Genomic DNA, 68,303 nt, shown 5'->3' with positions numbered 1-68,303 from the left:
GCACACTAGGATAAGTGAAGTGCATGCTTCTTTTGTGACATAGCTTTTTATACTAATGTGTGTTCTAAACCGCGCAATTTAGAATTCACACACTTATTTGTCACTATTGTCACACTAATTCACTCACTCAATTCCAGTGATTTACCTCATTCCAACAATGTATATTTCCGTGCTTTTGTCTTCTCATCTTATGGTGTTATTTTCTATTTTTCATGATGGATGCACCACAAGCAATACGAAAGCGAGACTAAGAACACGCAGCACCGGTTGACCTACCAGCTGAAGGTAGCAATCCGGAGAGTCGCCGTACCCCCTTGCTCATCTTTAAGTGCACCGAGGACAGTGCAAACTTTTAAGTGTAGGGAGGTCGTCTGACCGGTCGGCGATTTTGGGTGACAAATTTCTAATCCCAACACTTTTGCATTTCATTCTAGGATTTTATGGATTTTACTTGCATTTTCTTAATTTTGCATATATATACAAAATAAGTACAAAATAAGCTTAGTCAAAATAATGAAATTTTTCAAGGATTTCTATCTATAGGACATTTCAATTGATTTAAGTGAAAACTTTTCATAGAACTTGCTTGAATTATATATATTGTGGAACATGAATTTTTGAGCTAAGAACACAAGCAAGTGAGTTTTGAGCCTAATAGTGTGGTTACATCTTATAACCACTTATTTTCCATTCTTATGTGCATTATTCTCTTTCTATGATTGTAATCTTTGATTTGTTTGATTCTTTATGTCCATTATTTTGTGTATTCATGCATTTATATGATTGAGGCCATCACTTCATTTAGCTCACTTACCCAAATAGCCTTACCTTTTATCTTCCATTGTTAGCCAAATTTGAGCCTACGATTAACCCACTTGTTCTTAATTTTAGCACATTACAAGCCTAAAGCGGAAAATAATAAATGTCCTTAATTTGGATCTTTGATTAGCTTAGGCTAGTGTGTGTATATCATTCAAGTGTGGGAACCTTGGGACATTGGGTGAATAAAAGGGTAGTTTTGTATTTTTATTGAAATTATTGGGAATTGGGTAAATACTCATATATTGATCAAATGTAAAACCTTATGCATTGATGTTCTTGTATATAGAAAAAAGAAAAAGAAAAATGAGAAAAATAAAAGAAAAAAATAAGAGAAAAATAATAAAGAAAGAAAAAAAAAGAAAAAGAAAGTAATAAAAAGGGGACAAAATGCCCCAAAGCAAGGTCCAATAAAACTCAATGCATATGTGTTGCGAAATAAAAAGAAAATGCATGAGTATGTGAAAAGGGTGAAAAATGGGTAGTTAGGTTAGAACTTAATTGTATAGGATGTCATAGGTTAGGTGGGAAGTTTAAGCTTATCAAAGATTCAAAATTCAAGCTCACTTAACCATATATGCATCCTACCTTGACCCTAGCCCCATTACAACCAAAGAAAATACCTCATGATACTTGTATGCATGCATGAAATATTTGTTGATTGTTAGAAGAAAAACAAATCTTAGAAAGCATGATTAGAAGAGAATTGAGTGAATCAACACTAAACACTTGAGCGAATAGAGTGCAAACACATCCGGTGAGGGTTTGATGCTCAATTACATGTTTCCACCTATGATCATCTTTTCTCATGCAAGTTTGTAAAAATATTTAATAACTCAATTCAATTGTGGATTAGACTTGCTAGTCCTTTAGCCCTTGTGCATATATGCTTCTTGGGAATTGATTTATTTTGACCAAGCAATTGCATTCATTTAGATAGTTGCATATAGGTAGATTGCATTTAGTTAGCTCTATTGAATAAATGCCATACCCTTTACTTCATTCTTGGTTTAAGCATGAGGACATGCTTGGTTTAAGTGTGGGGAGGTTGATAAACCTCGTTTTGATGGTTTATCTTGTATTGATTTTAAGAGGTTTTATCACCTTTTACCCACATTTATCCATTGAATTAGCATAGTTTTGTGATTGTCTCCTTATTTGTGCTTAGATGTGAAAACATGCTTTTTAGGACGTAAAATAGCTAAATCTAATTCTCCTTGATTTCATTAGATGCCTTGATATGTTTGTTAGTGATTTCAGATTGAAAAGGCTAGGAATGGATCAAAGGAGTGAAGAGGGAAAGCATGCAAGGTGGAGAAATCATAAAAAGTCAAAGAAGTTGAACTCGCCCATGGACGCGCGCGCGCACTTGGCGCTTGCGCGCACCTTGCGAATCACCCCATGGACGTGTACGCGTGCTGTGCGCGTACGCGTCGGTGCTGGTTTATGATTTTTTAATGAAAACGTGACCAACGAATTCTCAAGGGTTGTGGGGCCCAATTCCAACCAACTTTGGCGCCTAAACTGCTATTTAAAGCCAAGGATTGAAGAGCAAAGGGAGAGGAGTTCATATTCACTCATTAGGATTAGTTTAGAAGTAGTTTCTAGAGAGAGAAGCTCTCTCTTCTCTCTAGAATTAGGATTAGGATTAGGCTTGGTTCTTAGATCTAGGTTTTCATTCATGCATTCTTCTACTTCTACTTCTCAATTCCTTGTTGTTAGATTCATTCTTCTTCTATTCTTTTGTTGTAATCTCTTTTATATTGTTCTTATACTTTGTTGTAGATCTACTATTGTTCCTTCCATTTTCTTTCAATTCAATAAGAGGTAATTCATAATAATTGTTCTTCTTTGCTTTTCTATTGTTGATCTCTTGCCTTTGTAGTTAGATCTTTCTTTAATTCTTGCAATTTATGTTGTTTACTTTTATTGCCTTTTATGTGTTTGTTGAAATGCCTCTTCTAGATATAGTATAGATTTTGTTCCTCTTGGCATAGGTAGAGTAATTAGTGACACTTGAGTTATCTAATTCCTTTGTTGATTGGTAATTGGAGAGATTGCTAATTGGTTTGGAGTGCACTAAAGCTAGTCTTTCCTTGGGAGTTGGCTAGGACTTGTGGCTCAAGTCAATTCATCCACTTGACTTTCCTTTATTTAGTAAGGGTTAACTAAGTGGTAGCAATGAACAATTCTCATCACAATTGAGAAGGATAACTAGGATAGGGCTTCTAGTTCTCATATCTTGCCAAGAGCCTTTTATAATTGTTAGTCTATTTTCATTGCCATTTACTTTTCATGCTTCTTATCCAAAACCCCAAAACACATTTCTAACCAATAACAAGACACTTTATTGTAATTCCTAGGGAGAACGACCCGAGGTTTGAATACTTCGGTTTATAAAATTAGGGGTTTGTTACTTGTGACAAACAATCTTTTGTACGAAAGGATTTTTGCTTGGTTTAGAAACTATACTTTACAATGAGATTTCATTAGTGAATTTCTAAGCCGTCAAAAATTCAATCATCAACTATCCACTAGACTGAATGAAAATAAGAGCAAATTTGATTTAAAACTCTAGTTATACTGTAAAAATGTAATCAGAATAAACCCTAAACCCTGAACACACTAAATATCAAGTGAATGAGAATCACCAAGTCTACCGAATCAAACACGATCCATGTGATGAATAAATCATTATAAACTTTTAGTTATTATGAATAGTATTTTTTCATGCAATAGAAGTTAACTAAATAGAGTAACAATCAATTTCAAAGACCTAGTTATGCTATCCACTGAACTGAATGAACATAAGAACAAATTTGATTCAAAGCCCTAGTTATACTGTAAAAATAAAATCAGAATAAATCCTAAACCCTGAACACACTAAATATAAAGTTCACTAAACCCACCGAACCGAACACAATCCATGTGGTGAATAAATCGTTATAAGCTTTCAATTATTATTAATAGTATTTCTCCATGTAATAGAAGTCAACTGAATAGAATAACAATCAAGTTCAAAACCCTAGTTACACTATCCACTGGATTGAATGATAAGAAGAATAAATTTGATTCAAAAGTCTAGTTATACTGTAAAAATGTAATTAGAATAAACCTTAAACTCTGAACACACTAAATATCAAGTAAATGAAAACCAACAAAGCCACCGAACCGAACAGAATTTACGTGGTGAATAAATCGTTATAAGCTTTCTATCATGAAGAATAATATTTCATAAACTTTCAATCATCAATAATAGTATTTGTCTAAACAATAGAAGTCAACTGAATAGAGTAACAACCGAGTTCAATATCCTAGTTATACTATCCACTGAATTGAATGATAGAAAGAACAAATTTCATTCAAAGTCATAGTTATACTGTAAAAGTGCAATCAGAATAAACCCTAAGCCCTGAACACACTAAATATCAAGTGAATGAGGATCACCAAGCCCACCGAACCGAATACAATCCATGTGGTGAATAAATCGTTATAAACCTTCAATTATCAAGAATAGTGTTTCATAAATTTTCAATTATCAAGAATAGTATTTCTCCATGCAAAAGAAGAACTGAACAGAGTAACAATCAAGTTCCTAGTTACACTATCCACTGAACTGAATGAAAATAAGAAAAAATTTTAGTCAAAACCCTAGTTATACTGTAAAAATGCAATTAGAATACGTCGATCTACTGAACGAAGGAAATCAATCCATTAAAGCTAAAATTCAACTAAGAGAAATGCTACATTACAAGATTTCAAATGATCAGTAGTTTTTCTCATATCTTTATTAGTCTCTGTTGTTATTTTCGTTTGTTTTTGCTTGTTTGTGGCGAAATCTTGTTACGATTCTTCTCCAGTAATAATTTTCGTAGAGAATGTGACTGAAGTTTGAGTGATTTTGAGAGAGATTCGAAGAGAAAGAGCGGTTTTGTGTAGTGGTTTCGTGTTGAGAAGAAGTAACGTATTTTTATAATGAGCGTGAAGTAATGAAAAGTTTTCCTAGTACGTATTTTCATTCGTCATTAATGTACGTGACTCTCTTTATATTTGGGCCAACTTAGATACATAAATATATGGATGTGTAGCATGATTATATATAATCTCTCATATACAGGTACATTGTGTATGATTTACGATTTCTATTTATTTGTTTAGCTTTCAATACGTTAAAATAGTTATAATATCAGTTGTAATATTTTTATTTATTTTGTTTCAGGTGAACTAAATTATGAACTAGAATATAACAAATTTAATAAAATAATTTATGTAAAAGAGAACTAACATATTTATATATTAATGTTTTAATACGAAATTTTAAAGTGAGCTTTTAGTTTATACTAATATTTTTATTTATAATAATATTATAAGAATATAAATCTTTTAAAATATATTAATTTTGTCTTGACATTATAGATTATAACACAAAATATTTATAAAATCAAACTATTTTTACAAGAAAGTAATCGAAGACAAAACTCTCCATCGGTTAAGAAAACCAAGCTAAGGTTTTTGTATATAAAAAAATCAAATAATATATTTTTTAGTTTTTTTTTCCAAAGATAGTAGATTATATTTCATTAATTATTGAAAAATGAAATACAAAGATGTCCAAAAGCAGGACAGCATAATGAAAGGTGGGGATTTCCCAAAAACACTACACTGAAGGTATTCATCCAACGGTGCAAGGTCGAAAAATGAAAAAAATCTTAAAGAAGAAAGAATGATAAATCAAATTGAATGCAGCTAAGAGCTTGCCTCATGGAGATGACGACCTAAACTGGGAGTTCTTTGGATTTCACGGAGCAACTTGACAGAGCTTGCTAGAATGGCAGACGGCATTGAAGTAGAACCTTCAAAAATCAACTAGTTGCGAGCTTTCCAGCAGTTCCAGCAAATGATGGCAAGCAATTGAGGATTACGGTCATCATTCTTCAACAGGTTAAGCATCTCTGTTGATGCAATCCACCATGTCCAAAAGTCGTTAGGACTCTGAGGGGGAAGACAGTCACGAAGATAACTCTGAGACCATACATCTTTAATTCTAGAGCAATCGATCAAACAATGAGTGACTGTTTCGGTGGCTTCATGACAGCAGGGGCATATTGGTGATATAGATGGGATGCGGTGATGAATCTGAGCAAGCACCGGGAGTCGGCCATGGAGAGCTTTCCAGATAAATAGCTTAATTTTGTGAGGCAAGTTCAACTTCTATAGATCAATCCACGGCTTTTTCTGTTGCATATAATTAGGGCAAAGCTCCAGAGGCGGATGGTAAAAATAAATAGCCAATTCTGTAACCTGAAGCTGTATCATATTGTTTGGATTTGTTCAAATCCCATTGCAATTTGTCCCTACTCTGCTGAATTTTAACTGACAAAATCCTGTTTGCAACGTCTTGGAAAAATAATTCTTGAATAAGATTCTGTTTCCAATTCCTATCTTCAGTAATTAGATCTTTAACTCTTAGAACCAACTCAGCAATAGCTTGTCTATTTGGCATGTCAGAAATCATTAAAGGATACGGAGGAGGCAGTCAAGGATCCTTAAAGGTTCGGATATTCTCTCCAGTACCCACAGCCCAATTAAGACCTTTTTCAACAATCTTTTGGCCTTCCAGTATACTCCTCCATCCCCAAGAAGGTAAGACTCCAATTTCTGCCGTTATAGCATTACCATTGCTAAAGTATTTACCTCTTAGGATTTTGGATAATAAGGAAGTAGGCTGTGTTACAAGTTGCCAAAACTGTTTGCCTAAAAGCGCCAGATTTTGGATTCTGAGATCTTTAAATCCAAGGCCTCCTTCTTTTCGTGGGCGAGTCATAGTGTCCCAGCTAATCCAAGCCATCCGCCTTTCAGAACCTTTTTGTCCCCACCAGAACTGAAAAAGTAGAGAGTGAATTTCTGAGATTAAACCATCAGGCAACTTGAAGCAAGACAATGTATAAATAGGAATAGCTTCTCCCACTACCTTAAGCAATACGTGTCTACCACCTGATGATAGAAGATTGCGCTTCCACCCTTGGATTCTTTTCCGAACCTTTTCTTTGATCATACTAAAAGAAGCCTTTTTCGATTTAGAGACTGTAGAAGGCAAACCAAGGTATTTATCCTGAGCCCCAATATGATTAATATTCATAGAGTTAGCCAGTAGTGTACGAGTAGTGGATGGAGTGTTGTGGCTAAAGAATACAGCAGATTTATTAAAATTTACCCTCTGGCCACTGATGCTTTCATAAGAATTCAATAAATGCAGGATATTTGAACATGCTTCAGGATTAGCCTTACAGAATAAGATGGAATCATCAGCAAAGAGGAGGTGGTTGACCTTGGGACATCGTCTATGTATCTGAAGACCCTGAATTAGTCTGTTTTGTTCTGCCTTGTGTAGCAAGAAGGAGAGACCTTCTGCACAGAAAAGAAAAAGATAGGGAGATAGAGGATCTACTTGTCGAATACCTCTATTTGGTTTGAAGAAACCATAAGGTTGTCCTTCCACAATAACAGAATAAAAAACAGTTGTCACTAATTCTCGAATCCACATGATCCACTGGGAGTCAAAACCAAACTTCTCCAATATAAACCAAAGAAAGTGCCATTCCACCTTATCATATGCCTTACTCATATCTAATTTTAGCGCCATTTCATTTTCGAGTCCCCTTTTTTTGTTCTTCAAGTAATGCATACACTCGTGAGCAATTAGGATATTATCAGAGATTAATCTGCCTTTAATAAAAGCACTCTGCATAGTGCTAATTAGTCTATTCATCGTACCCTGAAGTCTATGTACAAATACTTTGGAGATAATCTAGTTATTGTTTTTGTACGAAAGATTTTAATTTTTTATGAATAATTAATTTTAATATTTATTATCTAAAATTTTTAAAAAAATTAATGTGTATACTTTTATATTTGATAAATGTTAAGTCGGTTTCACAAATAAAAATAATTAATTTTTATATTTGTTATTTAAAAATAATATTTTTTTCTCTATATATAAAAATATAATTAGATATTAGTATAAAAAAATTTATATTGATAATTATAAAATTAACTCAAAATTATTTTTTTAAAACAATTGAATCTTTATTCTAATTATCAATCATAATATTACTATTCTCTCTAAATTAGATGTAATAAATATTTGAAAGAAATACAAATATAGAATAGAAAGATAAACGGTGAAAATTTGAAACTAAATTTTAAAAAATAAAAAAATATGCATATAATGATAACATATTTTTTATGTGAATAATATTATAGGATTATATTTAAATTATATTTAATTATAAATTTAATTTATTTTTTATAATTTTATAAATTCATTTAAATTATATTATTTATTAATTTTGTTTTTTGTAGAGTAAAAAAGTAGAGAGAGATAGAGAATGAGAAAGAAAAGAGAACGAAAGATAAAGAAGAAGAAGAATGAGAGAGGGAGTTTGTTAATTTTGAGGGAAAGATTTTATTTTAATTGTAACGAAAGAATAGCTCGTGACACATTTTGATTTGACAAATTAATGTGATAAAATATAAAATATAAATTATAAGTTATATATAGAGTGAGAATGGTAGAGAGAAATAGAGAAGGGAGGAAAGGAGTTTATTAATTTTGAAAAAAAATATTTCATCTCAATTTTAACGAAGAAGTGTCATGTGACATATTTTAGTTGTTAAATTAGTAATGTAATATAGCTATATTTCAATTTCAATATCAATATTTTAATTTTAATTGCAATTAAAGAATGTCATGTTACACATTTTGATTATCAAATTTATAATTAGTTATTGATAATAATATATAAAAGAGATAGAGTAGAGGTGAAAGAATGAGAGAGATAGAGAAAGAGAGAGAGAGGAGAATAAAACTATTTAATTTTGAAAAAAAAGATTTAATTTTAATTACAATAAAAAAGTAATATTTGATATATTTTAATTATAAAATTAGTAATATATAATAGGATAATAGATATGATTTTGAAAGAGAATATAAAACATAATTGATACATAAACAATATATAGTTTATAGTTTTATTTTATATAAATTAAAATTCATTTATATAAAATTATAGATTATATTCATTTATTTGAATCAACTCATGTACTCAGACAATTATCTCATGAGTTTTTAATGGACCAAACTTAAGCTTGGTAAATAAATTCAATTATTAATGAGTTAATTTAAATTTGATTTGATTCAACTCACTTTTACTTGTATCTATGACAGAAAGGATGAGTTAAATATCAAATTCGTCCCTGAAAGATATTTCGATCTCCATATTAGTCCCCAAAAGATAAAGTTAATCAAAAGAATCCCCGAAAGTTACCCGAGTTAATCACGTTTGTCCTTCCGTCAACTCTGTCGGTGACCTGGCTAACATCTGCTGAGGTGTGTTGTTAGCTTCCAACGTAGAAGAGGCCAACGTGTCATAACGTATTGCTGACAAGGTAAGTTTGGAAAAACAATTCAAATCAGTCCCTAATTGTTTGAAACCTAATCCTATTTTCGACGATAAATACGTCGCCTTCAGCAATAAGAGGGCCATATGCCTGGGTTAGTGTTGAAATTGCTGGTTTGGGGCGAAGATGGAGGCAGAAAATGGAGGCCGTGGAAGTGGTGTGTCGTTCTTCTCGAACGGCAGTAACGGTTCCAGCGCTTCAATGCGAACCAGGAGGAAAACCCATGAGGAATCATGTTTCTGTGGGTTGAAGGCTGCGTTGAGAAAATCTGGGACAGCAGAGAACCCAAATAGACTATTTCGTGCATGTCCAAGGTATCGGGTGAGTGTTGTGTAAGAAGTTAAAGGTTTTCCATGTTGTTTTGTGCTTTGGAGTTTTATTCAGATTTTTCTTTTCTGATTCTTGAATTTGCAGAAGGGCAGTCACTGCAATTACTTTAAGTGGGTTGACGATGATGAGTATGAAGTGGTGGGCGAAGGTGGAACAAAGAAAGATTACGGGACTGGGCGAAGGTGGAACAAAGAAAGATTACGGGACTGGGCGAAGGTGGAACAAAGAAAGATTACGGGGCTGAGCTGCAGGTTGAAAGTGACTATGATGAATGGAGGTTAAAGGTGGCATGGAGACTGGGCAGTTTGGAAGCTGAAGTAAAATCATTGAAAATGTTAATAGTTTTCGTGTTTGTGGTAGTAGTTCTTAATGTAATGGTTTGTTGTTTGTTATCTAGTTCCAAGTAAAACAAAATGTGTTGATATGTCATGCTATAATGAGAGTAATTTGTTGAATGAGAATAGATGTTGCATTTGGTTATTTAAGATTAAGACTACACAATCCAATTCAAAGGTTCCAAATTCGAATCACTATTACAGGAAGATGTACTAAGGAATGAACAAAATCAGTAGTCAAAGTACTCTTAAACATTGAGTTGCCATAGAAGGCTAGTTGTCACATTGTCTTAAGGAGCAAAATAAAAAGGTTTTACATGAGGATACAAACCACAGCAAAGTATGCTAGACAAAATAAAAGGACATAGTACAACTTTCAATTACATAGATAACCAAAATGTTGATAATGGAAGTTCAATTGCCCTATGCAAAAAAATATAAAGTATTCTCACACAAAAACAAATTCAACCAGAATACATTTCAACACCAATCAAAATCATTTATCAGTCTTTAATCAATTCTTCGCGGGAGGAGCTCATGAAGTTCTCAAACTTGCGTTCCAAGTATGTCTTGGCGGCTTCTGAGCGAGAACCAATTGCAAAAGCCTGATATTCAAAATAGTTTCCACTTGGACAGTTATAATAGAGGTGAGCTCCTGATTCATCCAGTCCACCGACCAAGAGGCCAACCCCATAAGGACGTTTCCATGACCGCTGGGTGCAAACCTGCCATTAAAATTGCATCACAAGAGAAAGAGCTCTTATAATAAATTCAGCAAATACTTCTTTCTTTCATACATCAAAGTAAAGCCAGCTAAACATAGAGTTGCATGACATAGATATTATGCCTTGATATGCATAACACCAAAGAAGATTGTTAGTTTTTGCATGCAGTTAACTAGTCATTTCACATTTAAGAGCTCAGCTCAATAGCCTTCAAACAGAATAAGAAAAGATTGACAACATTTCAAAATGCACATCCCATAACTAACTTTGAGGTCCATCACAAATACATTCAAAAACAGAAGACAAAAATCGCAAATTAAAACAGATTTGTAATCATTTCTAGCCACTTAGTTCGAATGTACAAACTATAAGCAGCATAACAACAACATCTCATATTTAACACTATAGCAATCAGTACCAGTTTAAAGAAACTTTTTGTTTTTAACACTCAATACCACTGCAAAAGGTAATAAATACTTAAAAGAACAGAATTTGAACATATATGATAATAGCTGATGCCATATACAATCATCCTTTCATCATAGCCAATTTTAGCACCATAACCGAGATGACTAAACCATACTACAAAACCCTCAATTCATCATAAAACAGAACTTCCACACTTCATCACTACTCACAGTTACAAATAACACCACAAACCTAAAAACCAATCAATTCCACCGCAATTAACATAATCAACAATTATATGACTCTCAAATTTGACAATTCAAATTAATAAAAAAAACACCAAAACTGCATATGCAGATCCAAACATTTCAAAACATAAAATAAATCCTAGCACAACAATTGCACGATCCAAGAACCAAAACAGTAACAAAAAACCGAAAACCCTAAACCTTGATACCTGAGCCTTGTCAGCGAGCTGAACGACCAGTCGTCCAACGGGAAGAGGAGACTCGTAGGTATAAGAATTGTTGATGCATTCGTTGCGCATGTAGCGCGAGAGAACGCGGCCGTCGGCGATGAGTTCGGCGATGGCAATGCCGATGTGGTCATGAACTTTGAAGATCTTCTTCTGGTGAGAAGAGTTGGCCTTGTTTTGAATCCACTCTGCGTGCAAAACGACGCCGAATCATGACTATCAGGACACCCACTCAAAACGGCGTCGTTTTCCTTCTCTGCCAGCGTGGCAGTTAACGTCACACATCAGCAGACGTTAGCCAAGTCATCAAGCGAATTGACGGAAGGACGAACCTGATTCAGTCGTGTATCTTTCAAGGACTCTTTTGATTAACTTTATCTTTCGGGGACTAATATGGAGATCGAGGTATCTTTCAGGGACGAACTTGAGTATTAACTCCAGAAAGGATAAATTAAAGAGTATTATAGCCTGTAAAGTATAATAGAAAATTGTTATAACTGAACGTGTTAGTTAAGGCAGTTATGATTTAGGTAGTTAAAGTAGTTAAGTTTCCTTCTTTGTATAAGCAATATATATTTGTGTTCAATAGTATGTATTAGAGTAGAAAGATTTCATAACTCAAATACAGCTTTACATAGTTTTTCTATTCCTTTTCTTTTTCTTTTTTACATAATTTTCATTCTCTGCATAAATCTGTTTCTTCAGCCATTTTTTTATAGAATCAAGAACTAAGGTTTAATCCATGACTTTAGCAACTCTCACTTCCAACAGTAATAAATTTATTTTCATTTGTATTTTAGATAAGTTAAATGATACCATCTTTGGTATTTATTATCAAAGGACATTCAGATAATATCACCAAAGAAAAATTCCACAACTCACAATCCTCGTCAAAGTATTTATTTAGAATGGTTGTAACAAGATTATAACTTAAGTTCTTGAATTTTCATTTCAATTGATGCTTCTTTTAAGAATCGTACGGTCCATTATTCTTTTGTTTTTCAAATTTGGCAAAATCTTTATCAACTCTCTGTTGAATCTACAAAATCTAAAATTAAACACAACTTTCAATTATTCACTACTTAGTAATAATCAAAAGATTGATTGATTTCCAAATAGCTCTTGGTTATGATATGAGTATTGAGACTTACATTGAAGCCATTTGTGATGGACTTTCGCTGTATCAAACATGTGACGCCAAGCATGAACTTTTCAGCATTGGAGAAGTTGAAACCTTTCTTGTTTCTCATGTAAACTATAGAGAAATTTAAGCAACTCTCTATTGGTTTTTGTTTAGGATCAATTAGCTCAATCCAATACATATAACCAAAGATTTGTTTTGGAAGAATCAATGATGGACAAAATACTTGGCAGTCAAGCAAATCATCTGATTCAAGAGTAAGCCACCGCATCTCACTCATGATCCTGCAAATCTAATTTCTGCTACAATCTATACGAATCCTAACTAGCTCTTCATAAAAAATGGTTCAAATATCCCCATTACTCAATATGGTCACACTATAACTAATTCTAATTCAAATCAAACTTTTTTTCTCAAAAACATTTTACATATACTTGAAATTGCAAAGAATCTTATCAGTGTTTTCAGATTCTACTTAGATAGATAATAATATATATTTTTTTAATTTCACCCTTTCATTGCCTTGTCGAATCTCATGTCAACAGAAAAATTCTTCTTCAGGGCATACTTAGGCATGATTTATATACAGTATGTGTGTTCCTAGTTCTTTACCAAACAAATCTTTTTTAGCATCTTGTAAATTGAATCTTGCTTTATGGCACAAAAGACTTGGACATCCTTTCTATATTGTAGTTTAAGCAGTTGTAAAATAGTGTAATATTCCAATTGATGATAATACCATTTCTAATTCTTTTGTTTGCGAACAATGTTGTATGGCTAAAATGCGATCCTTCTCCTTTTCTTTCCCCCTTCCCAGACTCATTATTATGATCCTTTACAACTTGTGTTCATTGACATTTTAGGTCCTATTCATGCTACTTCAAGATTAGGTTTTAAATATTATATTAGTTTTGTTTGTGCATTAATAAGATGCACATCTTTGTTTGTTGCAACCAAAATCTGAAGTATTTACCATTTTTCGAAAATTTGAAGTCTTGATGAAAAAGCAAACTTGTCTCCCTCTCAAAGTTGTACAAACTGATAATGGCAGAGAGTTTCTTTCCTCTAATTCTAAAATCTTTTTGCAAAAACATGGTATTGCAGATAGTCTTTCTTGTCCTTATACTCACCAGCAATAAGGACTCTGCATATGAGATGCTTCACCATATAAACCTGACTATACCATGCTTAAAGTGTTTGGTTCCGACTCTCACATTCGCCCTTTAAATGTCTCACTATGCTGAAGACAAGGTTATTATACCTAAAAATGTTCTTTTTAATAGTATATTGATTTGTTTCCTTCCTCACAATTTCAATCTTACAATTCTTCAACTTCTGCTTCCTCTTTACCTCATATTTCTCAATCTTCTAGTGTTGCTCACACTATATTGCACAAGAATTCTACTCTAACATCTTATCCTTTAGATTCTGCTATCCTAGCTAATTAACCTTATTATACTTTTTCTTCCATTGACACAAACACTAACTCAGATACATCATTATTCATTAGAGTAAAAAATAATTCTATTATCTATCTTCTTACTTATGCAGATGACATTGTCATTACTAGTAACAACATAAATGAGATTGACAATCTCATCTCTCAATTAATGCATTATTTTCTGTTAAAGACTTGGGCAGTCTACATTATTCCTTGGCCTCGATTTCAAAACTTTCTCAAATGGTGATTTACACGTTATCACAGTCAAAATATATCTTAGACCACCTGAAACTTGTAGGGATGGCTATTGCTAAGTTAGTACCAACACCTATGTTATCCCAATGAAACTTGTTTTCCAAGGATCTAAACCTTTTAAAAATCCAAATTTAACTGGGGGTTTAGACATAGTCAATTCATGAAGAATCCACAACAACATCACTGGAAGTCTGTAAAACGCATTCTTAGATACTTATAAGGTACATTCAATCTTGGTTTGTCGTTTACAAAGTGTCCTAATTTGTGTGTCTTATTTTCATAGATGAAGACTGGGCAAGTGATATTGAAGACAGATGATCTACCCGTGATTGTTGTGTATATGTTGGAAACAATCCAATTTTATAGAGTAGTGGAAAACAAACTATAGTCAATCGCTTATCAATTAAGGTAGAGTTTCGTTCTTTAGCAGATGTTGTGACACAAGTTCTTTGAAGGTGAGTCACGGGTACGGATAATCCAATTTACCAATCAAAATCAACTCAATCCGATTTTATTAGTTATGTACCCATCAGGTATTGAGTAAGATCGATTAAATCTGACCTTCATTGTTTAGGTATTGGTTTTATGGTTGTGGAACCCAAATCAATTCAATTAGCTGATTAGTTTTATATTACATTGAAAAAAATAAAATATATACACTGACTTTATTATCCTAATTCTAATTTCTTCAGCAATCAGCCGCCACCTCCTGTCCATCATCCTTGCTAGTTTATTATGTTATGTGGTTTATTTTGTGATATTCTTTTTTTTTTTTTGGTGAAACTTTAATCGAAGTTTGTCAAACTACGAATATTTGATTATGTTTATTTAAGTATGAATTTGATGATGTTGTAGTTCGTAATTAACCTATTCTCTCTTTTTTATTTTTTTCATACTATTACATATTTACATAATTTTTCCCTTTTCAATTTTTTTTAAATTCAATTTTCAATTAGGTATCCAATCGGATTTAATCGGTTTGAATTGATTTTGGCCCACTTACAAAAAACTTCTTATCTAATCTAACTCGAACTCATTAATTAAATTTTTATTGGTTCGATTCTTATTCTCTCCTAAACTCGAACCAATCTAATCAGGGAACACTCCTAACTCTTTGGGTGTTTAAATTTCTTAGTGAGCTTTCCATTTCTTCACCTATTCCTCCAATCATATTTTGTGACAATCTAAGTGCTATCATATTAGGTGCTAATCCAGTATTTCATAATAGAAATAAGCATTTTGAAATAGAACTCCATTTTGTCCAAGATCATGTATCCAAGAGACAACTCTTTGTAATTCATATACCATTGGATTCTCAATTTGCAAATGTCTTAACAAAAGCCTTGTCTGTAACGCCTTTCAAAAAGTTTTAAGGTCAAACTTAGAGTGGTTGTTTGTGATGCTATGTTTGAGAGGGATGTAGAGAGTAATAGAGAAATTGTTATAACAAAAGTATAACTGAGTTTTAGTTAAGGAAGTTATGGTTTAGGTAGTAAAAGTAGTTAAGTTTCTTGTGTTCATTAGTGCAGGAGTAGAGAAAGATTTCATAACTCAAAACACAGCTTTACATTGTTTCCTAAATTCTTTATATATTTTTGGTAATTAGCCGGGGCCTAAGCCCAAAGAAAAGGAAATCACACTCAACAGCTGATTTAGCATCATATCTCCTCAGATGTTCTATATGAAGGGCATACATGTAAAAAGATGAACCCTTTTTTATTTCTAATTCCATCCTTAGCTAATTTATCCGCACATTGATTAGCTTCCCTATATGTATGGTGGAATCTGAGCTCCCACGGTCTATCATTGTACTCTGCAATTTGCTCCAATAATGCGTTTATGGACTGAGCTCCTGTGAATCTGTTAATGGCATTCTGGGAGTCTGCTTCAACAATCAATCTTCTTATGCCCTTCTCAATTCTGCTTCTTTGACCATTTCTTCATACCCCTAAGCCCAGTCCAATATAGTCAAATCCAACCTCTGTTTTGAACTATATGTCCTGGGACTTTGACGGTATCTCTGAGTAAGGCCTGATCAAAATGGGAAGAACGGCCGAAGACAAGAAAAACTCTAAGGGGCATCTAAATATTGAGAACTTTTAAATTACAAAAACAGTATAAATTCAAGACTTTGGTTGAATCAGTAGAGTCATGCAAAATATACTGCCATAGAGAGAAAACCAACTTCTGAATGGTATAGCTATTTAGGTAGTGTTCATACCCTGGGTCGAGCTGTCCGATCCGGGATGTTCTACTGATAAATCGACCGACCTCTTCAGGTCAGGACAATCCGACCTCTTCTCAGAGAGTTTGGCCCAATCACCAGGAAGAGCCCAAAAAGGGCCCAACAGAGAGACACAACCCAAATCCTAAGGCAGTCCAAGCCTATAGAGACAAGGGCGATTCCCTTGAAGATAAGATAACCTCACTTGAAGATATTATCTACAGAAAAGTCACTCCACACCATTATAAATACACTGGAGCACCCAGGTATAACTCATACTCTGATTTTACAAAAAACCTGTTTAATACCCTTGCTAACTTAAGCATCGAAGTCCCTTGCAGGTACCACCACCCTCCGATAACCAAGGATCAGCAGCATTGGCAGTCCAACAAGTCGGACGCGGCAGCTCCGACCATCTCCTACACGCCAGATGCGTCATCTCCGACCGGCACAGAAGATCTCGACCGAGATCGACCTACAGTTTCAGGTAACCCTCGAAACATGTAGCGTTTCCACAAAATCTTATATAAAAAAAACAACTGCTATAAAAGGTATAGATTCAATCATATAAGGAAAAGAACTCTTAAGATAACCAATCTTCGGTACCAAACAGAAAAAGGTTAACCAATCTTTCACCAGCTCATTCTTGTATGTAGCTGTTATCACTTATCAGCAATGAGCTACTTGAAGATATGCATATAGCCATATAGGTTTGTTAACGCCAAATTACCATTCATGACCATTACTTCACCTAACAGAAATTTACCTAAAGAAATTACTCATATAGACAATTCGAGTTTAGCTGTGTCTATAGACATAGCTTCTGATAAATCATACACCACAAAAACGAGTTTATAATTATTAAATAACTATTGGATTCTTCCTGAAGTTGCTATGCCTTCTAGAAAACATGCTACAAAATTAATCATACATGTCACTAATAATCAACATACATGATTTAAAGTAACAAATCGTAACTATGTTGATCTAGGATAGCCAATGACATCAAATGTAGTGATTTACTTCCCTTGTAAGAGTGACTTAACAATAGTGTCGCTCATACCGTCAGCATGAGGGAACAAGTGACCGGCACCTTGAAGCTCATGATAGTGAATCCATGGAAGGTTTTGTGCTATGTAACGTTGCACTTGAACAGGCACTATCAAATCGTCATCTCCTTGCCAAATATGGACTGAACCTTCATTAGTTGGAAATGGATTTTGCAAATCCAAAGGACTGAATTCCCACTTCCCAAATGCAACATTTAAGTCACGGTGGACGCTTTCATGTTCTCCTAGCTGTCTTACCTGTGCCTGTTTAAGACCCAAAATAAAAACAGTTAATATGGCAGGAGCTGGGAAACTAATTATTTCTTTAGAGGCTGGAAGGCATAAAGTATCACGTCAAATGATCGAACAGAAAAAGAATATCAAGTTAAAAACAATACGTCAAATGATCGAACAGAAAAAGAATATCAAGTTAAAAACAACTACAAGGCAAGCTCAATTAAAATGAGATTAACCAGAAAGTAGATGGTACTCAAATCCACTACATCTCAAACAAAAACGTGTCTGACTATAAGTATATACTAGTTTACTAGTAGACGAGACATACAAGAATGCTTAATTAGCTTCTTATATGTGATAAGTTGCTTTTGCATTTGTCAAATAAATGTAAAACCAACTACAAAATGACAAACTAGCCAAGCATGATACAGTTCAACAATGTGTAAAATATAATTCTCTGTGATTCAACAAGAATATAACATCTAAATTTGCAGTCATCACACACGTATAATTTCAATAGAACCTTTAAAATTTCAAATTTCAATATTACCAACAGAACCATACGAAGTAGAAAAACAAAGGATAAAAATATCAGGAGACATCAGGTAGTTTACTTATTTATTCATTTTGGTGCAACTGAATTTATTAAAGAGGCAAAATTGAAAAAATAAGAAAACAATTAGCTCCTACAATATCCATCTCCCAATGTGATTTTCTAGGAAACATCTGGCAGCTTGCCCTATGACAGGAAAGAGAATCCATAATATACAAGTGAGCAACAGTGATAAAAGATTGCCTTTTAATCCGAATAACAATTTTCTAATACTATTTAAATAAGTTGCTTAAGTAATTTGAAAGAAGATAAGAAGAGTCTTGCCCCACTAGGTGAGGTCAGCTATATGGATCTAACAACGCATTTGTGCCTGTCATGAATGATGTTTGAACCCAATCCATTTAAAAGTAAATAACCAAATAAAAAAGAAAAACAAGAGAATTAAGATCTGTCATGAGCAGTGCACCAACGCCCAAGAGCAGAAATAAAACATGTTCTCCCGACAAAATATAAAATATTTATAACATTAAGTGCTTCTCTTGAAATCTATTCATTCTGCTAACAAAGTGACACTCCATGCTCCTCGTGAATGCAGGCTATCTGTTGCTTGCATATACCACATTGATTACAAAAGTGCACTAAAATCTTGGTCTGGATGCTCACTATGGTTTAACTGAGAAATAAATAAATAAACAAAATAGCTCCTGATAGAGCCTAATGACATTGATTTTTCCACATTGCACTGATATAGTAAGATAAGACTTAGTTGTAATGGTTGTTGAATTTTGTGCATGAGATATCTTTGAAAGGCCATTGGTAAACTACATACACATTGTTGTTTTTGTCAGCTTCTAAAGTTATGACTGGAGTTGTTTCTACCAGTCTTACAAAAGAAGGGGGAAAACCGGTAAAGAGATTAACAGTAATCAGAAACTTAAGCACGTTTATTAATAATTTCCTAAGTCTATACTATTATTGTTACTTCTGATCCTATGCACCACAATCACCAAGAAACATTTAGTTCAATCTGAATTAGTTTAACAGAAAATATGAATTGTCAGTTATTCGACTTTCACTCAATCGCATGCAGGGGAAGAAAAATAATGATTCTTTCAATCACCTATAGACCAGATACATACCACATGGTTGTTTCTATCAGCCCTCTTAGGCATCAGTTCTTTGTCTTGAACGGAGAGAAGATCTGTACTTTGAAGAATTAAACTTGATGCTGGAAACCATCTTTGACTGTTCCACCAGTAAGTTAGCCATGGTATGTAGTGAGCAACACGAGTTGTCCATTGGTCTTGTAGCTTTTGTTGGTAAAAGACTTCACTACTTAAGTTTGCAGGAAGACCCGACCACCAGTAGTTAACAGCTGGGGCTATGAGCACTGCACCAGCCAGTCTGCCAATTAAAAAATTTTATTACCGTAAGGATAATCCAGTATAGAACAAGTATACTCCGTCTCCACTGAAGCAAATATTTTGCCAGGATTACTTGGGAAATAAAAAAGAAAGAGGGTAAGTACAAAGTCAAATGCCAATATCATTAACAGGATGGTATTCTTGAGCTCACCTAAACTGAAGTATTCACCAGATTATAATAATTTTCTCATCCAGTCCCTTAATTTTGCATTGCTTTAGTTTATCAGTTTATGCTAGTAGGTGGTTAATTTTTGGATCAGTGACTGGCTAGTATAAACTTGGGCAACAAAGTATTGATTAGTCCTATATACATGATATTATCCTCCTCTGCAATAGAATAATAATGTGTGCATCTATAAGAAACAATGTCCATCAAGATATGAATGCAAGCTTGCCAAAAACGGGGAAGTTTTCTTTTCTTTAACAGAAATTACATGTAACCTGAAAAAATCACAAGTCCTACCTGTCAGGGATATACTTAAGGCAATTCCAAACAATCTGCCCACCCAAGGAGTAACCAATTATGTAGAATTTAGGCCCTAATCCCAATTTAGCAGCAAATTCTTCAATATCTAGGGCCAGGCTCCTTCCTGTTTGATTTGGATCAGGATCACTTTCCCCATAACCAGGTCTATCAAAAGACACAATGTAGATCCCCAAGTCCTCAACAACATCCTGCAGAAATGCCAATTCAAATAGTACAAAGTGTGAAGATATCAGATAATACCATGATATATTGAAAGAAATTAGATAAAAAAATGTAGCTTAGTAAATAGTTACTGGTGATAAGGTTTTGGCAATATAGGCATCATGCCTGCAAGAATCAAAACCATGGACAAAGATGATTTTATTCTTTGCAGCATCTTTTGGAACACCGTGTTCTTTGTATGCTAAATTCCTTCCATCCCTTAGTTTGATTCTTGGCGCTGTTATAGGCGGTGCACCAGGAGTGCCACATATCTTGGGAGGAGGAGGTTGAATAGCCTGATAGGCCCCAAAAAGAAACCCAATGAACAACACTATAATCGCTGTTCCAAGAAGTCCTGAGAGAATGCAAAGCTAAATTAAAACAGTAAATACAGAAAGTAACATTTCAAAGAGAGATAACAAGTATATCAATATTCAATACTCTTCATTGTTATTATCCTATTCCACAATATATGCAAGCTATGATGTACAAATACTTTCTATTCAAATATCTGTACCATAGGCGTATCTGCATCATATACTATTAAATTAAACTTCCTAATTGTGACTATAGTTTTGATAAAATGGCCGTATTTACATATTCCTATTTGTGCAAAAGGGAAGGCAAAACTAGCTAGCTTTAATTCTCTTACAAGAAACTGGTATAACTTGGAAAACAACAATGATAAAGCCATGAAGAGATTCTATTAGTTCCTACTAAACAAAACAATTAGATCAAAACTAAGGGTGAATTTTCAGTATTATGAAATCAATATGTGTCTCTTGAATCTCAAATTCAATTATGCCAGTAATCCAAAGAGTTGACTTACTATACAATGAAAGAGTGCAGAAATAGAAGGAAAGAGGCAGAGGTACCAGAGGGGAGGTTGGAGGAGTTAGTTTTCTTGTTCCTGCGAGTGTGAGCACGCGCTGACGCTGCGGAAATCCTTTTGCTGGTTCCGATTGCCATTTTCCTTCTCAGTTCTGATAAAGAACATTGACAATTGAGAAAGATGATCAACACAACGCAAGTGAAGAGTGAAAATGTAACAGAATTGTGATGGTTTCTGGTTTCAAGTTCAAAATTTCAGAAAGCATATAGAGAGAGAGAGAGATCCAACGACGCCTTACATGCCCTTTTCGCTCGGACCAGATCCACAGTGTGTCTGTCACCCCGATGAGGCGATGACCCTCTCTCGACAAAATAACACTATTACATTAAAAAAAAAGGGTTAAATTATATGTATATTTTTCAAAAAAAAAAAAAAACTAGAACCTAAAAACAGGAAAATTATTATTTTTGATCATGAATCCTAAATTTTGTTTTTATTTTTTATTATATGTTGCTGTATCTAAAGATTTTTTTTAATCAAAAAATGTCGCAAGTTTTTAAATTATTTACTCGAGTTTTATTATTTTGTCAAGGTGACATTGTTCGAAAAAATTTAAGATTATTTCATGAAATATAAATTTGTAAGATTGGAGTATAAGGATTTGATAGATCTTATTCCGAGTTGTTATCTTCATAGGCGTAAGTAGGCGTGAGAACCAGTATTTGAAACAGCAAGTAGTTTTTTTATTTATATTGTTTGTTTATAAAAGAGATGATGAATTTAAATATTTAATTAATCTTTCTCATATTTTTAAGAAGGTTTAGATAAGATAATATATCTATTTGAATATGAAGATATGATTCAAATATAAAGATATAATTTCATATGATTCAAATTATAAAACTCCATTATTAACTTATTAGAAGAATTTTAAGGGTACCAAAATATCAGTGTTTTAATTGTTTTAATTGTTAGTCTGAATTATAAAAAAATTATATAAAATATATTAATTCAGATCAACGGTTAAAATAATTGGAACACCAGTATTTTTTGATACACTTAAATTTTTTCCTAACTTATTATTCAAGGTTTCCAAAATCATATTTGGTTTGCATTGGAAGTCAATGATTTTTATACCATTATAGGGTTTAACAGAAAATATTTAAAACAGACATATTGTATTTTTCTTTTTGCGTTAATCAGAATTGCTTATGCATAAGGCTTTCTTTTATATTAGTGTACATACTCTTGTCATGAAATTATAGAGTTTAACAGAAAATATTCAAAACAGACATTTTGTATTTTTCTTTTTGCGTTAGTTAAAATTGCTTATACAGAAGGCTTTCTTTTATTTATACTAATGTACATACTCTTGTCATGAAAATTTTTTTTTTTTAATATATTTAATTTTAAATTAAATTTAATTTATTTTTTTATTCATGCAAATAATAAATAATAAAAAAACACAAAATAATTAAATTAAATAAAAAAATATGTTAATTTTTGTAAAAAATATGCGTACACATTTTTTTTGTTTCTAACATTAATCAATGTATATTTATAGATTGTATCTATGTTTTTGTATCAAATAAAATTTAAATATTATTTTTATAAAAATTTTTATCCAACTAAAAAAAATATAAAAAACATAAATAATAATAAAGAGATATCAATTAATTAAACAGTTCCTAATTATATTTATCAAAAACTTTTCTATAGGTGAGAACTGATACTAAACGTAACCCAAGATAAGATAAAAAATAAAAAAAGGAATTCTTCTACCTCAATTTGATTTCCTGATGCAACAGCTAAGGAAATCACTCTACCTCATCTGTTCACACTCAAGTTTTTCAAAGAAACTCAAAGAAGTTTTCATTCATAAAAAATTAAAGAAAAAGTGGCTACCAGGTTTTAGAGGATTTTTATACATTTTAAGTTTAAAACCCTAACCCATAAGTTCACTAGAATAAAAAAATGAGTCAAATCATAATTGGGCCTAAAACAAACAAAACAACAAAAATAAAATAAACATAAATTAAATTCTAAGAAAGCGATATCTTTTTAATTCATCTTGACTAATGAGAGTCTTCAATGCATCTTGTAAATAGTAAGATGTTTGACTTTTGATAATTGTTAATTATTGTCTTGCCTAATTCTTGATACATCTCCTGAACATATGATTTAGCCATGTTTGCAAAACATTCTTTTATTCTCTTAGTTGTTGCTCTTGTAATTGGACCAATTGGCATATGATAGTTCTCAGATTGTCCCATAGGATTCGTATCATTCCCTCCCTCATGAAAAAAGATTTGTCCTCGAATCTGCATCCAAATCAAATGGAGATAGGTCAGAGACATTAAAAGTAGATGATACATTATACTCACCTGCAAGGTCAATGTTGTAAGCATTATTATTGATCCTTTCGAGCACATGGAATGGACCATCACCCCTAGGGTCTAACTTAGATTTTCTTTGAGTAGAAAACCTCTCCTTTCTCAAATAAACCCATACCCAATCACCAGGTTCAAAGACAAGTTGTCTTCGACCTTTATTCACTCGTTGAGCTGTCAACTTATTTTTCTTTTCAAACAACTCACTTGCTTTCAAGTGCATTACTTTAACTTTTAAAGTTTTACCTTCTACATCCAAGCTAACAACATCACTCAAAGACAAAGGTAATAAGTCCAAACTAGTTAAAAGATTAAAGCCATACACAAGTTCAAAAGGAGAAAAACCAGTAGAAAAATGAATGGTTCTATATAAGCAAACTCAATAAAAGGTAAGCAATCTTCCCAAATTTTCAAATTCTTACCAACAACAGCACGTAATAAGGTCTCTAGTGTTCTATTTACTACTTTAGTTTGACCATCAGTTTGAGGATGACAAGTAGTAGAGTATAATAATTTTGTGCCTAATTTATCCCATAAAACTTTTCAAAAATGACTCAAAAATTTTACGTTACGATAAGAAACAATGTTTTGGGGAATACCATGCAAACGCACAACCTCTCTAAAGAACATATCACCAATATTTGTTGCATATCAATTTTATGGCATGCAATAAAATGAGCCATTTTACTAAATCTGTCTACCACAACAAAAATGCTATCTCTACCTTTTTTAGTTCGAGGCAAACCAAGAACAAAATCCATAGAAATATCAACCCACGGATGCATAGGAACTGATAAAGGGGGCATACAAACCATATGGTAAAGACTTAGATTTAGCCTGTTCACATGCAATACACTTAGCACAAAATTTTTTAACATCTCTACGCATGCGTGGCCAGTAAAAATGTTCAGATAACACATCCAATGTCTTATGCACACCAAAATGACCCATCAAACCCCATTGTGATCCAAGAACAAGTAAGTCTCTTATAGAACAAGCAGGCACACAAATTCTATTACCACGAAACAGAAAATCTTCATGTCTATAAAATTTGTCAAATGCACTATGTTCACAAGAGGCAATAGCAGAAAAGTTAGAATCAGTTGCATACAACTCCTTTAAAAACTCAAATCTTAACAACTTAGAAGTAAGTGTAGTAATCAAAGCATACCTCCGAGATAAAGTATCAGCAACGACATTCTCTTTACCTTGTTTAGAGGCAATCACATATGGAAATATTTCAATAAATTCCACCCATTTAGCATGTCTCTTATCAAGCGTACCTTGTCCTTTTAAGTGCTTCAGAGATTCATGATCCGTGTGAATCACAAACTCCTTAGGTAAGAGGTTGTGTTGCTGATAAACCTCATTTTTAGGTTTATCTTGTGCTCAATTTAGAGGATTTTATCACCTTTCACCTGCATTTATTCAATGAAATAGCATGATTTCATGATTGTCTCCTAATTTGTGCTTAAGTGTGAAAACATGCTATTTAGACCTTTAATGTGTCAATATTAATTCACCTTTGATTCCACTAGATGCCTTGATATGTTTGTTAGTGAATTCAGGATGGAAAGGCTAGGAATGGATCAAAGGGATGGAGAGGAAAAGCATGCAAGTGGAGAACTCATGAAGAAACAAGGATTTGGGATGCGCCCATGGACGCGCACGCGCACTAAACGCATATGCATGGATCGCGAAACTCCAGGGATGTGTACACGTACATACCGCATACACGTCGATGCTCGCACGTGACCCAATTAAAGTGAATCCACTGGGGGCGATTTATGGGCTTCCCAGGCCCAAATCCAACTCACTTTCTGAGCCTATTTACATGCAGAAGTCAAAGGGGGTCACGCATTAGACACCATTAGATAGTTTTAGTTAGTTTTAGTTAGAGTTAGTTTCTAGAGAGAGAAGCTCTATCTTCTCTCTAGAATTAGGTTAGAGGTAGATTAGGAATTCTTAGATCTAGGTTAATTTCATACTTTGATTTACTTTTCCTTTTGTAATTCTTGTTCTTCTACATCTCCTCTCTCTAGTTTAGCATTTAATTCTTGTAATGCTCTACTTTTATGTTGATGCACTTTTGTCTCTCCTATTTTCCTTCTAATGCAATTCATGTTTTGATTTTCTTTATTGCTTAATTGAATTGTTGTTAGTAATTTCCTTGCAATTGAGTAGTGTAGATTTACTTTTATTGCAATCTTATTATACTTTCCTTTTATGCCTTCCAAGTATTTGATAAAATGCTTGGAAGGATGTTAGAGTAGATTTTTATGCTCTTGGCTTGGGATGGTAACTTAGGAACTCTTGAGTCACTAATGTCCAAGTAATTGATGATTGGGAGCCGTTGACTCTAGCCATCACTAATTGATTTAGTGGATAGCTAGAACTTATGGACTTAGATTGATATAGCTCATTTGACTTTTCTTTACTAGTTAGAGGATAATTTAATGGGATTGATCCTTGCCAATTCTCATGTTGTGGTTAGTGATAAGGATAGTGATCCTTGACCACCAAACCTTGCCAAGATCTCTTTTTGTCATTTGATTTCCTTTGCCATTTGTATTTCTTGTCTATTATCTCAAAACCCCAAAACATACCTCATAGCCAATAACAAGAACACTTTATTGCAATTCCTTGGAAGAACGACTCGAGGTTTAAATACTTCGGTTATTAGATTTATTAGGGGTTTGTACTTGTGACAAACAAATTTTTGTATGAAAGGATTATTGTTGGTTTAGAGACTATACTTGCAACAAGATTTCATTAGTGAAATTCTACACCATCAAAATCCGTTCATCAAAATGGCGCCGTTGTCGGGGAATTACAATGGTGTTATGCTATTGTTTATTGTATATATGTGAATATTGTGAATAGCTTGCTTGTTTGATTTAGTAGTTAGATTTTATCTCCTTGTTTTTGTGCTTTTTATTTTTGTCTTTGCTATCATGAATTCTCACTTTGGCTATGAGTTTGGTTCTAACTATGTTGTAGGAAGTGGAGATTACAATGAAGAGATGCATCAAGGATGGGATAATCAAAAGTGAGAGGAGCCATATGCATATGATCAATCTTCATGGCAACAACCTCCGCCAATACACTATGAACAAGAGCCATTCTATGATGCACACCAATCCAATAGCTATGGTGAATCCCCTTGTGACTTTCAAGAACCGCCACCATACGCCTATGAGCCATACCCTCAACATAGCCATCTACTATACTCACAAGCCCCCTTTTCACCAATCACCTTCATATGACCCTAATTCTTACCCACCATATCAATAACTATATGAGCCATATGAACCATACATAGAGCCACTACCATTCCAACCTTAACACTTTCAAGAACCACCCCTTCCATACTATTACCAAGATGAACCACCTCTAATGTATGCAAATTTTCAACCACAAGATGACTTCTACTTTCCACCACTACCTTCCATAGAAGAATATTCATGTCCATCGATCCAAGAGCCATATGATCCTAATCATGTTATCCAAGCGGAATAAGAGTCAAGGGATCATCTCAAAGAAGCATTGGATCAACTTCAAGCAACCATAAATTGTGTTGTGCAACAAGTGGAAAAAGTGGAGAATGTTGAACCGCCACAACCATACCAAGAAGAACCACTTTCCTACTATGAACTCTTCCTCCAAAATAATGAACCATTCCATCCACCCCAACCTCCAATGGATGACATTCTTGATGTCCTTGTTCAAGAACAAGAGGAGATAAAAAGGGAGGTACTAGAATTCACGGCCGTCTTGGGCAAGGTAGTAAACCGATTAGCCTCCCAATGCTTGGACACTCAAGGAACTCCTATGGAAACATGTGGAGAATTAAATGAATAGCATAGCATGAATGAGAGATTGAAAATGCCGATGGAAAATGAGGAAGTTGCTTTGTGTTGGAACAATTGGAGGAAGCTATAATTGTTGAAGAAAAGGAAGAAGTGGTTGAAGACTTAGGAGATGCGGAACCTCCATGGGAACCTAGAGTTGAAGAAAATCCCTCCAAGATGATTGAATTTGATGCTAAGGAGGAATGTGCACAACCTCCAAAATAATTTTTGAATGAAGATTTGGAGGGAATGGAGGAAGAATTGAGTTCCCTTGGTGATGAAGATCATGCATCCAACCTTCTTGGTGGTGAATCCTTTGATTTTAAAGAACCTTCTCCCAATGAGATAGAAAGCAATGTGGAGGTAGATCTTTCTCATCTTCCCATTTATGACTTGAGTGATGGAGAAGAGTTAGATGAAATTGATGAACAAAGTATTGAAGTTGAAGTAGTTTGAGAAGAGGTGGAGGCAACCAAGGAAGAACACAAGGGAGTAAAGCTTGCAAGGACATTGGAAATATCTCTCCCCAAGCCATCACTATCCATTATTTCATTCAAGTGGGTAAATTCCTTCTACTTAAGCTTCATTATTCCACTTGAATATGATTTGCTTGAGACGGATGATCAACTTAGAAAAATTTGTTGCTTTAAGAGCAAAAGGGAGATAGTTAGTGGTTGGCAATGTAAATCAAAGCACATGATGGCTACATGGTCAAGGCTTAATTGCAAGGGTTAGTGCAGAACTAGATTACTTGGGTCTAGGATGATGTTTGGTTTCTTGATTGAGAATTCATCTTACATGCCACCTAGATGGACTAATAATGATCAACTTCAAGACGGGTGTGAAAATAAAGTTTGGGATGCCGGATTACAAGAAGAGGATCAATTTTGGGAGTCCCAAACTTGTGAAGAACTCCATCAAGACTTGGTGCAACTCATGAGAAATCTTGGGGCACAATGGAGAACCAAGCATTGATGAGAGTTCCAAGAAGAATTTAAGCACAAGCCACCTTGAGAGGAGCTCCCCATAAATCCAACTTAAGGACAATAAACAAAAGTGCTAGGTGGGAGACACCCACCATGGTAAATTCTTTTCATTTGTCCCTTTTGTACATATTGGTAAAAGTAGTTTAATTTCATATTTTGTTTGGTTTGTTGAGTTTATTTGGTAGTTTAATATGTTGAATAAGGTTTTATGGTGTTTTGGTAGCTGTTTGGAGGTTTGAAATGCTTGGTTTGGTGCAAGAACTTGAAAAATTTTGAAAAACAGAGCACCAACCCACGCGTACGCGTGCCCCAAGCATTTTTGACCATCCATGCGCACACATCACTCACGCGTACGCGTGGATCCAAAAGTTTCATCCCTCCATACATCCACCCGAGAGTTGCGCCTACACTGTGCGAACATTGTGCCTGAGGCACAAAACCAACCCACGCGTAAGCGTGAAGGATGCGTACGCGTCGACTCTCTGGTTTGCTATGCACGCGTATGCGTGACCCACACGTACGTGTCGCCGCCATTTCGCCACCACCCACGCGCACGCGTCACTTACACGTACGCATGGACAACCTTCTTTCTTCATATCCTTTTCTTCTCCTCTTTCCATTTTTTCCCTTCTCCTTTCTTCTTCCCTTCTCCTACCCTTCATCCAACACTTCCAAACACCATTTTTTAACCACTTCTTTTAGTTAGTTAGTTGATTAGTTGTTTAATTAGTTAAATTTTCATTTCATTTTCTCTTTTTCATACTAAGTGTTGAATTATTAATCTTGTTTACTGTTCACTGCTACTAATCATTGATAAGATGTTATCTTAACATCATTGTTGTTAACATCTATTGTTGGATTCCATTGTTGAGGTTATATTTTGTTACTTGGTTTTGAGTTTTTCATGTTTGATATCTTTTCATACCAAGTGAATGCGAATTGCCTTCAAGCATGTTAGATCTTTTTTGAATTACATGATTTGGCCACCATGTGATTTGAATCTTATTCTTTGATTAGGCAATTTCTTGATGGATGATGTTGTGCATTTATCTTAATGCATTGTGTTTCTTGATCATATGCATCCATATATTTTTAGCTTGAACACTTTCATGCTTCTTTATTGCTTGTTTGGTTATCTTGACCCACAAGTTTAGAGCATCTCAAGCATAGTAGAATGAGTGAAGTGCATGTTCCTTTTTGTGTACTTGTGACATAGCCCTCTATGATAGTTTGTGTATTCTAAACCGCGCGCAACTTAGAATGCACACTTACTTTTATTGACGTCACACATTGGGTCACTCATTTCATTCTAGTGATTTACCTCATTCTAACAATGTATGCTTCCTTTCTTTTGCATTTACTTTTCTCATTATCCTGTATTCTAACTTCAGGATGAGTCACTATAAGCAAAAATGGAAACGGAAGAAAGAACACGCAGCAACTGGTTGAACTACTAGCTGAAAGTAGCAACTCGGCGAGTCGCCGTACACCCCTTGCTCATCTTTGAGTTCACGGAGGATGGTGCAAACTTTTAAGTGTGGGGAGGTCGTCCGACCGTTCGGTGTTCTTGGGTGAAAAAATTTCTAATCCCAACAATTTTGCATTTCATTTTTTAGGTCTTTTTAGGATTTTAGTTGTATTTTCTTATTTTGCATATATATATACATAATAAGCTTAGTTAAAATAATGAAATTCTCCAAGAAAAATATTCTTAATAGGGCATTGGCACCCCAATTGATTTGAGTAAAAACTTTTCATAGAACTTGCTTGAATCATATATATTATGGAACATGTTTTGAGCTAAGAACACAAGCTTGTGAGTTTTGAGCCTAATGGTGTGGTTACATCTTATAACCACTTATCTTCCTTCTTGTGTGCATTATTCTCTTTCTATAATTGTAATCTTTGACTTGTTTGATTCTCTATGTCCATTATTTTGTGTATTCATGTATTTATATGATTAAGGCCATTATTTCATTAGCTCACTTATCCAAATAGCTTACCTTTTATCTTCCATTGTTAGCCAACTTTGAGCCTACGATTAACCCACTTGTTCATAATTTTAGCACATTACAAGCCTTAAAGCGAAAAACAATAAATGTCATTTATTTGGATCTTTGATTAGCTTAGGCTAGTGAGTGTGTATATTGACGTGGCAGAAATTGGCAGATTAAGAAATTAATATGAGAAATACGTTGCAAGTACAGTTCTTAACCAACAAAAATTCGCTTATCAATTTAGAAGGGTTGTCACAAAATTTGAATTAAAATACTGGGAGTATGAATCCCAGGTCGTCTCCCAATGAGTTGCAGAAAGGTGTGCTATTCTATTAATCAGAGGTTTTCCAAGATGGTTTTGAGTTTGGTAAACAGAAAATTAAATCAGAGAATTTATGTAATTTAAATAAAAATCTTGACCGGGAGTAGATTAATCAGAAGTTCTATCCTTGTTGGAGTTTGATAAACCACTATTTTATGGTTTATCTTATGCTCAATTGAGTGGTTTTTATCAAGCCTTTGCACACTTATTCATACTATTTGCATGGTTTTACAATTCCATCCCAGAATTTGTTCGATGATTGAAAACTTGCTTCCTAGAGTCTTTAATTTGTGTATTTTAATCATCTCTTATTACCATTCGATGCATTGATATGTGTGTTAAGTGATTTCAGAGATTACAGGGAAAAAATGGCTTAGAGGATGGAAAGGAAACATGCAAAAGTAGAAGGAATACAAGAAACTGAAGAAACTCCTAAAGTTGTCAGCCTGACCTCTTCACACTAAAACGGTCATAACTTGAGCTATAGAGATTCAAATGATGCGATTCCAGCTGCGTTGGAAAGCTAACGTTTGGGGCTTCGATTTGATATATAATTTGCCATAGTGGCCATATAGCTAGACAACGTGAACGCGTGCTCTACGCGGACGCGTCGCAGTGACGAAAATCAGCGTGACAGATTTCGCAACCAGCGAATCCTGGGCTATTTCTGGCCCAGTTTCAAGCTCAGAAAACACAGACTAAAGGCTGCAAAGTGGAGGAATGAAGAGAGACAACTCAATTCACTTTTCATAATTTAGATGTAGTTTTTAGAAAGAGAGGTTCTCTCCTCTCTTTTAGGATTAGGATTAGGATTTATCTTATTGGGATTATTTCTTCATCACAGGTTCAAATGTTTCTTTTATTTATTTTCTCAATCTGACTTATGAATTTCTCCCATGTTGGATGTGATTTCTTTTATTAATAATTGAGGTATTTCAGACATCTGATTTTTATTTAGTTTCTTATATTCTTGGCTTTAGTTGATTAATTGGTGACCCTTGAGTTGTCAAACTTATCGTGATTGATAATTGTACCTTTGCTAATTGATTTAGATTTCTATAACTCTAGTCTTTCCTCAGGAGTTGACTAGGACTTTAGGTGTTAGATTGATTAGTCCACTTGACTTACCTTCATAGTTAGAGGTTGACTTAGTGGGAGCAAAAATATAATTCTCATCACCATTGATAAGGATAACTAGGATAGGACTACCAGTTTTCATACTTTGCCAAGAGTTTTTCTTTGCTATTGATTTAATTCCCTGCAATCTATTTTTCTTGTTCAAAACCTTTTTAAAAGCCAAAAATACCGTTTTCCATAATCAATAATAAAACACACCTCCCTGCAATTTGTTGAGAAGACGACCCGAAGTTTGAATACTTCGGTGTATAAATTTTATTGGGTTTGTTACTTGTGACAACCAAACATTTGTACGAAAGGATTTTCTGTTGGTTTAGAAGCTATACTTACAACGCGATTACATTTGTGAATTTCTTTACCGATAGGAAATCCATTCGTCAAAATGGCGCCGTTGACGGGGAATTACAAATGTGTGCCTTATTATTGGTTATTGTAAATATTTATATAAAAAAAATTTCAGATTTTAATTTTAAAATTTTTATCTTATCTTAGTTTTAAAATTTCAAAAATTAATTTTTTTTCAAAAATCATATCTTTTTCAAAATCTTATCTTATCTTTTTTTCAAAAAAAAAATCATATCTTTTTCAAAATCTTATCTTATCTTTTTTTTCAAAAATCATATCTTTTTCAAAATATTTTTTTTATTAGTTTTTGTTTTTATTTTTTCCCACTACTATAAACTCTCACCCCTTTGACTATGAGTCTGGTTACAATTATGTTACAGGAAGAGGAGATTACAATGAGAACAGGCATCAAGGTTGGAACAATCAAAGATGAGAGGAGGCACAAGGATTTGATCAACCCTCATGGCAATAACCACCTCCAATGGACTATCAACAACCATTTTGTGATGCATACCAAACTCTTTTGATTATCAACAACCACCACCATACGCCTATTAACCCCCTCATCAACATAGCCTTGGACCACCATACTCACAAGCCCCCTACAACCATTCACCTCCATATGACCCTAACCCATATCCATCATACCAACCACCCTATGAACCGTATGAATCATATATAGAACCACCCCAATTCCACCCTAATTACTCCCAAGAACAACCACCTCAATATACACCATCTCCATATCCATCAATCCAAGAGCACTATGATCCTACTTATGATAGCCGAGCGCAACAAGAATCAAGGGATCGTCTCAAGGAAACCGTGGAAAAATTTCATGCAACCCTTTGCCAACTGGATCAAGCGATAAATCGATTACTTTCCCGACGTTCGGACATTCAAGGAACTCCCATGGCTTCATGTGGAGAATCTACTGAAGAACGTGGCATGAAGGAGAAGTTAGAAACTCCGGTGGACAGTGAGCAGCACGATTTGGTATTGGAACAATTAGAAAAAGTTACGCCTGCCATTGAAGAGGAAGAAGTGGTTGAAGACTTAGGAGATGCGGAACCTCCATGGGAAACTCAAGTCACAGAGCCCCCTTCTAAGGAGTTTGAATTTGATGTTGAGGAGGGTGTACAACCTTCAAGGCATATCATGGTTGAAGACTTTGAAGGGGACGATCAAGAGATGGATTCAATCATTAATGAATTCTTATTTATATTTGAATCCTCTTCCATTGGACTTAACATGGAGACTAAAGAAGAAGAAGCACAACCTTCCATGCCCTTGGTGAACAATGAAGAAGATCATGAATCAGAAGGAAGCTACCAAGAGGAAGAGGTTGAAATTGAGGAAGCTTACAAAGAGATGGAAGAATTCAAGGAAGAGCACAAGGGAGTGGAGCTTGCAAGTTCATTAGAAATACCTCTCCCAAGGCCATCATCCTTCACAACATTCGAGTGGGTAAAATTTATATCCCTTAGCTTTCTAATCCCACTTGAATATGGGCTACTGGAGACGGATGGTCAACTTAGAGCTCTTTGTGGCATTAAGAGTAAGAGGAAGATGGTCAGTGGTAAGAATTGTCCTGCAAGGTTCATTATGGTTGGAAGCTTTAAGTTTAAATGCAAAAGTTGGTGTAGAGCTCAATTGAATGGGTCTAGGAAGTTGTTTGGACGCTTCAGTGAGAATTCTAAAGCTGAACCACTCGGATGGAATCATGATAATCAACTTGAAGACGGGTGTAGAAACAAGATTTGGGATCCGGGAATATATGAGGATCAAATTTGGGAGCTCAAAGCTTGTGAAGAACTCCATCAAAGCTTGAGAAATTTACTTGGTATTGATAGAGCTTATTGGAAGTCCAAGCATTGGTGGAAGTTTCAGGATGAGTTCAAGCACAAGCCACCATAACAGATAGCTCACCAAATGTCCAACTTAAGGACTTTAACTAAAAGTGCTAAGTGGGAGACAACCCACCATGGTATGATCGTCCCTTTTTCAGTTTTAATTCTAGTCTGCTTTGTTTGTTTTTGAGTTTTGATTGGACCTGGAATCATGCATAACATTCATATTGGCATTGCATTCTGCATACTGCAGTATATAAAAAAAATGGCACGCGACGCGTCCGCGTCATAGGTGCCTTAGGAAGAAAAGAAATTTTGTAGAAAGTCACGCGAAAGCGTGGCTGGAGGCATGCCTTTGGCACGATTTGACCCACGTGACCGCGTCGCTGACGCATCTGCGTCCTATGGGAAAAATGCCTCCCACGCGTCCGCATCACCCACGCAAACACGTGGCCCTGTAAAATTGATGTAAACGTGTGTATGGCATCAAGTTGTGATGGAGTGGGGCTGGAATGGTGCTGGAAGCACAAACCCCATCACGCGTACGCGTCGCCCACGCGTCCGCGTCACTTACAAATCGCGCCAACCGCGCGAACGTGTGCTCCACGCGTCCGCGTCACCTGTGCCACACATCTTATCTTTTCTTCCCCAAATCTAAATCTTTTCTTTCCCTGCTTTTTCTTTTTCTTTCTTTTTCTTTTAATTGGTGTTGGAAATTTATTTGGGTCATTATTTTGCTTATGGATTATTAAGGAATTGTTTAACAATTATATTATATTTTTATAGAGTTGTTTGCATGTTCAATTTAATACTTTCTATACCTTATTTACCATGCATGCTATGTGTTTGTGAAAATGCCTGTATGGCATTGTGCACTATTTTTAGATTTCTTTTATTCTACTACTCTAAATGCTTGATTTTCACAAAACCCTTTTTATATTTTATTAATTAAATATAATTGTTATTACAAATATATTGTTAGTTTGAAAGACTTGGTAATCTAACTTGGACATTGAATGCTTGATCTATGCTACTCATGCCTTTGCCAGCATGCCAATAAATACCTTGCATTTAACTGTCATCACATGCACTTGCTATATTTCCATTGATGACTTTTCACATGTAGTCATGACCATGTGTTAACGTCATTCTTCTTTACTGTGCATTGATTACCACCTTTCCCGTTCTCTTCCTTGCTCTAACCCTTAATGTTTTAACGTCCTTACTCTTTCCCTTTCAGGATGGCCACCAAGAAAGAAAAGGAGAAAGCTACTCCTAAACCACCGGCAAGGAAAGGAATAAAAAGAGCACCAGCTGAGGAACCACAACCCCCATCCACTTGCACATCTTAGCATGCACCGAGGACGGTGCAATCTTTAAGTGTGGGGTGTTGAAACCGACTTCCATGGGTTAGTTACCTTCTTTTCAACACCAATATTCTATTTTCTTTGTTTGTTCATTGTTGCATTTGCATATTTGATTGCATGTTTGTTTGATTTTATGCATTTAGTTACTACTTGGTTGAAGTAATATTTTCTTTTTCAAGAAATTTTTATAGTATTTCACTAATTTAAATTGAAATTTTTTTGTTAAACTTGTTTGGAAGTTGTATCTGGAACATAGTTAAAAGCTAGAACACACAACCTGTGAGATTTTGAGCCTAATTACATGGTTACATTATTTAACCATAAATTTTTATTCTTGTGTATTTTCTTCTCTATAATTGCAATCTTTGCTTTGTTCCATTCGATATGTCCATTATTTAGTGTATTTATGTGCTTGCATATGATTGAGGCCATTACTTGTTTTTGCTCACTTATCCCAAATAGCCTACCCTTTTAATCACCTTTGTTAGCCCCTTTGAGCCTTTTTATCCCTTCTTCTGTTTTATAACTACATTACTAGCCTTAAGCAGAAAAACAAAATAAAAATCCCAAGTTGAATCATTGGTTAGGTTAAGATAGATATTGTGTATAAATTAAGTATGGGGAATTTTATGGGAACATGGGATGAAAAAAAAGGGAACTAAATTGAATAAGTTATCTCAAAAAATTGGGAAGTATGCTCATGTGAAATCAAAATAAATTAAGTTACCATGTGCATAGAAAAAAAGAAAAAAAATTGAGTAATTAAATAAGGGGATACAAAAATTTTTCCAATGCAAAATAAAAAGAACCAATGCACATGGGACAAAATTCAAAAATAAGTTTGATACATGAGCATGTAATACAAAAGTGGAAAAATTTGGGTAGCTAGGTAAAGAACTTTGAAATTATATAAAGTGTGTATGTTAGGTGAGATCTTAGACTAATCAAGGATTCACTTTGTTAGCTCACGTAGCCTTATATATACACCCTTACCATTACCTTAGCCCCATTACAACTTTGAAAAAGACCTCATGATGTTTGCATTGGTATACTAAATATTTGTTGATTGGTTAGATGAAGAACAAAATTTAGAAAGCATGATTAGAGAAGAGCAGAGTGAATTACCCTATACACTTGAGAGACTAGAGTGATATACACTACCAGTGAGGGTTCAATGCTTGATTCTATGTCCCCTACTTTTATGAGATATCTTCTTACAGGTTTACTTGTTTTCACTGTATAATTTGAATTAGTGGAATTTGTTTTATATTTGTCTTGGAGAACTTATTTACTTTTAACCAAGTAGGTAGAAATATTTTTCATGTAGTTGCATTCACAGAGATAGGTTGCATTGCATACTCTCTATCATTCATCTTCACTCCTTTATAATTTTTCTTGAGTTTAGCATGAGGACATGCTAATGTTTAAGTATGGGGAGGTTGATAAACCACTATTTTATGGTTTATCTTATGCTCAATTGAGTGGTTTTTATCAAGCTTTTGCACACTTATTCATACTATTTGCATGGTTTTACAATTCTTTCCCAGAATTTATTCTATGATTGAAAACTTGCTTCCTAGAGTCTTTAATTTGTGTATTTTAATCATCTCTTATTATCATTCGATGCCTTGATATGTGTGTTAAGTGGTTTCAGAGATTACAGGGCAAGAATGGCTTAGAGGATGGAAAAGAAGCATGCAAAAGAAGAAGAAATACAAGAAACTGAAGAAACTGCTAAAATTGTCAGCCTGACCTCATCGCACTAAAATGGTCATAACTTTAGCTACAGAGATCCAAATGATGCGGTTTCAGTTGCGTTCGAAAGCTAACGTCTGGGGCTTCGATTTGATATATAATTTGCCATAGTGGCCATAAAGCTAAGCGATGCGAACGTGTGCTCTACGCGGACGCGTCGCAGTGACGAAAATCAGCGTGGCAGATTTCGCAACCAGCGAATCCTGGGCTATTTCCGACCGAGTTTCAAGCCCAGAAAATACAGATTAAAGGCTGCAAAGTGAAGGAATGAAGAGAGACGACTCATAATTCATTTTTCATGATTTAGATGTAGTTTTTAGAAAGAGAGGTTCTCTCCTCTCTCTTAGGATTAGGATTAGGATTTATCTTATTGGGATTATTTCTTCATCACAGGTTCAAATGTTCCTTTTATTTATTTTCTCAATCTGACTTATGAATTTCTCCCATGTTGGATGTGATTTCTTTTATTAATAATTGAGGTATTTCAGACATATGATTTTTATTTATTTTCTTATATTATTGGCTTTAGTTGATTAATTGGTGACTCTTGAGTTGTCAAACTCATCGTGATTGATAATTGTACCTTTGCTGATTGATTTAGATTTCTATAACTCTAGTCTTTCCTCATGAGTTGACTAGGACTTTAGGTGTTAGATTGATTAGTCCACTTGACTTACCTTCATACTTAGAGATTGACTTTGTGGGAGTAAAAATATAATTCTCATCACCATTGATAAGGATAACTAGGATAGGACTACCAGTTTTCATACTTTGCCAAGAGTTTTTCTTTGCTATTGATTTAATTCCCTGCAATATATTTTTCTTGTTCAAAACCTTTTTAAAACCCAAAAATACTATTTTCCATAATCAATAATAAAACACACCTCCCTGCAATTCCTTGAGAAGATGACCCGAGGTTTGAATACTTCGGTTTATAAATTTTATTGGGTTTATTACTTGTGACAACCAAATGTTTGTACGAAAGGATTTTCTGTTGGTTAAGAAGCTATACTTACAATGCGATTACATTTGTGAATTTCTTTACCAATAGAAAATCCGTTCGTCAGAGTTCTCCCAAGATCAATTGATAATTGAAGGTTGTTCTACTTAGTTATCCTTTACTAGGTAAAGGAAAGTCAAGTAAGTTGGAAGTCTACTTCTATTCACAAGTTCTAATCCTCTCCCTTGGGAAGGATTAGTGTCAGTGACTAAAGAGCCATCCAACAATAAACCCAATTATAATTTTACTCTTGAGCATTCCAACTCAAGGTTCTGCTTTCAATCACCTCCCAATCAAGTTAGAGAACTACTCACTCATCATGAATGTAAATTTCACAAAATAAAAATAAGAAATAAAGAAAGACAAGATAGACAATAATAAAAAAGATCAATTGAAAATAAAAATGGTTCTTGTATTAATAAATTCTAAAAATAATCAAATTGTAACTCTGAACAAATTAAGGATATGAAAGAGTAAGCAAAAAGTAAAGAAAACAAACTAGAGTGATGAAGTGTTGCGGAGGTAATAACTCTTCTTAATATCCCAATCTAAAAAGCAATAAAAACAAAAATCCTAAGAACTATGAATGTGTACAGAGAAAACCTAGAGGAGGAGTAAAATCAGATCTAAAAACTAAGAATTATGCGAAATGAATGTTGTTCCTGGTCTCTGCATGTTCCCTGGCTCTAATATGTGTTTCTAGGCCGAAAACTGGGTTGAAACGCGGCCCAGAATCCATGCCAGTGTTTCTGTAAATTCAGCAAATCGCGCACGTCACGCGTATGCGTCGTCCACGCGTGCGCGTTATTCAGCATTTTTTCGTGCAACGCGTGCGCGTCGTCCACGCAGTCGCGTCACTCGTGCAACTTCCAATCCACACATTCGCGTCAGGCACGCAAGTGTGTCACTGCGATTTCCTCCATTTTGCGCGGTCGCTGAGCCATGCGTCTGCATCGCTTCTTGCTGGTTATCTCCTCAATTTCTTGTGTTCCTTCCATTTTTACAAGCTTCCTCTCCATTATCTAAGCCATTCCTTCCCTATGAAGCCTGAAACACTTAACACACAAATCACAGCATCGAATGGTATAAAGGAGAAAAAAATATACAATTAAAAGATCTTTAGGAAGCAAGTTTTCAATCATAGAACAATTTTAGGAAGGAATTGTAAATACATGCAAATCATATGAATAAGTGGGTGAAGACTTGATAAAACCACTCAATTAAACACAATATAAATCATAAAATAATGGTTTATCAACCTCCCCACACTTAAACATTAGCATGTCCTCATGCTTAGTCGAAGGAGATAAATATGAATGAATAGGGACATGTAAGACTTATGCAGTGCAATGCAACGTATATACATGAATGCAACTATATGATTTTGTCTATCTGATTAAAAATAAATAAGTTCTCTAAAACAAAACACGGAGCAGATTCCACTAGTTCAAATCATACAGTAAAAGCAGGTAAATTTGTAAGAAGACAGCTCGTGAAAGCAGGGGGACATAGAATCAAGTATTGAACCCTAACTGATGGTGTGTGTGCACTCTAATCTCTCTAGTGTATAGGGTAATCACTCTATCCTTCGCTAATCCTGCTCTCTAATTTTTGTTCTTCACCTAACCAATCAACAACATTTAATGTACCAATGCAAACATCATGAGGTATTTTCAAGGTTGTAATGGGGCTAAGGTAAGGGTAAGGGTATATATGGCTAAGTGAGCTTATAAATTGAATCTTTAATTAACCCAAGCTTTCACCTAATCATATATGTATATTCTATATAACTTCAAATTTCATACCTAGCTACCCAAAATTTCCTTTTCACATTCCATTCTCATGCATCAACCTTTATTTTAATTTTATCACATGTGCATTGATTGTTTAATTTAGCATTGGGGTAATTTTGTCCCCTTATCTAAATTTTTTTTTGAACATGAAAATAAACATAGCTTATCAATGCACATAGATTTTTAATTTTTCTTTTATAGTTTCACATGAGTAGGTACCCAAATTCCCATTATTTTATCATGACACATTCCTTTATTAACCCTTGTTCCCACAATCTTCCCATACTCAATTAACACACAATTTCTATCTTAAGCTAACCAAAGATTCAATTGGGATATTTAATTATTTTTCTGCTTAAGGCTAGTAATGTGATAAAATGTAGAACAAATGGGATTGAAGCGGCTCAAAGTGGCTAACAAAGGTAATTTAAAGGGTAGGCTTATTTGGGATAAGTGAGCTAAACAAATAATGGCCTCAATCATATGCATGCATATTAACACATTAACATTGGACATATAGGATAAAACAAAATTCAAATTACAATCATGGAGGAGTAAACACACAAGAATAAAATAGTTATGGTTAAATAATGTAACCATGTATTTAGGCTCAAAGTCTCACATGTTGTGTGTTCTTTAACTCGAAAACCATGTTCCAATTACAACTTCAAACAAATCTAACATAAAGATTTTGATTTAAATTAGTGAAATTTTTTCAAAAATAGGGTCTTAAAAGAAACTTACTATCTTTTTAATCAAGTAGAACATGCATGCAATTAACCTATGACTATGCAATCTATCATATTCTAAAAAAAAGAAAATTGGTGTTAGGGAAGAGAAATTACCTCCAGAAGTCAGGTACTGACTGACCTCCCCACACTTAAGGCTTTGCACCATCCTTGGTGCCATCTGTTAGGAATAAAGGGGGCTGGTAGCAGTATCTCCACAGTCGGGACCGTCATGGCTCCCTGTGCTGGTAAATGAAGTGGAGTCCAGAGTGTCTGGATCTTTGTCAGGTCTGTGGTTGCCTATAAGTAGCTCCTTGAGGTATTTGAATCGGCGTTGGTTACGATGCTCTCGTAGCTTTGCTTTCTGGTCTTGCCGGTCCAACCTCTCCAGTATTTGATGGAGCAGCTGACTTGTTGAAGGTGTTTGTGGTGTAGAAGGGAGAATGTCTACAGCTTGTTCGGCGGACTGGCTGGTAGGGGCTGTTGGTGGTCTGAGATATTTCCCATTAGGGACGTACTGATCATCCTATGGAAGCATGGCTTTGGTGTCCCCAGCTCTGTAGGAGACTCCGGCTGTTGAGACAAGATCTGAGACCAAGGCGGGAAAAGGTAAGTTGCCAGTAATTTGTATGTGTCCCATGGCATTCCGGATGTGTCTTGGTAGGTTCAGAGGCTGGTCTGTAAGGATGCACCATAGTAGAACGACCATGTCTGCAGTGAAGGAGGACTCATGAGTGCTCGGAAAGACGTAATGGGACATAATCTGTGCCCATACGCGAGCCTCCAAGGTAAGTGCGGAAGCCGATATTCCCTTAGGCCGGGAACGATGGTATCCATAAATCCATCTGCTACTAGGTTGTGCGATAACACTGAAAACAGCGTTCCAGTCAAATTAGTACGTCTGGCGCTTAAGTGCGGCTTCTTGGAATGCGTACAGCCCTTCTGGAGCAGGGGGAAGATCTAAATCTCGTTGAATGACCTCTTCTGTAATGGGGACTTGCTTCTGACAGACATAGACAGATTGTAGGGTTGGCAAGTGGAAATTAGAGTAGAACTCGACTACCCATGAAAGATTAACCTACTGTGGCTTCCTCTGTAGGAATCCCCATTGTCGTCGCTCAATTCGTGGCTCAACAAATTCAGCAATACGGGTCGGGAGGATAAGAAGGTATTCGTTGTTGTAACTCCTTTCTGCCAAGATGGGAAACATCTGCTCACAGTAGCGGTTGAGAAATCGCACAGTGTCCTTTGCTGGGAAGGCTTTCTCTTTTTCATCGACTTTATAATCCTCTTAATTCTTTTTGTTGAGGGCTTAACTGCAGTTGAAGATGGCTCTGCCACTAATGCTCTTTTTGTTCCTCTTCTTGCTGTTGATTTGGGAGTAGCTTTCTCCTTGCCTTTCTTGGTGGCCATCCTAAAAAAAAGAAAAGAGAAAGTACGTTAAAACGTCAAGGGTTAGAGCAAGGAAGAGAACGGGAAAGGTGGTAATCAATGCACAGGAAAGAAGAATGACGTTAACACATGGTCATGACTACATGTGAAAAGTCATCAATGGAAATATAGCAAGTGCATGGGATGACAGTTAAATGCAAGGTGTTTATTGGCATGCCGGCAAAGGCATGAGTAGCATAGAACAAGTATTCAATGTCCAAGTTCGATTACCAAGCCTGTCAAACTAACAATCTGTTTGTAATAACAATTATATTTAATAAAGAAAATATAAAAAGGGTTTCTGTGAAAAGCAAGCATTTAGAGTAGTAGATGAAAAGAAATCTAAAAATAGTGCACAATGCCATACAGGCGTTTTCACAAATATATAGCATGCATGGTAAATAAGGTATGGAAAGTACTAAATTGAGCATGCAAGCAACCCTATAAAAATAATATATAATTGTTAAACAATTCCTTAACAATCCACAAGCAAAGTATAGAAAATAATGACCCAAATAAATTTCCAACACCAATTAAAAGAAAAAAAAGAAGAAGAGAACATAGATAAAAAAAGTAGAAAGAAAAAGAAGAAGAAAACATAAAAATAAGAAGAAGAATAGAAAAGTAAGGAGGGAAGAAGAAAAGAAAAATCTTGGTAATGGTGGTGAGAAAGAGGAAGTAGAAAGTGAGAAAGAAGGAAGAAGGAAGAAAGGGAGGAGGGGGAGAAATAAGAAGGGAAAAGAAAAAATAGGATTTGGGGAAGAAGAAGATAAGATATTTTGGCAGATATATATAAGTTGTGCGGCGCATGCGACGCGGACGCGTGGGTCACGCGTTCACGCGAATAGTGCTTGGATGAAGTGACGCTGAAGCGTCGGTCACGCGGACGCGTGACATGATTAGTGCTAGTGGCGCGAGGGCAGCCTCGCGTTCACACAACTCTCTGTGTGAAAACTCATTTTGCCAAATATCAGGGTGACGCGTTCGCGTGGTTGACTCGGTCGCGTGAATGGCCATACTTTGAAAAACGACGCGGACGCATGGGGCACGCGTTCGCGTGGTAGGGCTAGTGCTTCTAGCACGAGTCCAGCCCAACTCCAGCTCAACTCTCTGCCAAACACCCTTTTTACGTCGATTTATTAAGGCATGCATTCACGTGGGTGACGCGGAGGCATGGGAGGCATTTTTCCCACATAACGCGGATGCGTCAACGACGCGGTCGTGTGGGTCAAATTGAGCCAAAGGCACGCCTCCAGCTACGCTTTCGCGTTACTCTCTGTTCAATCTTATTTTCTTTCCAACGTACTTGTGACGCAGACGCGTCGGTGATGCCGTCGCGTTGTGTGCAAAATTTTTTTTATATGCAATATGCAAATGCAAACTATATGCACTAATACGGAGAAGAGTTATTAAAAAAAAACTAAGAAGAGAGAAAGGAACGATCATACCATGGTGGGTTGTCTCCCATCCAGCACTTTGCTTTAACATCCTTAAGTTGGACGCTCCACTAGCTCAGTCTTCTGCTGTGGGTGGATCTTCCAAGAGGAAGATCTCTAGCTCCTTCCTTTTCTTCATATTTTCACCATGATATAGCTTTAAGCGATGTCCATTGACTTTGATGAATTCAGGGCTTGAAGGATGACTCAGGTGGAAAACTCCGTATGGCTCAGCCTTCTCTACTCTATAAGGACCATCCCATCTGGATCTCAACTTGCCTGGCATGAGCCTCAATCTGGAGTTGTAAAGGAGGACTAAGTCCCCAGGTTGGAACTCTATCCTCTTGATGTGTTGATCATGCATAGCCTTCATCTTTTCCTTGTAAAGCCTGGAGTTCTCATAAGCTTCTAAGCGAAGGCTTTCTAATTCATGCAGTTGCAACTTCCTTTTAGCTCCGGCCTTCTCAAATCTCATGTTGCACTCCTTTACTGCCCAAAAGCTTTGTGCTCTACCTCAACTGGGAGGTGACAGGCTTTTCCATAAACTAAGTGGAAGGGATTCATCCCAATGGGTGTCTTGTATGCTGTCCAATATGCCCAAAGCGCATCTTGGAGCCTGGTGCTCTAGTCCTTTCTATGAGGCTTGACTATCTTTTGCAGTATACACTTTATCTCTCTGTTAGACACCTCTGCTTGCCCATTAGTCTGGGGGTGATAGGCTGTTCATACTTTATGAATTATTCCATGCCTCTTCAGTAATCCTGTTAGTCTCTTGTTACAAAAGTGAGTGCCTTAATCGCTCACGATTGCTCGTGGTAATCCAAAGTGACAAATAATATGGTTTCTAACAAAGGAAACAGCAGTATTAGCATCATCAGTACGGGTCAGAATTGCTTCCACCCATTTAGAAACATAATCTACAACTACCAGTATATAAAGGTAACCATTAGAATTTGGAAATGGACCCATGAAGTCAATGCCCCAAACATAAAAAATTTCACAGAAAAGCATAATCTGTTGAGGCATCACATCCCTCTTGGATATATTACCAAACCTTTGACATGGGGAACAAGATTTACAAAATTCAGCAGCGTCTTTAAAAAGTGTAGGCCACCAGAATCCACAGTTTAGAATTTTTCTAGCTGTTTTTTGAGGGCCAAAATGTCCTCCACTCTCAGATGAATGGCAGACTTCTAAAATGGACTGGAATTCTGATTGAGTCACACACAGTCTAATTACCTGGTCAGCACCACACCTTCATAAATACGGATCATCCCATATATAATATTTGGACTCGCTTTTCAGTTTGTCTCTTTGATGCTTAGTAAAGTTTGGATGGAAAGTGTGGCTGATTAGATAATTAGCTACAGGCGCATACCAAGGGACTACTTCAGATACTGCTTGTAAGTTATCAAATGAGAAGTTATCATTTATAGGAGTGGAGGCATCCTTAATGTGCTCAAGGCGACTGAAGTGGTCTACCACTAGATTCTGGTTACCACTCCTATCCTTAATTTCTAAATCAAATTCTTGTAGTAGCAGTATCCAACATATAAGCCTTGGTTTGAACTCCTTTTTAGCTAATAAATACTTTAGAGCTGCGTGGTCTGAGTACACTACTACTTTAGTTCCAACTAAATAGGCTCGAAATTTATCCAGAGCAAACATAATAGCTAAGAGCTCTTTTTCAGTAGTAGCGTAATTAGACTGAGCAGCATCTAAAGTCTTAGACGCGTAAGCGATTACGAAAGGATCCTTACCTTCACGCTGAGCCATCGCTGCTCCTACTGCATGATTGGAAGTATCGCACATGATTTCAAATGGCTAGTTCCAGTCTGGTCTTCTCACAATTGGAGCTTGAGTCAGGCCGGTCTTTAGCTTATCAAAAGCTTGCTCACAATCTTCACTGAACTCGAACTCGATGTCTTTCTGCAGCAATCTGGATAAAGGTAATGCTACCTTACTGAAGTCCTTAATGAATCTCCTGTAAAAACCTACATGGCCAAGGAACGAACGGACTTCCCTCACAGAGGAGGGGTAAAGTAAACTAGAAATAACATCTACCTTTGCTGGGTCTACAGAGATACCAGTATCAGAAACATGTCCTAGAATAATGCCTTGTTTCACCATAAAATGACACTTTTCAAAATTTAAAACAAGATTTGAACTAACACACCTGTCCAATACTCTAGATAAACTATCCAAGCAAACGCTAAATGAATCACCATATACGCTAAAGTCATCCATAAAAACTTCCATACAGGTCTCAATGGGATCAGACAAAAGACTCATTATACACCTTTGGAAAGTAGCTGGTCCATTGCATAAGCCAAAGGGCATTCTCTTATATGCATAAGTTCCTAAAGGACATGTAAAAGTAGTCTTTTCTTGATCTTCAGGGGCTATATGGATTTGAAAATAACCTGTATAACCATCTAAAAAGCAGTAATGAGATTTACCTGACAAGCGATCAAGCATCTGATCAATGAATGGCAAGGGGAAATGATCCTTGCGAGTGGCTTGGTTGAGACGCCTGTAGTCAATGCAAACTCTCCATGAGTTCTGCACTTTGGTTGTCAGAAGTTCTCCCTGCTCATTTCTTATTGTTGTGACTCCAGACTTCTTGGGCACCACTTGTACTGGACTGACCCATTCGCTATTTGAAATGGGGTAAATGATATCTGCTTCAAGTAGTTTGGTTACTTCCTTCTTGACAACTTCTAAGATGGTTGGATTCAATCTTCTCTGAGGTTGACGGACAGGCTTTGCTCCTTCTTCTAAGAATATTATATGTTCACAAACTTGAGGGCTGATGCCTACTATATCCGCCAAGCTCCATCCAATTGCTTTCTTATGCGTTCTCAATACACTAAGCAGTTGTTCTTCTTGTTGGGAAGTGAGCTCCCTTGCAATAATAACTGGAAACTGCTACTTGTCCTCAAGGTAAGCATACTTGAGGTGTGGAGGAAGGGGTTTTAATTCCATTTTCTGCTCATGGCTTGGGTCTGGGTCATCTGAGGCTGGTGATAATGGTGAAGTACTCTCATTGTCCTCTGAAAATGTCCCCACACTTGGACCTTGCCCTATGTACTTTTCTTCTAATTCTTTCTGGTGAACTTTAGCTACGGTTTTATCAATGATGTCACACTGGGAGATAGAATGATCCTCCAGAGGGTGCTTCATAGCTTCATTTAAACTGAATTTCACTATTCTGCCATCTATTTCAAAAGAATAAGTTCCTGAAAACGTGTCCAGGTTGAACTTTGAAGTCTTCAAGAATGGTCTTCCAAGCAGGATTGATGATGGCCTCCCGGAGTCATTAGGGGGCATTTCCAGGATATAGAAATCAATGGAAAATGTGAGCTCCTTGATGCTCACTAATATATCTTCAGCAACTCCAATCACTGTAATAATGCTTTTATCTGCCAACACAAAACGAGCTGCCGACCTTTTTAAGGGAGGGAGCCTTAAAGCATTAAATATAGACAAAGGCATTATACTAACACACGCTCCTAGATCACACATTGACGTGAGCGGAAATTGGCAGATTAAGAATTAATTAGGGAAATGGCGTTGCGAGTACAGCTCTTAACCAGCGAAAATCCACTTGTCAATTTAGAAAAGGGTTGTCACAAATTTTAGAAATAAAATACTGGGAGTTTGAGTCCCAGGTCGTCTCCTAATGAGTTGCAGGAAGATGTGCTATTTTATCAATCAGAGGTTTTCAAAAGGGGTTTTGAATTTGATGAGCAGAAAATTAAATTAGAGAATTTATATGATTTAAATAAAATCTTGACCGGGAGAAGATTAATTGGAAGTTCTATCCTTGTTGGAATTTTATCAAGATCAATTAATAATTAGTCATTGTTTTCATTTAGTTAACCCTCAACGAATGAAAGAAAGTCAAATTAAAAGTCAACTTCTATTCACAAGTCCTAATCATCTCCCTTGGGAAGGATTAGAGTTAGTGACTAACAAGCCAACCAACAATGAACCAATTACAATTGAACTCTTGAGTATTCCAACTCAAGGTTCTCCTTTTAATTAACTCCCAATCAAGTTGGGAAACTACTCCATCATTGTAAATGTAAACTTCACAAAATCAATAGGGGAAATAAGAAGAGACATAATAAATAATGATGAAAGAGATTAATTAAAAATAAAAATAGTTTTGCATTAATAAACTATGAAAATAATCCAATGTCAACTCTGGAAAAATTAAGTATATGGAAAAGTAAATGAAAAGTAAATAACAAACCATGATGGCTAGTCTCGGAGGTAGACTCTTCTCAAAAGCTAAAGCCAAAATCTTCAAATCCTAGTTTATGAATGTTCAAGAGAGAAAAAACCTGGGGGAGGAGTAAAATCAGATCTAAAAACTTGAAATTATGCCGAATGAATTGTTGTTGTTGTCTCTGCATGTTTCCTTGCTCTAATTTGTGTTTCTGGGCCGAAAACTGGGTTGAAATGCGGCCCAGAATCTATGTCAGCGACTTCTGTAATTCTGCAGATCGCGCACATCACGCGGCCGTGTAGTCCACGCGTTCGCGTCACTCAGCGTTTTTCGTACCACGCGTGTGCGTCGTCTACGCATTCGCGTCATTCGTGCAGCTTCCAATCCGCGCGGTCACGTCAGGCACGCGAGTGCGTCACTGTGATTTCTTCCATTTCGCTCGGTCGCGTAAGCCATGCGACCGGGTGACTTCTCACTGGTCATCTCCTCAATTCCTTATATTCCTTCCACTTTTGCACGCTTCCTCTTCATTCCTTACGCCATCCTTGCCCTATGAAGCCTGAAACACTTAACACACAGATCACGGCATCGAATGGTATGAAGGAAAATAAAAATATACAACTAAAAGGTCTTTAGGAAGCAAGTTTTCAATCATAGAATATTTTTAGGAAGGAATTGTAAATACATGCAAATCATATAAATAAGTGGGCGAAGACTTGATAAAACCACACAATTAAACACATTAAGAATCATAAAAGAGCGGTTTATCAACCTCCCCACACTTAAACATTAGCATGTCCTCATGCTAAGTTGAAGGAGATAAATATGAATGAATAGGGACATGTAAGACTCATGCAATGCAATGCAACCTATATACATATGAATGCAACTATATGAGTTTGTCTATATGATAAAAAATAGATAAGTTCTCTAAGACAAAACATGGGGCAGATTTCACTAATTCAAATCATATTGTAAAAGCAGATAAATTTGTAAGAAGATAGCTCGTGAAAGCAGGGAATACAAGACTGAGCCTTGAACCCTACTGTTGGTGCGTGTGCACTCTAATCATCTCTAGTATATAGGGTAATCACTCTATCCTTTTCTAATCATGCTTTCAAAAATTTTATTTTTCACCTAACCAATCAACAATTTTAAAATGCCAATGCAAACATCATGAGGTCTTTTCATGGTTGTAATGGGGTTAAGGTAAGGTGAGGGTACACATATGGCTAAGTGAGCTTATACATTGAATCTTTAATTAACCTAAGCTCTCACCTAACATACATATACTCTATATAATTTTAACATTCATCTTAGCTACCCAAAATCTCCTTTTCACATTCTATACTCATGCATCAACCTTTATTTTAATTTTATCACATGTGCATTGATTATTAAACTTTGACTTATCATTGGGGTGAATTTGTCCCCTTATTCACTAAAATAAAGAAAATTTTTTATTTTTTATTATTTTTTTTAGCTTATCTATGCACATAGATTTGTAGTTTTTTCTTTTTCGGTTTCACATGAATAGGTACCCAAATTCCCTTTATTTTATCATGACATATTTTCCTATTACCCTTTATTCCCACAATTTTCCCGTACTCAGTTAACACACAAATTCTATCTTAAGCTAACCAAAGATTCAATTGGGATTTTCAATTATTTTTCTGCTTAAGGCTAGTAATGTGGTAAAATATAAAACAAATGGGATTAAAAATTGCTCAAAGTGGTTAACAAAGGTAATTAAAAGGGTTGACTTATTTGGGATACGTGAGCTAACAAATAATGGCCTCAATCATATGCATGCACATAACACATTAACATTGGACATATAGGATAAAACAAAATTCAAATTAAAATCATAGAGAAGAAAACACATGAGAAATAAAAATGTTTATGGTTAAATAGTGTAACCATGTATTTAGGCTCAAAGTCTCACGGGTTGTGTGTTCTTTTAGCTCAAAAATCTTGTTCCAATTTCAACTTCAAACAAATTTAACATAAGTGTTTTGATTTAAATTAGTAAAATTTTCAAAATATATGGTCTTAAAAGAAACTTATTATCTTTTCAATCAGGTAGAACATGCATGCAATTAACCTACTACTATACAATCTATCCTATTCTAAAGAAAAAGAAATTAGTGTTAGGGGGAAAGAATTACCTCCGGAAGTCAGGTACTGACCAACCTCCCCACACTTAGGCTGTGTTTGTTTTCAGAGACAGGACAGAACATGACACTGGGACAGAGACAATAGAACGGAGATACTAAAAATTATTGTTTGTGTATTGTGTTTGGATACGATGTACAAGACACTAATGTAATGTCCAGTATTATGTTTGGATACACATGAACAAGACTAAAATATTATATGAAATGACTAAAATAACCATATGATTCCAAATTTTTTACATCAAGTACAAACTAATTTAATAGAAAATGAGAGTACGTAGGAGTACAGACGAAACTTGAAAAAACGTTTGAAGAGACCAAAAATTTTAATAAAAAATATATAATAGTATTTATATTAAAATAAAAATATAAATATATTTATTTTATTTTTAAATTTATTATTAATATGTAGAAATACATATGGTTAAGATTAATAAAAAAATAGATCTGAGTTTGATTAATAAAAAATTTTGTTTAGGTTAATATGCCAAATTAATTTTAAATAAAAAATTAGTTTTAAAAAAGAATCCATTTTTACATGAAAAAAAATTAGTTTTTGCACATATAAATCTATTTTTATTTAGAAAACCAATTTTTTTTAATCTAAAGACTGATTTTTCTTTAAATTATATAAAATCAATTATATTTTATAAAGTATTTTTTAGCATTTTAAAAGATCAATTTACTTTTAATAATATTTATTTTTCAAAAGTTTCAAGACTAATTATAGAAAAAATAAGAAGGGATAATAGTGGAATAATAAAAATATCTATGGATAAAAAGGGAAACAAAATTTATAAAAAAATCCGTGTCCACTCTTCCAAATCCCATGTCTATCATTGTCCTTCATAAAAGAGTGGACACAAAAATCTAAAAAATTGTCTCGGAGACAATGTGTTCCGTGTCCATGTCTCTGTTTTCAAACACATTTTAAACATGTACTGTCCATGTCTCTGTGTCCTGTATCTGAAAACAAACGCTACCTTAAGGCTTTGCACCGTCCTCGGTGTCATCTGTCAGGAACAAGGGTGGGCTGGTGGCAGTATCTCCACAGTCAGGGCCGTCCTGGCTCCCGGTGCTGGTAAAGGAAGTGGAATCCGGAGTGCCTGGGTCCTCGTCAGGTCTGTGGTTGCCTGTGAGTAGCTGCTTGAGGTATTTGAAATGGCGATGGTTGCGGCGCTCTCGTTGCTTCATTTTTTGGTCTTGCCGGTCCAACCTCTCCAGTATTTGATGCAGCAGCTGACTAGTTGAAGGTGGAGTGTCTGCAGCATGTTCTGCTGACTGACTGGTAGTGGCTAGTGGTGGCCTGAGATATCTCCCGGTAGGGACGTATTGATCATCCTGTGGAAGTATGGCTTTGGTGTCCTCAGCTCTGTAGGAGACTCTGGCTGCTGAGACAAGATCAGAGACCAAGGTGGGGAAAGGTAGGTTGCCCACAATTTGCATGTTTCCCATAGCGTTCCGGATGTGTCTTGGTAGATTTAGAGGCTGGTCTGTGAGAATGCACCATAGTAGAACGGCCATGTCTGCAGTGAAGGAGGACTCATGAGTGCTCGGAAAGACGTAATGGGACATAATCTGTGCTCATACGTGAGCCTCTAAGGTGAGTGCGGAAGCCGATATTCCCTTAGGACGGGAACGATGGTACCCAAAAATCCATTTGCTGCCAGGTTGTGCGATAGCTCTGAGAACAGCGTCCGAGTCAAAGTTGTACGCCTGGCGCTTGAGTGCGGCTTCTTGAAATGCGTCCAATCCTTCTGGAGTAGGGGGAAGATCTAAGGCTCGCTGAATGGCCTCTTCTGTAATGGGGACTTGCTTCTGACAGACATAAACAGACTGCAGGGTTAGCAGGTGAAAGTTGGAGTAGAACTCAACAACCCAAGAAAGATTAACCTGTCGTGGCTGTCTCTGTAGGAATCCCCAATGTCTTTGTGCAATCTGCGGTTCAACAAATTCGGCAATACGAGGTGGAAGGATAAGAAGGTGTTCATTGTTGTAATTCTGAGCAGGTAGAATGGGGAACATCTGCTCACAGTAGCGATTGGGAAATCATGCAGTGTCCTTCGCTGGGAAGACTTTCTCTTTTTCATCGACCTTTATAATCCTTTTAATTCTTTTTGTTGAGGGCTTAATTGCAGTTAAAGATGGCTCTGCCACTAATGCTCTTTTTGTTCCTTTCCTTGCTGTGGATTTGGGGGTAGCTTTTTCCTTGCCTTTCTTGGTGGCCATCCTGAAAGGAAACGAGGAAAAGCATGAATATTGCAAGGGTTATAGCAAGGAAAAGAATGGAAAAGATGGTAATCAATGCACAGGAATGGATAATGATGTGAACACATGGTCATGACTACATGTGACAAATCAACAACGGAAATATAGCAAGTGCATGTGATGACAGTTAAATGCAAGGTGTTTATTGGCATGCCGGCAAGGGCATGAGCAGCATAGATCAAGCATTCAATGTCCAAGTTAGATTACCAAGTCTTTCAAACTAACAATATGTTTGTAATAACAATTATATTTAATTAATAAAATATAAAAAGGGTTTTGTGAAAAGCAAGCATTTAGAGTAGTAGATTGAAAGAAATCTGAAAATAGTGCAAAATGCTATATTGGCGTTTTCACAAACACATAGCATGCATGTTAAATAAGGTATGGAAAATATTAATTTTGAACATGCAAGTAACCCTTATAAAAACAATATATAACTGTTAAACAAGTCCTAAACAATTCACAAGCAACATATAAAAATAATGACCCAAATAAATCTCCAACACCAATAGGAGGAAGAGGAAAGAAAAAGAAAACATGGATAGAGAAAGTAGAAGAGAAAGAAAAAGAAAACATGAAAATAAGAAGAAGAATGAAAAAGTAGGGAGAGGAGAAGAAAAGAAAAACCTTGAAAATGGTGGTGGGAAGGAGGGAGTAGAAGGGAGAAAGAAGGGAGAGAGAAGGGAGGGGGGAAGAAATAAGAATGGGGTGAGAAAAGATAAGAAAAGCTGGCAGATTTGAATGAGTTGGGCGGCGCAAGCAACGTGGACGTGTGGTGCACGCGGTCACGCGGAGAACCCTTGAAGGAAATGACACGGAAGTGTTGGTCACGCGGACGCGTGATATGATTTGTGCTAGGGGCACGAGGGCAGCTTCGCGCTCGCACAACTCTCTATGTGAAACATGTTTTTACCAAATTTCAGGGTGACGCGGTCGCGTGGCTGACGCGATCGCGTGGATAGCTAGATTGAGAAAACGGCGTGGACGCGTGTGGCACGTGTTCGCGTGGTAGGGCTTGTGCGACTAGCACAAGTGCAGCCCAGCTCCAGCGCAACTCACTGCCATACACCCTTTTACATCGAATTGCAGAGCCACGCGTTCGCGTGGTTGACGCGGACGCGTGGGGAGGCCTTGTTACGAATGACGCGATTGCGTCATCCACGCGGACGCGTGGATTAAATGGTGCCAGGGGCACACCTCCAGCCACATACCTGCGTAACTCTCTGTTCATTTTCATTAATGCATCGAAGCCACATACCTGCGTAACTCTCTGTCCCATGCCTTAACCCCTCTTTTTTGATAAAAATGCAATATGCAGTATGCGGATGAGATGCAAAATATAGGCATTAGTACTAAGAAGAGTTATTGACGAAGGAAGGTAAGGAGAGGAGGAGGAACGATCATACCATGGTGGGTTGTCTCCCACCCAGCACTTTGCTTTAACGTCCTTAAGTTGGACGCTCCACTAGCTCAGTCTTTTGCTGTGGGTGGATCTTCCCAGAGGAAGATCTCTAGTTCCTGGTTTTTTGCCATCTTTTTACCATGGAATAACTTCAAGCGATGTCCATTGACCTTGATAAGTTCAGAGCTTGAAGGATGGCTCAAGTGAAAGACTCCGTATGGTTCCACCTTCTCTACTCGATAGGGACCATCCCATCTGGATCTCAGCTTGCCTGGCATGAGTCGCATTCTAGAGTTGTAAAGTAGGACTAAATCCTCAGGTTGGAATTCTCTTTGCTTAATGCTCTTGTCATGCACAGCCTTCACCTTCTCTTTATATAGCCTGGAGTTTTCATAAGCTTCTAGGCGAATGCTCTCTAATTCTTGCAGTTGCAACTTCCGTTCAGCTCTGGCTCTCTCATAGTCCATGTTGCATTCCTTTACCGCCCAGAAGGCCTTGTGTTCCAACTCAACTGGGAGGTGACAGGCCTTTCCATAAACCAAGCGGAAAGGACTCATCCCAATCGGTGTCTTATATGCTGTCCGATATGCCCAAAGCGCGTCTTGGAGCCTGGTGCTCCAGTCCTTTCTATGAGGCTTGACTACCTTTTGCAGTATACGCTTTATCTTTCTGTTAGACACCTCTGCTTGTCCATTAGTCTGGGGGTGATAGGCTGTTGATACTTTATGAATTATCCCATGCCTCTTTAGTAAACCTGTTAGTCTCCTGTTGCAAAAGTGAGTGCCTTGATCGCTCACAATTGCTCGTGGTGATCCAAAGCGACAAATAATATGGTTTCTAATAAAGGAAACAACAGTGTTAGCATCATCAGTACGGGTAGAAATTGCTTCCACCCATTTAGAAACATAATCTACAGCTAACAATATATAAAGGTGGCCATTAGAATTTGGAAATGGACCCATGAAGTCAATGCCCCAAACATAAAAAATCTCACAGAAAAAGCATAATTTGTTGAGGCATTTCATCCCTCTGGGATACATTACCAAACCTTTGGCATGGAGGACAAGATTTACAAAGGTCAGCAGCATCTTTAAAAAGAGTAGGCCACCAGAATCCGCAGTCTAAAACTTTTCTAGCAGTTTGTTGAGGGCAAAATGTCCTCCACTCTCAGATGAGTGGCAAGCCTCTAAAATAGACTGGAATTCTGATTGGGGTACACACCGTCTAATTACCTGGTCAGCACCACACCTCCACAGATATGGGTCATAAAATAGCAGTTTATCACACATGCAGTTAGAAAATATCACACCTCCAATAGTACAGTTAACCACACATGGACCTGGATCACTACATTTTTCAGGTATACCTCCCATTAAAGCCGAGATAGAACTACCTAAAGGAATAGTTTCTAATTTATTAATTTTATCCTTATGTATACATAAATCCTTTAGAAACTTTGCATATTTAGGTACCTGTTGAATAACATCAAAAAGGGAAACAGTTACCTCAACCTTTTTGAATATTTCTACCATTTTGGGATCAAGTTCCATATGCTTCCTGGGCTTCCTTGTGAGTTGTGGAAAGAGGACAGGACGGGCGTTATCTGTAGCTTTAGCATCCTTTGGCGCTTCACTCTGTGGTTGGGTTTCTTCTTCTTCAACTACGTCCTATATGTCCTCCTTCTCTTCAGCACCTTCCATTTCCACTACAACTTCAGTTGGGGTGTGTTTTGATGGAATTGGCTCCTCTTGGTTCCTCTCCTGCAATGTGGTTTCGGATCTCAGAGTGATGGCGTTGATGCCATCCTTGGGATTAGGTAAAGGTTGAGAAGGAAGTCCACTGGATCTTGAAGGTTGGTTGGTGGAGTTAGGTGGTGAATCTAACCGAAAGACGAGAGCTTGTAAAGTTGTAGTCAGACCATTTAAAGTAGATTTCAGCTGTGTTTACATGTCTTGCTGCCCTTGTGCAAGAGAACGGAGCATCTCGTCGTGTGATGAGGAATTAGAATAAGTGATCTAAGGGGTTTGTTGTTGATTGTGCTGTGGTCCTTGAGGCTGTCTTAGGTGAGGTGCTCTGTAAGGTTGATTCTGATTCTGCTATCTGATGTTGTTATTGTTATTCCACCTCTGGTTTCTATTATTATCTCTGCCTCATCTGTTATGATTGTCCCTCCAACCCTGGTTAGAATTATCTCTCCAACCTTGGTTGGAATTATCTTGCCATCCATGGTTGTAGTTACCACCTTGATTATATCCTTGATTGGGGCGGTCATAGAAGTTATGAGTGGCTGCCACAGTGTTGTCTTCCTATTGGAGCTGCAGACATTCATCAATATAATAACTATAATCAGCACAGATCCCGCATGCTCTTTGTGGAACCAACTGTTGGCCTTGTTGTGGTGGGGAAGGCTGAGCTTGTTGAACCTGTTGTTGATTCAACTGCATCTGCTTCGGTAGGTTGGTCATTTCACATATACTCTGAGTCAGAGTAGCAGTTTCTCTGATAGAGGATACCTTTGCAACAGCTTTTGGCCGGCTTTGTTTCTGCCTGTGATTCCTAGTAGATTCAGCTAAGTCACTGATCAATTGCCATGCCTCATCAATGGTCTTGTACTTTTTCATAGACCCATTGCTAGTACCTTCCAATGTGGTCTTATCTTGAGGCTTCATGCCCTGTGTGAAGTAGCCGAGCAACACTATCTTGTCAATCATATGGTGGAGACATGCTTCCAGAAGATTGTTGAAGCGCTCCCAATGTTCTTAGAGAGTCTCGGATTCGTCCTGAACAATCATGGAAATGTCTTTCCTCAATTTATCGGTAACTTCAGCTGGGAAGAATTTTTCCAAAAATTCTCTTCTAAGCGTATCCCAGTTAGAAACAATTAATCCGGGTTGAGTGTAGTACCACTCTCTTGCCTTTCCCTCAAGAGAAAATGGGAAGGCTTTTAACATAATAGAAGTGTCATCAGCACCATCATGCTTAACAATATAATAACCTGTCTGGAAATTCCTAAGGTGCTTGATAGGCTCTTGAGCAGGTCAGCCATGAAATTTGGACATCAAGTTGAGTAGTGCAGTCTTTATTTCAAAATCTACAACCACCGCTGGGTGATGCACTTGATACGGCTGCAGTGTGAAATCTGGGGCTCCAGCTTCCTGGATAGTAACTCTCCTAGGTGCTGCCATGTTATCTGCACGTGAATCAACTGAATCAGTAGAAAGGGAGCTTGTTTCTTCCTTAAGTGACGTTTCAGATTTGTCCTTGGAGAGGACTAACCGACGCCGGGCTTGCCTTATACGTAAAATAGTTCTTTCAATCTCAGGATCAAATATTGGCAAGCTTGGATCAGGAAGTGAACGCATCATTCAATAAAAGAAACATGCAGCTCATAGTAGCAAAATAAAAAGAAAAATACAAATAAATAAATTCCAATCAATAAATTAGCACTCTATTGCAACTCCCCGGCAACGGCGCCAAAAATTGACGTGGCAGAAATTGGCAGATTAAGAAATTAATATGAGAGATACATTGCAAGTACAGTTCTTAACCAACAAAAATCTGCTTATCAATTTAGAAGGGTTGTCACAAAATTTGAATTAAAATACTGGGAGTATGAATCCCAGGTCGTCTCCCAACGAGTTGCAGAAAGGTGTGCTATTCTATTAATCAGAGGTTTTCTAAGATGGTTTTGAGTTTGGTAAACAGAAAATTAAATCAGAGAATTTATGTAATTTAAATAAAAATCTTGACCGTGTGTAGATTAATCGAAAGTTCTATCCTTGTTGGAGTTCTCCCAAGATCAATTGATAATTGAAGGTTGTTCTACTTAGTTATCCTTTACTAGGTAAAGGAAAGTCAAGTAAGTTGGAAGTCTACTTCTATTCACAAGTTCTAATCCTCTCCCTTGGGAAGGATTAATATCAGTGACTAGAGATCCATCCAACAATAAACCCAATTACAATTTTACTCTTGAGCATTCCAACTCAAGGTTCTCCTTTCAATCACCTCCCAATCAAGTTAGAGAACTACTCGCTCATCATGAATGTAAATTTCACAAAATAAAAATAAGAAATAAAGAAAGACATGATAGACAATAATCAAAAAGATCAATTAAAAATAAAAATGGTTCTTGTATTAATAAATTCTAAAAATAATCCAATTGTAACTCTGAACAAATTAAGGATATGAAAGAGTAAGCAAAAAGTAAAGAAAACAAACTAGAGTGATGAAGTCTTGCGGAGGTAATAACTCTTCTCAATATCCCAATCCAAAAAGCAATAAAAACAAAAATCCTAAGAACTATGAATGTGTAGAGAGAAGACCTAGAAGAGGAGTAAAATCAGATCTAAAAACTAAGAATTATGCGGAATGAATGTTGTTCCTAGTCTCTGCATGTTCCCTGGCTCTAATTTGTGTTTCTGGGCCGAAAACTGGGTTGAAACGCGGCCCAAAATCCACGCCAGCGTTTCTGTAAATTCTGCAGATCGCGCATGTCATGCGTATGCGTCGTCCACGCGTGCGCGTCGTTCAGCGTTTTTCTGTGCCACGCGTGCGCGTCGTCCACGCATTCGCGTCACTCATGCAGCTTCCAATCCACGCCTTCGCGTCAGGCACACGAGCGCGTCACTGCGATTTCCTCCATTTCGCGCGGTCGCGTGAGCCATGCTTCCGCGTCGCTTCTCGCTGGTCATCTCCTCAATTTCTTGTGTTCCTTCCATTTTTGCAAGCTTCCTCTCCATTCTCTAAGCCATTCCTGTCCTATGAAGCCTGAAACACTTAACACACAGATCATGGCATCGAATGGTATAAAGGAGAATAAAAATATACAATTAAAAGATCTTTAGGAAGCATGTTTTCAATCATAGAATAATTTTAGGAAGGAGTTGTAAATACATGAAAATCATATGAATAAGTGGGTGAAGACTTGATAAAACCACTCAATTAAACACAATATAAATAATAAAATAATGGTTTATCATATATCATTCAAGTGTGGGGAACCTTGAGACATTGGTTGGGATAAAAAGGTATTTTTGTTTTTGTTGTAAATATTGGAAATTGGGTACATACTCATATATTAATCAAATGTTAGACCTTATGCATTGATGTTCTTGTATATTGCTTGAAAGAAAAAAATATGAGGAAAACAAAAATAAAAAGTGGAAAAGAAAAGAAAAGAAAAAGAAAAAATAGAAAAAAGAAAGAAAAAGAAAAGCAATAAAAAGGGGACAAAATACCCCAAAGTAAAGCTCAATAAAGATCAATGCATAGGTGTTGTGAAATGAAAAGAAAATGCATGAGTATGTGAAAAAGTGAAGAATGGGTAGTTAGGTTAGTACTTAATTGTATAGGTTGTCATAGGTTAGGTGGGAAGCTTAAGTTGATCAAACATTCAAATTTCAAGTTCACTTGACCATATGTATCCTACCTTGACCCTAACCCCATTACAACCTATGAGAAAGACCTCATGATACTTGTATGTATGCATGAAATAATTATTGATTGTTAGATGAAAAATAAATCTTGGAAAGCATGATTAGGGGAGAATTGACTGAATCAACCCTAAACACTTGAGCGAATAGAGTGTAAACACATCCGGTGAGGGTTCGATTGCTCAATTACATGTCTCCACCTAGAATCATCACTTTTCTTGCAAGTTTGTAAAAATATTTAATAACTCAATTCAATTGTGGATTTGATTTGATTGCGATCGCTTTAGCCCTTAAGCTTATATATGTTCTCTTGGGAATTGATTTATTTTGATCAAGTACTTGCATTCATTTAGATAGTTGCATGTAGATAGATTACATTTAGTTAGTTGTTACATTGAATAAATGTTGATACCTTTTGTTTCCTTATTGATTTTAGCATGAAGACATCTATGGTTTAAATGTGGGGGGGTTGATAAACCCCATTTTTAGGGTTTATCTTGTGCTCAATTTAGGGGATTTTATCACCTTTCACCTGCATTTATTCAATGAAATAGCATGGTTTCATGATTGTCTCCTAATCTGTACTTAAGTGTGAAAACATGCTTTTCAGACCTTGAATGTGTCAATATTAATTCACCTTTGATTCCACTAGATGCATTGATATGTTTGTTAGTGAATTCAGGATGGAAAGGCTAGGAATGGATCAAAGGAATGGAGAGAAAAAGCGTACAAGTGGAGAACTCATGAAGAAACAAGGATTTGGGATGCGCCCATGGACGCGCACGTGCACTAAACGCATATGCGTGGATCGCAAAACTCTAGGGATGCTTACGCATACATACCGCGTACGCGTCAATGCTCGCACGTGACCCAATTAAAGCGAATCCGCTGGGGGCGATTTCTGGGCTTCCCATGCCCAAATCTAACTCACTTTCTGATCCTATTTACATGCAGAAGTCAAAGGGGATCACACATTAGACACCATTTGATAGTTTTAGTTAGAGTTAGTTTCTAGAGAGAGAAGCTCTCTCTTCTCTCTATAATTAAGTTAGAGGTCGATTAGGAATTCTTAGATCTAGGTTAATTTCATACTTTGATTTACTTTTCCTTTTCTAATTCTTGTTCTTCTACATCTCTTCTCTCTAGTTTAGGATTTAATCCTTGTAATGCTCTACTTTTATGTTGATACACTTTTGTCTCTCCTACTTTTCTTCTAATGCAATTCATGTTTTGATTTCCTTTATTGCTTAATTGAATTGTTGTTATTAATTTCCTTGCAATTGAGTAGTGTAGATTTACTTTTATTGCAATCTTATTATGCTTTCCTTTTATGCCTTCCAAGTGTTTGATAAAATACTTGGAAGGATGTTAGAGTAGATTTTTATGCTCTTGGCTTGGGATGGTAACTTAGGAACTCTTGAGTCACTAATGTCGAAGTAATTGATGATTGGGAACCGTTGACTGTAGCCATCACTAATTGATTTAGTAGATAGCTAGGACTTATGGACTTAGATTGATATAGCTCATTTGACTTTCCTTTACTAATTAGAGGATGATTTAATGGGATTGATCCTTGCCAATTTTTATGTTGTGGTTAGTGATAAGGATAGAGATCCTTGACCACCAAACCTTGCCAAGATCTCTTTTTGTCATTTGATTTCCTTTGCCATTTGTATTTCTTGTCTATTATCTCAAAACCCCAAAACCCCAAAACATACCTCATAGCCAATAACAAGAACACTTTATTGCAATTCCTAGGGAGAACGACCCGAGGTTTAAATACTTCGGTTATTAGATTTCTTAGGGGTTTGTATTTGTGACAAACAAATTTTTGTATGAAAGGATTATTGTTGGTTTAGAGGCTATACTTTCAACGAGATTTTATTAGTGAAATTCTACACCATCAAAAATCAGTTCATCAGTTGCCAAATCTCCAAAGACCGAACCAAAGCATATAATTCCTTGTCATATGTTGAGTATTTACGTTGAGCTAAATTTAAATTTTTACTGAAGAAGGCAATGGCTTGTTTTTCCTGCATCAAAACAGCACCCATACCAATCCCAGAAGCACCACATTCAATCTCAAAGGTTTTTTTTTATCAAAGTTAGGTAAAACAAGAATAGGAGCAGAACACAAACAGTCTTTTAGGATATGAAAATGCAATATCTTGTTCCTTTTCCCATTTAAATCCAACATCCTTTTTGATAACCTCTGTGAGAGGCGCATCAATAGTAAAAATTTTTTTTACAAATCTCCTGTAAAACCCAACTAACCCATGAAAACTTCTTACCTCAGAAGCATTCTTAGGCGTTGGTCATTCATGAATAGCCGTTACCATTTCCTCATCAACCCCAATTTCACTCACACTCACAACAAAACCAAGAAATATAACTCGATCAATACAAAAGTGCACTTTTTAAGATTGGCATATAATTTTTCTTTTCGAAGCACTTCCAAAACAGCTGAAACATGTGACAAGTGGTCATCCAAACAAGTGCTATAAATGAGAATATCATCGAAATAAACAACAACAAATTTACCCAAAAATTCTTGCAAAATATGGTTCATTAGATGCATAAAAGTACTAGGTACTTTAGTTAGATCAAAAGGCATTACTAACCACTCATACAACCTATGTTTTGTTTTAAATGCAGTCTTCCATTCATCCCCTAGTTTCATTCTAGTGAATATGTTTTGTTTCATACCCACTTTTTAAATCAATTTTAGTGAATATGCATGCACCATATAACTCATCAAGCATGTCATCTAACTTAGAGATAGGATAATGATACTTTACCGTAATCTTATTGACTGCACGACAATCCACGCACATTTGCTAAGTACCATCCTTCTTTGGAACCAACAAAACTGGTACAGCACATGTACTCATACTCTCCCTGATGTGACCTTTGGCTAATAACTCCTCCACTTGCCTTTGAAGCTCCTTTGTCTCTTCAAGGTTACTCCTATAGGCTGGTCTATTAGGAATGCTAGCACCAGGAATAAAATCTATTTGGTGTTCAATCCCTTGTAATGGAGGCAAACCATGTGACACGTTAGTAGGAAAGATATCGGCAAATTCCTGCAACAAAGAGACAAAGCTATTTGGCAAATTTGGGTTAAGGTCTGTGTCAGAAAATAAAGTATCCCTAAATCAAACCATAAACAAAGCTTTCTTGCCTATTAAAGCTCTCTTTAAATCTCTCTCTTTTGCAAAGAAACACAATTTGCTCTCAAATTTCTCAATTTTCTCTGTATTTGCACTACTCTCATGACATGTACTTTTTTCTTTATTTTCACTTATCTTTGGCCTTTTTGCTATATTCTTTTTTCTCATAGCCTCTTTTCTCTCAGATTTTTCCATGATCTCACATCCCATGTTCCCCTTGGTATCCTGTTGAAACTTCAACTGGTCAAGGTAAACCTCCTTAGGTGATAAAAAAGTAAGAGTGATCTTACGACCATTAAAATCAAAGGAAAACTGATTCGTGTGACCATCATGAAATGCTCGATGGTCGAACTACCAAGGTCTCCCCAATAATAAATGACAAGCTCGCATTGACACCACATCACATAATGCCTCATCAACATACTTTCCAACAGAGAATGCAATTGTCACTTGCTTGTCAACCTTGATCTCTTCACTGTCATTCAACCACTGCAATATATATAGTTTAGGATGTCGAACACATGTCAAACCTGATTTCTCCACCATAAGTGTACTAGCCACATTAGTCCAACTCCCACCATCAATAATCAGACTACACAAGTGTGAAAAAGATTTTGGCATTGCTCTAGGATATCTTCTTTCACATACAAATTCAAAGCACGTATAACAACAAGAGATTCACCATGGACTGCATACTCAACATCACCATCAGAACAATCCTCCAAATGTGGCATACTATTATGATTAGAATCATCACTATGATCAGAATCAGATACAATATCATCTCCTCTAATAACCATCAATCTCTTGTTTGGGCAATCACTAGCATAATGACCCATACCATGACACTTGAAACATTTAATATCTCGATGCCTAGAAGTAGCAGAAGAAGAGTTAGAATTACCTTTCTTGTTTGTAGTATTAAACAACTCATTGGGGATAGCACCCTTAGTCTTTATTGTGTAAGCACTATGAGACTCCCATTTTGGATTAGCATGAGACAATTCTCTTGGTATTCTTCTTTGTTGTTGCCTTTCCCCCTTCATTGCCATATTGACTAAATCCTCCATTTCCACATAATGATGTAACTCCACCACATCAGCAATCACTCTATTCAAACCACCTATAAATCATGCCATAGTAACTTTAGTGTCCTCTTCTATGTTGGCAGTGATCGTAAGCATCTCCATTTCCTTATGATAGTCTTCAATGGACTTGGAGCCTTGAATCAGATGATGTAACTTCTGATGCACTTTCCTATAGTAGTACAAAGGCACAAATCTTTTCTTCATGATGCGCTTCATAAGATCCCAAGTCTCTATAGGGTGATCATCATTCTGCCGTCTTGTCTTCACTAGTTCATCCCACCAAAGTAAGGCATAGTCAGAGAATGCAACGGCTGCCAAACGAACCTTCTGTGCCTCAGAGTAATTATGAAATAAAAAATTCTTTCCACCTTATGTTCTCACTCCAAATAAACTTCAGGGTCATTTCTCCCTTTGAATGGTGATATTTGCATCTTGATTACATTGATATTACTATCTAGACCTTTATGTAGAGGTGTTATAACTCCATCAGAGTCGTCATCAGAAGGCACATGATTTGGATGCCGTTTCCGAAAAGGTCCTTGTTTAGTGTTCTTGGACAATGTCTGTGTCACCTCTTGCCTCCATGCTTCCAATTCAGTCAAGCAATTAGTTAAGTGTTGAATGGCCCTTTGCATCAACTCCATGTCAACTAAAGTATTTTTGGAATGAGCAGCTATAACAATGAATCTGTAACAAAAATGTTATAAAAAGACCTCACAATCACTCTCTCACGTGTTTCACTCAAGGGTGGACATGCGTGTTTATTCTCAAAATTAGCTTTTATCGTCTGTTAAACTCACCACTCTTACCTTTTACCACTCTTAAATCTCTTTAACTGTTGCATTTTTAGAAATTAAATAAAATAAGAATGATAGAAAAAATCTAACACCATAATAAGAAGTAAAAACTGAAAAAAGGACTAGTCACATAATACAAGGAAATAATAATAATAATAATAATCTAAAGTTTTGTGGTTGAATTTTTTTTTGTGTTGTACGGAATGTTTCTTTTCTGTACGGAATGATTTTTTTTCTTACATTTTCTTGAGATAACAAAAAAAAATGAAAGAAGTGCTATTGGCTGCAAGGGAAAGATAAAAGGAATAAAATTAAATAAAGAAAGGAAGGTAAAAGAACGCATTACAAGAACCTTAATATACTGAAGAAAACAAGGCACGAATATTAAGAGTATAAGGGTGCAGGAACTGCGTTATGTTTATTAGGTAGGTTTTTGTTTTTGAAAAATGAAAGTACAAAGAGCACCGACACAGAAAAGAACTTCAAATAAAGAACACAAATATTGGAGGAATATGGAAACTAGATATCGAAGATGAAGACTTTTTTTTTTAATTACGAGGACACACAAGAAGACGAATATAGAATTATAGATTAATAAAAATTAATCTAATACCTAAAATCTGATACTAAATATCAAATGATACGGAATGTAACTCAGAATAAAATGAAAGATCAAAGAAAGAGACTCCTCTATTTCAATTTGATTTCTTAATGCAACAGCTAAGAAAATTACTCTACCTCATCTGTTGACACTTAAGTTTTTCAAAGAAACTCAAAGAAGTTTTCATTCATCAAAATTTAAGAAAAAAGTGGCTATCAAATTTTAGAGGATTTTTATACCTTTTAAGTTTAAAACCTTATTTTTTTGTTAGATGGATTAGAGAACCCCTAATCCTAGGTATTACTCATGTAATACACACTCACACAACATACTCACACACACTACATGAGTTTATTTAAGGGTCCATTTTTCTTTTCAAATGACTTGAACCCGGGTGCAGCTTCTTGTGAGGTAGCAGATACCGCCACTAGCTCCAAGCCTCGACTGCAGTTTAAAACCCTAACTTATAAGTTTACTAGAATAAAAAAATGAGCTAATTATAACTGAGTCTAAAAAAAACAAAACAGCAAAAATAAAATAAACATAAATTAAATTCTAAGAAAGTGATGTCTTTTTAATTCATCTTGATTAATGAATTTTTAATGTATCTTACAAATAGTAAGATGTTTGACTTTTGATAATCATTAATCATTGTCTTGCCCAATTCTTGATGCATCTCCTGAACATATAATTTTGCCATGTTTGCAAAACCTTTTTTTATTCTCTTAGTTGTTGCTCTTGTAATTGGACCAATTGGCATATAACAGTTTTCAGTTTGTCCCACAGAATTCATATCAAGAACTCTGAATATTTCTCTCCACAATCCTTACACTTTTATTTTTTCTCGATATTTTTCAAAGATATAGCACATAACCAGTTTTTACAACTACGGTACCACCAACCATACTCAGTCTCAATCTCTTTTATTGTTTCAATTGTAAAATAAAATCTATTTTAAAAGAACATGAAAAAAATTTATGTTGCTCAAAGAAAATTTTCAAAAAAAAATGTGAAATTTCACTTATCCACAAAATAATATTATACAAATCTGTCGAATATCCTAGAGCTCAACAATTGGTTTATACTTATTTATCTTTAAGAAATTTTTTTCTAATAAATATGTATGAAGACATAACAGTAGAGTGGGAGCTAGATATGATTTTATATCTCCTTAAAAAAAGTCAGTAAATTGAAAATTGTGATAAAAAAACACATTAATTTTGTTCAAATTGATAAAACTTCAATTTATTAATCATTATCCACAAATACAACATTATTATGATATTTATATCAAATTTGGCAAAATGGTGTATGTATAAAAGAGAAAGATTTGATATGAGAAATAAAAAAAAAAACATTGACATTTATATGTGAGATGTGGCTGGGTGAAAATAGCAGTTCAAATTAAATTGGAATTTTTTAAAAATTATAACCATATAATAAATGTGCTATTCTTTTAATTTTGCAACTGAAAAATCTAAAGTGCTACAATTGAACTTTATCAGTATGTTTTATATTTTATGAGTGGAATTGCTGTAAGAAATTAAAATAATCAATCAGATACCCTTTTTTAAATTTTTGTACTCTCCAAAAGTGTGACTCTATAATTAGCATTTGAAAAAGTTGGATTAAATATTCATAAACTATACAATGATCCGCCATCAATGAGTCAAGGACATGAAATTTCTTTTTTTTTTTAACATCTGCTATCCATATCCACCAATGATCCGCATAGCAAACTGGGGCAAATATCTGAAATTTGGTTAGAGAGGATAATTTTTTAGTTTAATTGGCACCTAATAAAAGAATAGTGTTAAGAAGCTTTATAAACGAAAACTGAAAAAATTGATGGGATGCCAACTTTTTCTTATCCAGATATGGGATGAACATCTTATAGTCTTGAATATCGAAGGGCTTGTCAGTTTTTGCCTGTTTGAATTTGCCTTTATGATTTCCTAAAATTGTATTCTGCAAAATTTGTATAACACCGAAAGAAATAGGTATAACACACAATACATTATAAAAATACACCAAAATTTAAATTTACTACACCTTACCACAATATCAGGGGGAGACAGTATATTTGTTTTTCAAATCTTTTAATTCTTTTTTTTGTTTAGAAGAAGACACATTGCAGAGACAATCTAGAAAAATAAAAAATCCAAAGTTATTACATATATGGTACAACAACTCATAATAAAATTATTAATGTTATTCTAAGATTACCAGACTTTCAATATATGTATTGGCTTTTAAAGATGCAAAGTGCCCTTTTGTTATTTCCAGTGGAGGTTGATGATTGGGATGAATATTATGTCCCACTCATTACTGCTTATATTGTCATAGGTCTCGAGAGTTGTGGAGATAGCATTTTTCTTAAGGTCACCTATTATTTTGCTCTGCCTCGAAGGAGTTTTGAATTTGTCATCAAAGCTCACAAGCTGCACCTTTTGGCATGGGAAACTTTTATCCTCAGCAAAATTTAACGCTATCGCAACCTCAGTATCTATAATCTGCTCCACCAGCTCTTCTAATTCTTCAACCAATATCAGACTCTCTTGAGTTTTTCACTTCTCAGCTGCCGATTGACCCTCCTAAGTTAGTGTATCTTGCTGACTCAATTTAGAAAAGTCAAGGCTGAACGATGGCGCAGGAGATTCATGCTTTACAAATGATGCTGCCTTAGCAACCATCATTAGTGTAGTAATGGCTTCAGGGGGTGGATGATTGCATGGTGACATATAAAATAGTATAAGAATAGATAGAAAATATTAAAGAAGAGTTATATTGTGTAGAACTTACATTTTAGAAGGAGCTGCTAGTTCTGTTGGTGTGTTTTCAGCAGGTTCATGGAGTTGTGGAGTGCTGTAGAATTACAGAAAAGGAATTAAATTCAAATAAAACTAATTGTACCTCAATTCAGAAGAAATACACCAAAATAAGAACCAAATACATCTCTATATAAAAGACATGTAACCCATTAAACCATGCACAAATACACCCAAAGACAAACTAAATACATCAAAAGTGTTATTCCTTACACATTAATGGTTTCTTCTTTAAATTTCTCGATGGGAGACTTTGCAGGGGTTAGTTGATTTTGTAAGGGGCTTGATGTTGTTGCCTTTAATGGAGGTGCACATATTTGAAGTGGAAGTCTAACTAAGACAAAAATAAAAAGTTAATAAACTTTCTTAAAATAGAAGAATAGAAGATTGAAAGTAAGTTGGAAAACTCACATGTCGAGCGGTTCGGATTGTGAATGGGTCTCTTTCTGAAGAACAATCATTTTTTCTTGAGTTGGTTCATTGAACAATTCTTCTTGTTCTCCCAACCTGAAATATACCGAA

The 68,303-nt window shown here is 35.8% G+C and overlaps 2 protein-coding genes across 2 annotated transcripts; both read right to left on the bottom strand.

Annotated features, from left to right (window-relative positions):
- Positions 1-10,447: 10,447 nt before the first annotated feature.
- LOC112805612 (proteasome subunit alpha type-1-B-like) lies at positions 10,448-12,802 on the bottom strand. The gene is made up of 3 exons (XM_025847973.1): positions 12,700-12,802; positions 11,535-11,740; positions 10,448-10,669 (listed from the first exon to the last, which is right to left on the bottom strand). The coding sequence occupies exons 1-3, from the start codon at positions 12,800-12,802 to the stop codon at positions 10,448-10,450; spliced, it is 531 nt and encodes a 176-aa protein (XP_025703758.1).
- A 4,572-nt stretch (positions 12,803-17,374) lies between these two features.
- LOC112696692 (uncharacterized) lies at positions 17,375-22,066 on the bottom strand. Its single transcript, XM_025749518.3, has 6 exons — positions 21,695-22,066; positions 21,440-21,547; positions 20,657-20,919; positions 20,340-20,551; positions 19,592-19,856; positions 17,375-17,926 (listed from the first exon to the last, which is right to left on the bottom strand). The coding sequence occupies exons 2-6, from the start codon at positions 21,531-21,533 to the stop codon at positions 17,633-17,635; spliced, it is 1,128 nt and encodes a 375-aa protein (XP_025605303.1). The 5' UTR covers positions 21,534-21,547; positions 21,695-22,066; the 3' UTR covers positions 17,375-17,632.
- Between the last annotated feature and the right edge of the window lie 46,237 nt (positions 22,067-68,303).

Source organism: Arachis hypogaea, chromosome 6, assembly GCF_003086295.3.
Source record: "Arachis hypogaea cultivar Tifrunner chromosome 6, arahy.Tifrunner.gnm2.J5K5, whole genome shotgun sequence".
In the NCBI taxonomy this organism is placed as follows: domain Eukaryota; kingdom Viridiplantae; phylum Streptophyta; class Magnoliopsida; order Fabales; family Fabaceae; genus Arachis; species Arachis hypogaea.
This window is presented reverse-complemented; position numbering and strand designations above follow the sequence as displayed.

Bases quoted from the DNA above. Each gene is read 5' to 3' on its own strand.
- LOC112696692 (XM_025749518.3), bottom strand. From the start codon at position 21,533: ATGGCAATCGGAACCAGCAAAAGGATTTCCGCAGCGTCAGCGCGTGCT. The intron at 20,920-21,439 runs GTACCTCTGCCT...GCATTCTCTCAG, and splicing joins CTCCTCCAACCTCCCCTCTG to GACTTCTTGGAACAGCGATT. The intron at 17,927-19,591 runs GTATGTATCTGG...GGTCTTAAACAG, and splicing joins CTGATAGAAACAACCATGTG to GCACAGGTAAGACAGCTAGG.
- LOC112805612 (XM_025847973.1), bottom strand. From the start codon at position 12,802: ATGAGAAACAAGAAAGGTTTCAACTTCTCCAATGCTGAAAAGTTCATG. The intron at 11,741-12,699 runs GTCTCAATACTC...TTTTGCACGCAG, and splicing joins CACAAATGGCTTCAATGTAA to AGTGGATTCAAAACAAGGCC. The intron at 10,670-11,534 runs GTATCAAGGTTT...TTTTAATGGCAG, and splicing joins AGCTCGCTGACAAGGCTCAG to GTTTGCACCCAGCGGTCATG.